General features: G+C 41.6%; 3 protein-coding genes across 4 annotated transcripts; 2 read left to right on the forward strand and 1 right to left on the reverse strand.

Annotated features, from left to right (window-relative positions):
* The first annotated feature begins 8,226 nt into the window (after window positions 1-8,226).
* SEC62 (SEC62 homolog, preprotein translocation factor) lies at window positions 8,227-24,498 on the forward strand. Its single transcript, XM_066325716.1, has 8 exons — window positions 8,227-8,330; window positions 15,930-16,038; window positions 16,426-16,531; window positions 17,503-17,713; window positions 19,383-19,475; window positions 21,466-21,526; window positions 21,843-21,962; window positions 22,519-24,498. The coding sequence occupies exons 1-8, from the start codon at window positions 8,295-8,297 to the stop codon at window positions 22,983-22,985; spliced, it is 1,203 nt and encodes a 400-aa protein (XP_066181813.1). The 5' UTR covers window positions 8,227-8,294; the 3' UTR covers window positions 22,986-24,498.
* Window positions 24,499-31,078: 6,580 nt separating this feature from the next.
* On the forward strand, window positions 31,079-33,781 carry GPR160 (G protein-coupled receptor 160). Its single transcript, XM_066326438.1, has 2 exons — window positions 31,079-31,180; window positions 32,485-33,781. Exon 2 carries the CDS (start codon window positions 32,539-32,541, stop codon window positions 33,559-33,561), a length of 1,023 nt encoding a protein of 340 aa, XP_066182535.1. The 5' UTR covers window positions 31,079-31,180; window positions 32,485-32,538; the 3' UTR covers window positions 33,562-33,781.
* A 656-nt stretch (window positions 33,782-34,437) lies between these two features.
* Window positions 34,438-60,635, reverse strand: PHC3 (polyhomeotic homolog 3). Of its 2 annotated transcripts, none has more exons than XM_066325718.1 (14): window positions 60,491-60,635; window positions 59,594-59,752; window positions 58,112-58,189; window positions 56,446-56,571; window positions 55,886-55,984; window positions 54,524-54,758; window positions 52,234-53,108; window positions 50,666-50,816; window positions 50,104-50,357; window positions 49,268-49,424; window positions 47,855-47,969; window positions 46,983-47,133; window positions 46,666-46,897; window positions 34,438-42,831 (listed from the first exon to the last, which is right to left on the reverse strand). In XM_066325718.1, the coding sequence occupies exons 1-14, from the start codon at window positions 60,614-60,616 to the stop codon at window positions 42,677-42,679; spliced, it is 2,913 nt and encodes a 970-aa protein (XP_066181815.1). In that variant the 5' UTR covers window positions 60,617-60,635; the 3' UTR covers window positions 34,438-42,676. The 2 variants fall into 2 exon arrangements, with proteins under 2 accessions (XP_066181815.1, XP_066181814.1); XM_066325717.1 differs by having other exon boundaries at window positions 56,446-56,604.
* Window positions 60,636-60,948: the final 313 nt, after the last annotated feature.

Genomic DNA, 60,948 nt, shown 5'->3' on the forward strand with positions numbered 1-60,948 from the left:
GGAACTGCCTACAGAACACAGAGAAATATACCCCAGACTCAGTGATTTGAGTTAATTCATTGCTACCCCAAAACCAAGCCTTTCTAAGTGACTGGCAAGGATACACAGCTTATAAAGATACACAGATTGAACATGAACATGGTAATGTGTGAGAGCGTTTTAATTATTCCAAGGCATTCTTATCACCAGGGCTGGAATTTGTTTTTTGTGACTGCAGGCTGAGTTGAGTCACCAGCCTCTGGTGACACTGGGACAGTGACATTCCCTGCAGGCAACAGGCTCAAAGCCACCTGGTTCCTGCCATCCTCAGCCAGGACATCCTTCCCATCGGCTCACCTGGACAAGCCATGGAAAGCCCTTCCTTCAGCAGCACGTTCAGCATTCTTCACTTTGGAAGAGGCCATCAGTTTAGCCTGAGAGCTCCCCTTTCTCTGGAAAAATATGGTTTCCCCTCACTTCTGCTACTGATGAGTCACTATCTCGCAGCAAACAAGGACATGAAATAGAGCTTTTAGCTAAGGACAAATCCCCAGCATTTATTTGGATTCCTATGTGACTTATCCTCGTTCCCTTTTTAGGAGTTTGGTCCTACACTGGTTTTCCATGCAGAGTTTGAAGTCAGTACACTTCCACTCTCCTCCCTCAAGAACTGTTCTTTACTCCAAAGGACACACAAATCAAGTTCTGTAAATTGAGGGTTGATAGATTGTGGACCTGCTGTATGTTGCTACTTTCGACTTTTTTCCCCTTAGTTTAGTTTGTGTGGCCTCAAGTACTGAAACCCCAAGAGGTATGAAGCTGTTTAGATGGTGAGTGGATAAACACAAGGAGGGGAAGTATTTTCATATTCTATTATTTTATTTTAGCCGGAGAGAAATTGTTTTATGTCTTTTTTATATTTGTGGGCTAGATAATGTGTGATTAGATGTTTGCACCAGCAACCTCAGATGTCCATCTTAACATACTGCCCAAACTTTGCAGCCTTTGGAAAAATGGCAAATATCTATATTCTTTTTAGCATATGAAACATTTCCTGACTAATCTTTTGTACAATTGACAATCATGTTGACAGTGTCACTTATGTGATTAAACAGAGTTAATGATTTGGTTTTCTAACGGCGTCCCACCTCCTCCCTGTGTGAAATACTCGAGTCAATCCACATGAGACCTTCTCCCCGCGGGAAGAGGAATCTCTGGCACTGTTCAGGGGACTCGGGCCACGAGATGTCGCTGCAAAGCCACGCGGTCACCTGCTGTCCCTCCGCAGGGAAACGCAGCGCACCTGAAGTACCGGGGGCGTGTTAAGGGCGACGATTCGAAGGAATTTTACTCGTTTTTCTAAAGAAATAACAGAAGAGCTTGACTTCAAGTCAGACATGCCAGGGAGGAAGGATTGAAAAGTGGTTCTGGAGATTATTTTTGTAAATGGGTGAGACTTAACAATGACAAAAGCTGAGAAAGTTGGGATGTAAAGTTTGCAGTCTTGTATTACTTCTACAGCTTAAAAAACCCCCACCAAGCATATGATCCTTTGCACATACTGGGCTCATCTTCCCAAAATGACAAAAGGAATTACTTCACAGCTTCCTGGACTGGGGGAGATGTGCTGCAGCAGCCAAAATGCAAGAAGCCCTGAGTGGTAAACAGCTGTGAAGTGAAATAGGAAGGAAAAGGATTTACCTAAACAGACATAATTATTAGATTCTATTTCTAATGGAGGAAATACCACTGGTAATGAATGTTTCCTCTCCTACAAACACTTCAGAGAAAATGAAAATAAAAAGTAAAAATAATTAAAAAGTACACAGAATCAGTAGACAGACCAATATTTCCAGAGGTTGATGAGTTTTCAAGAATTGTATTTCCATGTAAATATTGAGGCCTTATTAATTCTCATGTTGTTTTTGGACATTTATTGTTTTTCCAGCTGCAATGGGGTTCAGTAGCAATCACAAGTACCAAATAAAGCTGGCAGAACTCTGCTTCCTAATAACTTTCTGGTGCCTGTGCCACCACTGCATTCATTTTTTCTGCAATGCAACTAAAATCACAGTGGGATGCAGATTGTGTGTTTTAATACATGTTGCATCATTAGAAATGTTTCATTTAACATCTATTGCTGTATTAGTTCATAGCATTGATGAAGTTAATGGAGAAGAGAATGTTTTTTATGAGATGTTGTAGGAGTTCCTGATTTTTTTTTTTAATAGGGCCAATGTTAAAGACAAGATGAATAAAAAGATATAACAAACATATGGCAAAATGGTCCTGTATCATGAATAACAGATTTAGGAAAGTCCTGAAGAGGAAGAAATGGTTTGTCTTTCCTACAACAACCTGGGCTTCTGGCCCCATGTAGGCTGCAGATGATGATGATGATATGGAATACAAACTCACATGGACCTAACCAGATAATTCTCTGATCAATTTCCCAGGTGAAGAATCTCTAAAAATTGCTATACACATACAAAAGTTATGCAGAATTCCCACCAGGTCCAAATCAGTCACTTTAATCCAGCACACAAACAAAAGAAGAGGTACATAGGTTCACAAGGTGGTGGTATTTCAAACTGACCCATACCCATGCCACTTTATAAAACTTTATATTCTAAGATTTTATAAAATTTTATACAATCTGCCACAGAACAGTTTTGAGAATGTTAAATTATCTTTAGAGTGTGAAAACAGAAAAAATAACCCACTCTGAGTTTTAAAATCACCTCTAGATTTTTAACTCTCCAGAAATTTCTTGTATTTTCAACTTTCCAATTACCCTCATACAATGTTGATTGGCTGTACAGTGTTTTGAGTCACCTTCAGCATCAGAAACTTTATGGAAAATCATCCAAAACTAGATATAGCTCTTGTTTTGATACCTTGCCATGGTAATGTTCTCCCTAAGCCTTTTATTATTCACTGGAAAATAACAAGTCTACTTTATGGGGCTGAGTGTTCATAGAATTACAGAATGGTTTGAGTTGAAAGGGAACTTAAAGATCATCCAGTTCCAAACCCCTGTGTTCATCAGGGTTCAGCTGCCTCTGATGGTTGGTTTCAATTAGCTCTTCATGCTATAATAAATAGCTGTAGCTTTATTGCTATGGCAATTTCAGTATAATAATACATGCTATATTGAGAGAAAAGCTCACCTCTCCTTTCTCATTTGTTTAGGCTTCGGGGGGTTACTGCAGTTGCCCGGCTCCTTTCTTTCTTTGGGAAGCCTTTGCTCCTCTTGTCACCTGTACTGAGGCCACAAGAACCACTCTGCTGATTTGGTCCTTATTGTGTCCTTTCCTTTGTCCTATTCCCAAATTACCCAAGTCTGGTTTTTTCCAGACAGACATTAGTTCTGCTCCTGTCCCCACACTCTTCTTGAACCACCAATTTCCCTGTGGGTAAGGATGCAAATCTTTAATTCAGCTCAGAGTAAATAAGAACTTGTTGTCTGGAGAATGATGCAATGTTTTTCCCTATAGCATAGCAAAGACATGAATAGACACTCTGATTTATCAAAATTTAAAACCACATGTAGCACCTGTGTGTGTGAATTACTGACAGAAAGATCAACCAACCAAAATGGCAAAACAGATAAAGCACCACTGACCATGGAAAATAAGAAAGCATCAAACCCACCTGGTTCTTTGCTGCAACTGTGGCTCATCAGCCAATCTTTGCTGATTATCTTTCAGTCCCAAGTTTCCAACAGCTTTGCTGGAGGAGCACGGTGCAGCTGGGATTGGTGGGACTCCAGCAGCCTCTGAACACTCTGCACTGGAAGATGGTCTGTAAAGCACTCGCTGCCTTCTAGTTCAGCCTGTTCAATGGAGGGATGGAAACTCAGGACTTGCATCCTTACATTAAAAATATTTTTTAACTCAAACATTTCTAGTCATAACAACAAATTTATGATTTATAAAAAAATAATAGGTAGGGTTTTTTTTAAGGCAATACCTTAAATATTGTAATTCTCATCCACCCTTCCCGTCACTGGCAAAGATCTAGATATAACAAACCGTTTTTATACAGAGTTTCCCAAAACCTCAGCTGGTTCTTCCAGAAAATGTATTGATTATTTTTCATTTATGTGTCTATGTACATCTTCACTGACTCCAGCATGGTCTGATTGACAGAGGTCTTTAGAAAGAGCTGGTGTGCCAGCCCAAATCAGAGATGCATCCAGTTACTCACCAGTTACTGCTTAAAGGAAATTATATTCTTACAATGGACAGACCTGGTATTAGAAATAGGTGCAAATAATTACAGAAGAACCAGAGAAATTAGTTTTTACTTCAATTAGGATTTTTGTCAGTTATATGTACCTAATAATTCTGGATTGTATGGAAATGAAAAGGAGCTTGCAAGAGTGAAAGCATTTAACAACTTTCTTAGTGAAAAATAATTATGGAGATTTGTCTAATAAACCTTTGTTCTGCTAAATTAAAAGCTAAGTGGCTAACTAAATATTTATAAGCTTTTGAGATGGAGGTGACTCAGGATATGTCTACATTGGAATATGTTTCTGAGTTATGACTCATGTATTTGTGGGTGGATTTTATCTGAACCTTTCTTGACAGTATGTGATGCTGTGCAGTACAAGGCCCATATTCTTTATATTCTGAGCCCATTCAGTGTTGAAGCTGACTGGATAAAAAGAGAGGTCACTCCAGAGCCTGCAGTGTGCTACCATCTGTAGAGAATTGTGGAAATGGCTCCTAAAAGATTGCTGGGCAATTTCCTTCCTTCCTTCCTTCCTTCCCTTCCTTCCTGTGAGGTGATGGGTATTGTCCCCTCCCTCCCCCCAAATCCAGAAGGATTATCTGTGTGTCCAGAGGAAAAGCTTCTTGCAAGTTCATTTGTTCTGACCTGACACTTGCTTTGACTTTGAGTGTCCCTCCAGCCTGTTTTGCACAAGGCCTGTGACTCCCCAGGTAATTAGTGACAAGCTTGCCAGTAATTCCACTGCCAGCACGTGGCCTTGTCTTTCTGGGGTAGCTGTGGCTGTGGTAACCTCACATCATTTTCTGGATCCATGATGATTGAGCCCAAAGCAATCAGACATAGCACAAAGGCCAGTAAATTGATAGGAATAAGTGAATATAAGGGTATAAGAGAATATGTACCACAAAGGGTAAAACAGCACCTAATTCAGTGTCCTGCCCCAGGGGCCAAGAGAAGATACCTAAATCAGAGCATGGGAACAAAGCAATCATAAATTCAGGATATTTCCTTTATTTCCAGGGTCCTATCTCACAGACAAACAGAGGTGATGTCTATATTTAATGGTAGCTCATGATGTACTTTTGTTCCATCAATGTATCCAGCTGGTTTTTGAGCCAAGCTTTCCCCATCCATACTGCTGTATTAGATCACACAGCTGGGGTAAAGAAGAGGGAAAAGAAGTTAATGAAATGCTTTTGGTTTGGCTTCAGTTGAAAGAGGAAACCACTCCACTTGTATGCAACATCCTTCTCAACAGCAATTCTGAATCTACAATAATCACAATGGCAGTTGGCCCTTCCTGGGCTGTGTCTTCCCTGCCTGGTTCTGCAGTGCTTCTTTGTGCAGCCTGCCCCACAGCTGACAGACACTAACCTTAAACACGAGCTGTTTGAACCTTCACTTCCACTCCATGGTTTCTTGGAATTCAGCCACTGCTTCTCTCCTGCTCTGCCATTCTGATGGCTGAGAATAAACTTGTTCCATGTGTGACTCAGTCATGGTCTGTACTCCAGCGTGGTAGGAATTCACCAGCCAGCTCCTTACACATTCCCTTGATTTTCCATCCCTCAGTCCTTTCTTAGAGAGCTGCTTGAAGGGATGGGTTTGCTCCCTGTGCTGCTCCATGCCCAGCTGTCCTGGGAAGAGCTCCTGCAATTTAGTGTTTCACAAAGATGAATTAAAATTTCTGTAGAGGGAAAAAAAAAATACATTAACCAGATATCCAAGGTGCTTTTCTGGCAGCAAATTGCTTGATGTACTGCAGATAACATACCATGCCAAAAAAAACCCTGCAAAATGAAGGGCTGAGCACTAAAGGTGGGTTTGTGAATCAGCAATAGATTCAAAGAGACAGAGGGCATAGAGGAGTAAGACCTAAGACCTTGAAAGAGCCTGAAAGTAGAAGTGTGAGGGATGGTGACCCATCAGGAGGTGACTGCACCCTTCAGAGTGCATCTCCCATGGAGCAGGGGGAGTTTCACAGCTGCAGCTCAGCCTGTGCCTGTGCAGGGAGAGCAGAGGGGTCAGAGCTGCACTGTGCCAAAGCCCTCACTGCAGCCATCGCGTATTATTAGCAATCTGCAGCTTACAGATGGCTGAAACTTCTTCTGCAACAAAGCCTCCATGTCAGATGTGCTTTTATGTTACTGTAAGTCAAGCACATGAAATAACTGTTAAAATTATTGCCAACTTAAAGCATGTATTTTTTAATAAATTCAGTCTGCCTGCTTTTTTACGAGGCATTGTTTTATTGTAGCCATAAAAACTTCAATTCCCTCTACCTAGAAGTTCATCTTTTGAATTACACTTTTCTAGTTCACTCACTCTGCAGTCAGTCAGCTTAATTTGTAACTTGTATGGATTTTCTGCCCAGCAACAGCAAAAGGAAAACATTCAACAGAAAAAGATGTCGTACCAGAAAGAGCACAAAAGCTGCCACTGAAACTGAGGGGCAAATACTCTGCTGGAAGCGTTTTTAGGTTCTTAATTGCCCGATTTTCAATCTGAGAGTTCCAAATCATAGGAGCAGAAAGGGGCAACAAGATTTGAGGGGAGTGGACAAGACAATGCAGCACTGCACATACTTTTCCATCCCAAAGTGCCAGGGTGGGGTTTGGAAACACAGAGCCAGAATAAATGATTATACGCTTTGCTAACTCCAGTGACCTCATAGGACAAGTATGTGGGACAACCTCTGGCAAAAGGCCCTTCTGCTTTATATAGGTTTGCTTTCTGAATCTAATTCTGTAAGTATATGAGGTCTGAGAAATGAGTCTGTTTAAATAAGTACCAGTTAACAGAGATGTTGTATTGAGCATCTTTAAGGCCTTACACGCTATTTCAGTGTATCCAAACTTAAAACACAGACTTTTACAGCCAGAGCTGGAGCAGGGTCACGGGCTGGTTTAGGGCTGAGGGGGGAGAGGGGCTGAGGGTTTTTTTCAGTGATTCCCTGTGACAGGACAAGGAGCAGTGATCATAAAGTAAACCACAAGAAGTTCCACCTCAACGTGAGGATTAATTTCTTCACATTGAGGGTGGTAGAGCCCTCGAAGAGGCCGTCCAGGTAGTTTGTGGAGTCTCTCTCTGTAGAGACATTCCAAACTCACCTGGACACGTTCCTGTGTCACCTGCCCTGGCTGGCCGTGCTTTGGCAGGAGAGTTGGACTGGATGATCTCCAGAGCTCCCTTCCGGCTCTAACAGTCCTGGGATGCTGTGAAGGGAGGGCGGTGAGGGGCTGAGGAACGAGGCGAGGTGGTGAGGGCTGAGGGAGGCGATGCGGGGCTGAGGCGGGATGAGGGGGGCTGAGGGACCGAGTCAGGGCGCTGCGGGGCGGCGATGGACCGGGGCGCTGAGGCGGCGTGAGGCGCTGAGGGACCGGGCGGGATGAGGCGTCCAGAGGCGCAGAGGGGACAGCGGGGAACAGAGATGGGTCGGTGAATGACTGAGGGGGGTCCCTGAGGCACCGTGGTACAGAGAGGGTACAGGTGTGAACCGAGACGAGTGGGTGAATGACTGAGGCGGGTGGCTGACGCGCTGAGGTACAGAGAGCGGACAGTGCTGAACCGAGGCGGGTCGGTGAATGACTGACGCGAATCAGTGAATGCCTGAGGCGGGTCGCCGAGGCGCCGAGGGCCGGAGAGGCACCGAGGCGAGCCGCTGAGGCACTGAGGGCCGGAGAGGCACCGAGGCGGGTCGGTGAACGACAGAAGCGGGTCGCTGAGGCACTGAGGGGCAGAGAGGCACCGAGGGCCAGAGAAGCACCGAGGCGAGCCGCTGAGGCACTGAGGGCCGGAAAGGCACCGAGGCGGGTCGGTGAATGACTGAGGCGGGTCGCTGAGGCACTGAGGGCCGGAAAGGCACCGAGGGCCAGAGAAGCATCGAAGGGAGCCGCTGAGGCACTGAGGGCCGGACAGGCACCGAGGCGGCGGCGGCGGGGCGGGGGGCGGTGCCGGCGGCGGCTCTGGGCGGAGGCGCCCCTTCCCCGCCCGCTCCCGCTCCCGCCCGCTCCCGCCGCCTCTCGCGAGGCCGCCGCCCCCCCGCGCGCGTCACCGGCGGAGCGGACGGGGACAACATGGCGGAGCGGCGGCGGCACAGGAAGCGCGTCCAGGTACCCGAGACTCCCCCTCCTCTCTGTCTCTCCTTCCCCGCCCGGTGACTCCCCGTCTCCGAGCTTAGAGCGGCTTCCCTCGCGGCCTTCCCGCCCGACGCTGATGTGAGGCTGCGGCTGCGGGCGGCCCGCGGTGAGGGAGGAAAGCGCCCCAATCTCGGGGCACCGGGAGCCCCTCAGGCCGGGGCCGGAGCCCGAGCTGGCAGGTTCTCCTCAGAATTTTTCTGGCAGATTTGTAAAAGCTGTGAAAACAAAGCGGGGGAGCTCAAGTAGGAGCGTTTCGGGGCTGAGGGGCGGCCGGCCGGGCCCCCCGGCACATCAGAGGCGCCCCCGCTTCATCCCCTCGGGCTCGGCGCCCTCAGAAGTTCTTCGTCTCTCCATGACCAAAAAAAAAAAACCAAATTACACTTGGAGCTATTCCTTATATTTAATCGCCGTGTTATGCTCAGAATCTCCCCCGTTATCAGTGTGGAACAATAGCTTAGTGCGGGTAACACCAAAAGAGCCGGGAGCTGCACCTTCACCCGGCGTGTCCGGCCCAGGCACCGTGAGCAGAAGACGTGGGACAGATGGTAAAAGCATCTTAAAAGCAAACGTGCCCCAAGCAGGAAATGATGCGGGAAGGAGAGGAAATTTGTGTCTGGAAAACATAAACAAACAGGCACGCCTATAAATAGACCTAATCAGCTTTGAGATCGTGTTAAAATGTAGTGGTAATTGTGTGGTGGCACTGAGAGGCAAACTGAGGGCTGCTTCGGGTGTTTTCACTTACCTGGGAGCTTGGTATGTAATTTTTACAGGGAGTTCTACGGAGTTTTTAGTGCATGTTTTGGGTGTACTTACAGTATCAGTGACCATGACGCTCGTTACTGTTATGTGTTATCAACACAACCTAAATAGTGTTTGTTTGGAGTTTATTGCTCTGTAAGAGCAGATAACATTCACGGAGAGATCACAGAGCCATTCAAGAAAGCATGCTTCATATGTCACCCTTCTGCTTGGCTGCCCTCTCTCCTTTCTCATCCTTCCCCTTCCCAGCCCACTTTCCCTTCCCCCAGGAAGATGGATATCTGCCTGTACCTGTAAAGTGTTCCTTTTCCCCCTTTAATTCAAACTAGCGAGGCAGGGGGAGAAATGCAAGGAGTAATTAATCAAAATCTTGTTGAACGGGCCCCATCCATCACAGCATTCAATGAATTATTGCAAAACATCACAGAATTGTTCTCTTTTTTCAGATTTTTATAGGTTTTCCCTTTCCAAGGATGACAACAGCTCAATAAAGCACCCGTCAAACCAAATTTAAATGTTATTTAATGTTTGTTATAACACCCAGGGCTGTGGTCTTGCAGGCAGTTAAGCAGATACTTAATTTCCAGTCTGTTAGCAGTAAAAGTATTTCCCAGATTGTTAGTAATTAAATCGATGTCTGGGTTTTAATACTTAAGGTCGTGGCCTAAATTTGTGATATAATTATGCAAATAAATGTGTATCTTCATAGGTTCCTAGTGCAGGTCCACAGCAATGGGAAGACAAGACAGTGAACAAAGAATACTGGTGAATGCCCAAGGGGTGTCCTTAATTGATCAGTGAATAAAACAGCTCATGTTTTTCTTGGTAGTTGATTTTGGATTTCGTTTTTCTTAAGCTTTTTGAACTTTACTGGCATATTTGCAGTATGATTATCACGTTTTTTCAGGCTCAAGCTGCAAGTGTCTTCTTTTAAAATGAAGTGTGGGATTTTCATTCATAGGTGCCTCAAGTGTTTTAGCAGTGTGCACTTAATTTAAGGTGATGTTGCCCCCCTAAAGAGATTATTTACTGTACTGCACACAAGCCTGACATCTGAATACCCTGCTGTCATTAAACAGAGCTGTATTTCTTGACAGGAGTGAGGTTTTGGGGGAGAAGTTGGCTTATTTAGCTGTGCAAGAGGCTGATGTAATGGAGTTCAGTTAGAAAAACCATGGGCACAGAACCTGGGTTGGGAATGAATTTTTGCAGGATTTTTTGCCTGCCCTCAGGATTAGAAAACTGTGGTAGTTAGGTCAGACAGCTTGGCATGAAAAAGGCTCAGAAATAGTTCAAAGTTCTGTCCAGCCTGCTCCATGTTTCCCTTCGGAAGCAGCCACAGGAAGGATGTGTTTTATGGAATGCACTTTCATCAAAAGACATGTTGCCCAATGTGTGTTGCATAGCTTAGACTCTTCCTCTGAAAGTTGCAAAAGTTGCAAAAATTTTAACTTCAGAAGTTTGAACAAAGGTATTTCAGAGGTAAAATTCTCTGAGTGTCGTTCCTGATGATGATTTAACTGTAATCAACACAGAGATTAATTCAGACATGCAGCAGTGAAGGGAGGTTGGTCTGTAGGATGCAGATGTGAAATCTGAAATCAAGAATGCTTGCTGTGTATAAAGCACTTACTGACAGAAAAACAACATATACTGTCTAATGGCCAGTTTATAATCTTTTCATTTTAGACAAAGTACATCTCAAAAGATGGGAGATGCCTTTAAATGCCTGTTACTCCAGCAACCTGATCAAAGCCATTTCATGTCTTGGAACTATATTTTTTTCCATGTGTGTCCTGAAATATTCACTTAACCACAAAACAGTTCAGTGCTGTTTCCTTTGACAGGCGTTGGGCCGGGGAACACGTGGCACTGTGCTGGCAGCTCTGCAGTTTGACTGTTAAATAGGCATTAAGTTTTCATTACCTTGGCTGCTTTCCACATGCACAGTTTTAGTCTGCCCGTGTCAGGTTTTGGGCTGATCTTTGCCTCGGGATTAACAGCGCTTGCGTCGCACCTTGCTGCTGTGTCCTGCTCATAATGCACATAGATACTGCTCCTGAGAAGAGAGAAAACAGCTCCTGGGCACTTTGGGGGTCAATGTCTCACTGCAAATTGTTGGCTGAGGTGGCATCAGTAGCTGCCATTAATGACAGGTACTTTCCTTGTTGACTTTTTTTCCCTTTGATTCAAGCTCTGAGATTCTCCTGATGAAAGACAGCTACTAATCATTAACTGGTGTAGCCTACACTTGGGTCCTGTTATGATTTCCTGCTGGAAGGAAAATGCAACAGCTGCATTGCTGCTCCTGTGCTGCAGTTTTGTGTGAATGACTCTGAAAAGGATCTGCAGAAAGGACAATGCAATGGTTTTCCAGTATTTTAGTCCAGCTTGCCCATTTGGCTTTATTTTCTTTATAAATTCTACTAAAGATGAGTGGGATGATAACAAAGGAGAATGATTAAATTACGTCTTTGAAAGCTGAGTGGTATCAGCTGAGAGAGGAGGAAGAAACAAAGATCAAGGGGGCAAAAAAAAGTAGAAAAATGGGAATGCAAAGTAGCAGCCTGAGTTGTCATTAAAACAAGAATCAGTCCTTTGGAAATCTTGAGTTACATTTTTGGAGATGGGAAGGGAAAAAGTCAAAACAGCTGGCCTGGGGTTGGAAGGGGGCTGGAGCTGGTGTGTTTTGGCTTCAAAATACTGTACATTGCTCCTTGGATCTGTTTTGGAACTCTGTGTGTTTACAGAGTTCTGTATGTTTGCTCAAAAAAATTAGCAATGGTTGAAAAGACAGAGGAAACAAAACTTCTGTTTTCATATGATATGTACTGGACTGAAAAACATCTGCTAATCTTTTTCTATAAAGAAAAGTTAATGTTTTGTGGCCAGCACATGGCCACAGTGATCCAGAAGAACTGGTTTCTCCACATGGCTCTGCCACAGTTTCTTTTAGGAGACCTGAGGCAGTCCTTGTACTGGTCATCAGCTCAGGAGTTGGGCAGGTTTATGTTTGTTAGGGATGTCCTAAGAGCAAGTCCTGTCACCCTGATGTGTTTGTTTCCCCCTTACCCACTCCAGGCCTGCCAATTCATGTGCTTTTTCTTTGTTTATGGCACGGTGGTTTATTTTAGACAAAGCACAAATATCTCAGCAGCACCCAGGCCCCTGGCACAGAACATCCACTCTGAGGTCCTGACAGTCACCAGGGAAGGGAAAGAGACAAACCTGCAGTTCAGCCCCAGCTGTGAGTGCTCAGCACTTTCAGAGAGGAGAAGAGTTGGCTCATGCAGTTGTGGTGTCTTTATAATGAGGTGTCTGGGATGGAACCTGGGCTGACACATTTTTCTGTCATTTTGGACATAGCCTCTCAGCTTGAAAAACGGGCACCACAAGATAAATGTGCTTAAATTTCTTCTTTTATTTATCTGAAAACTGCATAAACTATTAGGCTTCAGCAGTCTGCTTTGAGAGGGATGGTGTTCTGAAAATCTAAGAGCAAAGAAATCAACTAGGTATTTGTTTCATTGAAATAAAAGAATTTTGATGACCCCTTTGAAACAGAGGAGCATAAATCCTCATAATGCATTTGGCTGCACATGGAATAACTTGTCTTGCTAGTGACACTCATCATTTACTCTCTTCTAATTTTCCAGAAACCCTGTTTAGATTACCAGGCTGTGGAAGGATTGTCCTGTCTTGGGTCATACCTGTCTTGTTGCAACTGTGACACAAAGAGGAAATAAAATGAGTGCAATTTTCAAACCAGAAACGTGCTCTGCCCTTTTGTCATCCATTGAGTGTTGCAGGAGCAGGAAAACCTGACTAAGTCACGCTTGGGTAGAGCTGAGGGGGAGAAGGAGGCTCATGGGCACACAGGTTTCAGTGGCTCAGTTCAGATGTTGTTTGTGATGTGTTGAGGCCTCTCTGGTGCTGCACTCCCAGCTGGGGTTGAGTTAACTGGGAGCTACATCCATGCTTTGAAGTGCAGAAGGGACTGTGCTGTGCTGTGGTTTGGGAGATAATGGTCAATTTGATCAACTTTCCCTTCGCTTCAGTGACTCTGGAAGGTCCCTGGCTTTGATTGTCCTCTTATGAATTCATATAGGGCAGAGATAGATATTAGAATATATCTATATATAGAATTAATATGTTAATTATCATATTAATATATAGTATATAGAAGAAGATAATAATTAATATAGTAATCAGAATATATTTACAGACTATATTCTATTAGAATAATACAATTATTATTAAAAATTTAAAATGTCTTTGCATTTCTAGCAAGTCACTAGGCTGAGCACTGCTTTTCCTGTCAGTAGGTGGAGTTCTTCTGTCTAGACAAGTAAGAAATTTGATGTTATTTTTAATGGCCAGAATTTGTGAGTTACCAGGGATTGTAAATCTCTAAATTTTGCATGCTGTCTAGTGACAAAATGGGTTACTTTTAAAACTGAACACATAATTTGGTTGAACTGCAACTTTTAAAAGATTTGCCCAGGGTAATGAACTTGCCATCACTTTGGTTGATTTAATTTATTGATGGAATATATCATTTTCTGTCAGTCATCTGTTTTCATATTTTAACAGAAACTTGGCTCTGCAAATAAAGGGATGAAGATAGGCTGAAAAATGGGGATTAAATTGCAGGGGACGCTTTCTCAGAAGGAGCTCAGTTAAACTGTGGCAGTCTCTGTCACTAGGAAAGTTTCTTTGTTTGGGTGTTATGAAACTATCCCTCATGGACAAAGCAATGGAGAGAAAGGAGCAATAAAAAAAATCTCCTGGTGCCAGCTCCTGCCTGTGTAGTGCATCACATGACCCAGCAGGATCATAAATACTGTAGGAAGAAGGAAAAAAGCCACCTTAGCAGAGGAATTGACGCTGATGGGAATATCTGCAGTTTTACTCTCCGTGCTGTGAAGAACATTTGCCCTGTGGATTGTCCCAAATTTCATTTGCTGACAGGAATTCCTAGAAAAGCAGCATTTTACACACAGTTGCTGCCTGCAGTCCCTAGTCTCCTGGTGCCATGTGCCAATGATGGGACACAACCACTTGTTTTATTTCAGTGCACTGGAGCCCCTTTTGTTGCTGTTCAATTACTCTGGTCCCAAGTTTGGTAGTTTGGTTTGATTTACAGTTACTGGTACAGCTATACCATGTAAGAGGACCTGAAACCACAGAACATAAATTATGTGCATACATGCACTGTCAGGGAATAGTTTTCTTACCTGATGTTCAGTACAGAGGTTTAAAATTTAAAAAAAAAAAAAAAAAAAGGATTGAACATGCCAGAAGGGAGGTAATATTCATTTGAGGACTGTTAGGATCATCTGGCCTAATTTGGGCACATGTTTTTGAAACTACCTGGTGAGTGAGCATATTTCTGCTTTCATATGGAGGATGTAGACTTTTTAAAAAAGTTTCAGAACTAACTGTGGAGTCTTTTGGTCATTTGATCACCTTGTCTCTATTATTCTCTTCAAAATTCTCCCCAGACAGGAAAAGCAACAATCTCCTCTAGAAGGATACTCATTAACCAGTTGGTTTTGAAAGCTAGCTGTTCAAACTGTTGAAAATTAACAACTCTTACCGTCTAAAGCTTTTATTCTGGTGTAACCACATCTGTTTGACCTTGCATTTCCATTTAACATGCTGCTCGTGATATTATAATTATACATCTTAAAAGCAGCAATGGAGGTTGTATATGTTTATTGACCTTTGGGAAAATTAGGTCTTTAAATAGACTCTGAAACTTTTATTCCTCTAAGTGACCAATCTGATTTGTGGTTTATGTAGTCTGGTTCTTCAGGCAACATGAGAGGAACAGGTACAGAAAAGGCACTGCAGTGTGGAAAGGTGTTCCAGTGTTTCTGTGTTACTGATCCAGCAGGGGGAATTGGAGGATTAAACCTTACAGATTAAAAGAATTTATGGGAAATAATTTTGAGGAAGTTAGCATAAGTCAGTTTAATATCCCAACCTATGTTTTTTTTTTCCTGGTATGTTTTTGTGAAGCAGGAGCATTAGAAAGTTCTTCCATTCCGTGCTTGCAAATATTAGCTCTTAATTTTACATAACTTCTGCTTTACACATCTCTGAGTTCTGTTACCTCTCTGTAAGGTGGAAAAGCACAGAATTTGTGAATATGTGCAGACTAAGGGCTCCCTTCTCATAAAACGTTGGGTTTGACATTTGTATTTCTTCCTGCTGTGCTTTCAACCTGAATGTTCTACTCTGTAGACTGGAAAAGTCTCCTCAAGGATACTCTAAAGTTTCATTCTATAGTTGTGCAGTGGGCAAAGAAATTTTCTAGCAAATCTTTCACCACCTTTTCAATACGGTCTTCTCCTTCTCGTGTGAAGTCTGGGCTGCTCTGTTCTGTCAGGGTGCCTACACTGCTGTCATTTCATACACACTCACTCCTCACTCTGTTTTTCCTTTGTTCCACCTTCACAACTGTTTCCCTCCCAGCTGTGTGCCTTAAGCAGCTTTCCATGTGCTGCTTTCCTCTTAGGCCTTCCTAAGTTTACTTGGCTCTTTCTACAAACCTGCTAAAGGAGTTTGTACTCCCTACCTTCAGTTCATCTAACTGGAGATTTGCTGCTTTTCTGCTTCACCTAGACAGAAAGTTCTCAGGAAAAATAACTTCACCTATTTTCACATCCTTTTTATTTTATTTCTTATTTATATATTGCCATGAAATAACAAAGGCTTTGCAATATCTGATTTTTTAAGCCCAAATGGGTGATTTTCTTATGTGTTAAAAACTGTATTAATAATTTTTGACTTTTCCCACTGCAGGAAGTTGGTGAGCCATTCAAGGAGGAGAAGGCTGTTGCTAAATACTTGCGCTTCAACTGTCCAACCAAATCCACCAACATGATGGGCCACCGAGTTGATTATTTTATTGGTAGGGTTGCTTTTAACCAGACAATTCAGGTTTCTTCTAACATTGCACTTGGAGGGTGGAAGAGGCTGTTTTATTTTTATTAATAGTACTTTGTCTAATAAGTAACCATCTTACAGTTTGGTTTTGAAAACTTATCTAGGTATTAGGAAGCCATAAATTTAATCTCACTAGCCTGGAGTAAATGCAATAAACTTTTCAATCTGTGATTTAAAGGTGTGTGTTGTCAAGAGGAATGTATTTCAGAATAGTGGCTAGTCTTACTTGAAAGATTGAAAGGATGTGGAACATCACCAGAACAGACTGGTCATTGTTGCTCAAGGAACATAAACTAAATGTTGAAAATAATGTTAATTTTAATGTATTTTTAATTCAATTTTTTTCTTCTAGCTTCAAAAGCTGTGGATTGCCTCCTGGATTCTAAATGGGCCAAGGCAAAGAAAGGAGAGGAGGCTCTCTTTACAACCCGAGAGTCTGTAGTTGATTACTGCAACAGGTATGACCCAGGCTGCTTCCTCAGTGTCACTAATGGCTGTCATTTAGGAACCAATGTGATCTGAGCTTCATACATCCTAAAACTTTAGTGGTTGTATGCAAAAATAATGATTAGATTTATATTGCTGTGTTTGAGGGTGGAAGTGATGTAGTTTCACTATTTTCTTCCCCAAAACTCTCTCAGGCTTTCACTGCACTGCTTGGGGCAGCAAGGTGAACCAAAGGAGTTTGCTGAATTTTGACAATATTTGAAGTTAGGAGGGTCAGAGCTCTCCAATCTGTCTGTCCCTGCTTTCTGAGGGGCAGGATTCTGTGCTGCTCTTCCTGTTGGGAATTCAGCTGGGCTCTTCTCAAGGATGTTTCTGCTTGGTGATGACCTTAAGAATACCAAATACTACATCCTGGTGCCCTGCTGGCCATATATAAATATCTCTGTATCTCCATACATAAGTAGATGATATATGCACTTGCAGTAAGGTCTGTTTGTAGCTGACAGGAAGGGAATACTTGGCATAGGTAGCACAGTTTCAGCAGAGGAGTTCTCTTCATTTCACATCACTGCTGATCCTGATGAGCTGTATGTCCACTTCCTTATTTTTGCTATGAAATACATTGACATGAACTTGAAAATAAATACTGGAGGAATTACATTAATGGGAAAGATAATTAAATGGATCTCGTGGCTTGCTGTATCCTACATCTTGTGTGTTCATTTATAGCTGCAAAATGCTGCCACAGAAAAGTACAGTTTTTACCCAGTTTTGAACCAAAAAAAGCAAAGCAACAGGCAAGACATGGGATAAGTAGGTCTGGTGTGTGTAGCTGTAAATAGAGCAGATGATGGTGACCTTGCCTTTCAGTCATGGTTATGTTAGAGAAATAATCTAGAATGGTGTCTAATAACATAATTGAATGTAAATGTTGTTCTCACAGCTGCACTTAAATGACTCCTTTAACTTTTTTCATTTTAAGACTCCTGAAAAAACAGTTCTTCCATCGAGCATTGAAAGTGATGAAAATGAAACCTGACAAGGATACAAAGAAAGAAAAGGAAAAAGGAAAGGCTGAGAGCGGGAAAGAAGAGGAAAAAAAGAGCAAGAAGGAAAGTGGCAAAGATGAAAAAACTAAGAAGGAGAAAGAAAAGGAAAAGAAAAAGGATGGTGAAAAAGATGAGTGTAAGAAGGTAAGTAGTGTGTGTAAGAGAGGAGACAACTTGTAACAAGTACATCAGTAGATTTGTTAAGATTGCACTGGCTCAAAAGTTGGTAATTCTACAATACGCCTTGCTTTTCTTTCCTGTTTTCATCTCTAAAATATGCTGCTTTTTTTGTCACCTTTTGAATTGGTCTTATTTTTGTCTAGATCAAAAAAGAGGCTTCAGTTGGCCTTTGTGTGCCTTGTCATCTTTTAATGTGGGCTGAGTTAATCCAAAGCTGTTTGTGTGCAGTGGCAGGGAGGCTGTGTACATCCCTTACCATAGAGTGACACTTGTGCATGTGACCAAACATCCAAACCAGTGCAGCTGCAGCAGTGAAACAAACAGCTTTGAGTGTTTGGTCACAGGAATGTTTGGAATGTCACATTTGGTATGTGGGGCCTGTGACTGGCTGTGTATCAGGGCTCCATGGCTGCCTGCATCCTGCTTCCTTGCACTTGAGCTTCCATTAAACTACTGCTGCTCTACAGGTTTTAATGTGCTTTGGGTTTGTTTTCACTCCTCATGGGTTTTATTACTTACTTACTATTAGCAGAACAGAATTTCTAAATTGTTGGGAAACTGCAGAGGAAACTCGATGAGTGAATATGGAGTTTCTTCTACATACAGTGGCCTGAATGAGTGAGAGTTAGAAGGATAGTGGTCCAAAGTTGTTCCCATTCAGACATTCCTAAGTGAAATAATGGCACATCTAGTGGCAGTTACAGTCTGTCTGCAGATGTTTGGGTGTCAGAAGAAACCTAAGTGTCAAATAAAAGAATTATAAACACAATTCCACTGCAGTCCCAGCCCAGTGTGAGATTACCCAGTCCTTGAGGTGCTGCAAAATGCTGATTGTGAATGTAACAAACTCCTCTAATCCACTGTCATCAGAGGAAGTACATTATTAAATGTGTGTTAATTTTTAAACTAATCATTATTTATTGAACAGATATTTAGTGGATTATATAAGCCAGTGGGTAGGAACTTGAACCAAAATCGCAAAGTTAATTTCTCACAACAAAGTAAGCAAAGAGAAGCAAACAGGAGACAGAGAAGAGGAAGCACAAGATCCAGAAAGAGATTGAGGAGGACAAAGAATAAATGGGCAGAAACTGATTCTTCCAGGATGTCTGTTTGGTAAATATGGCACTAAAATAGCAAATAATTCTAACAGAGTCAGTGATGGTGAAGTGTTGTTTGTTCCCTGTTCTTGATCCATGTGCAGACTTCCTGTTAATATCAGCCCAGCTCTGCCAGACATTTGATGACACAGTGTAATCCTGAAATCATAATCTAGTCCTTAGACAATAAAATGAGATTTCTTTTTACTTAAAATTTTCCTTGATTTTTGAGGTACTCAGTTGGTAATTAATAAGAACAGGAGGAAATAAAGTATATTTAAAAAAAACCAAAGAAGTGTGAACATAATCTTAAGTTTATGAAAAGTTATCAGATTAAATATGTTAACGGATACTATAAATTAAATAAAAATATATAGTAAAAATTATGTACAATGATAAATATAGATATTAAAACATATTAATTTTTTGTAATTTTTATATATAATGATTTATATATGTATTTTAATACATAATAATTCCTATATATAAAAAAATATATTATGTATAAGTAAAATGTTTATGTTTGTCCTCAGGATGACACCCCAGGAACACCCAAGAAAAAGGAAACTAAGAGGAAATTTAAACTTGAGCCACATGAAGACCAAGTTTTCTTGGATGGAAATGAGGTAAGATTTATAGGTGCTTTTCAGCTTTGGGTGTCACCATGCTATTGTCAGGCAATAGCTTAATTTACTGGATTTCTGCAAACTCCTCATTGACCTGTTGAAAGAAAAATTAATGGCAGTGTGATGGCTGATCTTGAAAGCAGATATTTTCAGATATTTCAAGGAGGTTAACAACAGGTAAATAACAGCACAACTGTAATGACAGTAACTTAAAAAAAAAGCCAAAGAAAACTTCCTTACCTGTAGCTGAGGTGTTGGTGGCCATGAGAGGAAATGTTTTCAAGGGCTGCTGGGGCTGAGCCTGCATGGGACAGAGACTCCTGAGGTGCCTCCAGCCCAGCTTATCCCACAGCCAGTGCCATGCCAAAATCGTTCTGAGCCAAACAAGCCTTCCAGGACACCATGTTCAGTCTCAGGAGGGGAAGTAAAAAATATCTGCCTGGCTTTGTGATCTGAGCAGACAGGTGACCCTTGGGCGTTCCTGAATGCTCATCCTGGCTTTACCACTGAAATTGTGGCCTTAAATACTTCTGTGTGCTTTGCTGTTCTGGAAAATGAAGAATTTCATTATTTACCAGCTCTGTAATGTACAGAGTCACATTTGTGCTTCTCAAATTTGGGATAAGTGGTAAGTTTTACTGTGCTGTGTTGATGGTGTGTGTGGCTGTACTGGAATCTCCCCCAGGATTCTTGTGTTCCTTTGGTTATAAAACATAAATGGCAGCAAAAGCTGTAAATAGATCACATGTGCAGAAAATGTGTTTCCCCTTTGTATCTTGATTTTACCTTTCCCTGTTCTTCTACACTTGCTTTGCTCTGTTTCATCCCATCTCATGTGGAATCACACCCAGCTCTGATCCTCCCTGTCATCTTCACATGAAGTGCCCATTCCAAATGAGTATCTGCAATATCACAGTATTTACTGCTTTTCTTAATGTCAGTTACTTCTCTGTTTATTAATGAGCTGACATTTTTTAACAACTGTAATTCACAAGACCTTTTTTTAAGTAGTAGCTAATTTAGAGCAAATTCTTGTGTACTTGCATTAGAGCTGGGGTTTTCCCTTCATTATTTTGCTCTTACAAACACTGGATATCACACACTTATTGCCCAGGCACCATCTTCAGCTTGCCTGGGCTCACAGAACAGCTGACTGGCAGCAGCTGCACCTGAATAAAGCTGACTTTGGCATCCTGTGAGAAGCAGAATGTTAAATATTCATTGCATCACACAGAATCACCAGGTGCCCTTCTGGTAGTTGGTATTGACACATCTGCAGTGAGGGTTGCTGGTTTTTAGTAACCAGCAGCTTCTTTTCACAGTTAGAAGCTCAGATTCAAACTGTTTAGCTTGCTGAGAAAAAAAAAGCACGGATTTTTGTAGTTCGGAAAATCCTGCACTTTACCAAGAAGTTTTCCATTTATGGTTGAGCAGCTCAGATTCAAATGGATCCACAGTTCTCCCACAAAAGTTTGGCTCTGAGAGTTGCAGCTGCAGACGTAGAGATAATGATGCTGTGAGACAGAGGCTACAGTGCCACTGGTCTGAGCCCAGCACAGGGCCTGCAGTGAGGGTTCCAGCTGCATCCTCTGTTCTGTCTGGGTGTTTTCTTTCAAAGCTCTCAGGACTTTCTGTTTAGTGGACTTGGGAAACTTTTTATTTCTTTGCTTTTTTTTTTTTTTTTTTTTGCTTCATGCTGAACAACAATAATGAATAAAGAAAGATACAAGCAAACCTTGATTCAGTGATATTTCAGAATCTTTCATTTTCCCATCAGTTCTGCTGTCTGGTTGTTTTCCTCAGGATTACATCACCTGTCAGTTACCCTCCCTAGGAATCACGACCCCTTGCCCTGCCCGGGTGCTGACCTGAAGGCCTTTTGTTCAGCACCAGCCATTGCAGCCTGGCAGTGAGTGTTTGGGTGAGGGAATACAGGAGACGTTTATCAAGGGGCTTGTTCTGAGTGTAAACCACATCATCTCTGTTGTAGGTCTATGTGTGGATCTATGACCCCGTTCACTTTAAAACTTTTGCCATGGGACTTGTACTTGGTAAGTCAGAGTAGACACAAGTTGTTTATTTCTGTTGCCTTGAGCTAACCAGTGAATTGTCCAGTGGGCAAATGTGGGTTATGTAAAAATGTGAAATGTTATGAGTGATACATTTCTGACCCTAGAACTCGTATTTTTTTAGAATAAGACAAATCAGCTAATTTTATTTTTTTTTAATCTAAAATAGTATAAATAACTAAAGATTAACTAAATCTAAGGCACTACTTTGAATGAGCAGCAAGCCTGGAACCTCTGTACAAATACCAGGAAAAACTAACGATGCTTCTCGCGCCTCTGTCCTGCCCTCCCTGCTCAGTGATTGCCGTTATAGCCGCCACCCTGTTCCCGCTGTGGCCAGCCGAGATGCGCGTCGGTGTTTATTACCTCAGCGTGGGCGCCGGCTGCTTTGTCGCCAGTATTCTGCTCCTCGCCGTCGGTGAGTGCGGGCGGCGCGGTGTGAGGTGCCGGAGCCGAGCCCGGAGCTGCGCGGTGCCGCCTCCCGGGGCGTTGTTCAGCCGCAGCCGGGCGGATCCTGTGTGCGCTTCCCTCCGGCCAGCGGGTGTCACGGTTGTGCCGCGGGAAGGGAGAGAGCTCAGGCTCCTGTCACCTGTTGGTGTTCCCTGGGTAGTGCAGATTCGTTTACTGTCTCTGTTTAAACAAAAAAATGCAGAACAAATCCAGAGCTGCACACAAAAACATATGGAGAGGCGAGAATGGTGTCACCAGGATTTTAAAGCTTTCTGTGGTAGAGGGATTGAGAGGTAAATCAGAGATAAGATCTATGGTTAGTGGGGTGTAGGAGACATGGTAAGAACAAACTGCTCCACAGAGCTACTGTGGAATGAGGGGTTTCCCCCCAGCATCCCCCAGGCCCTGGCTGGGGTGGGCATTAGTGGTGAACATCTGTGAGTTACACCTTACATCTTACACCATGGTTGTGCACTGTGTGTGTGTCTGTAACAAAATCCAAACTTTGCCTTGTTTTCACACAGCTCGCTGCATCCTTTTCCTTATCATCTGGCTCATCACTGGAGGAAGGCATCACTTCTGGTTCCTGCCAAACCTTACAGCAGATGTGGGCTTCATTGACTCCTTCAGGCCCCTGTACACACACGAATACAAAGGACCAAAAGCAGACTCAAAGAAAGAGGAGAAAGCAGAATCCAAAAAGCAGCAAAAATACGACAGCGAGGAGAAATCAGACAGTGAGAAGAAGGAAGAAGAGGAGGGAAAGACAGAAGGCACGAGGAACTCGGGAACAGACGGCTCAGGAGGAGAGCGGCATTCAGACACTGACAGTGACAGGCGTGAAGATGACAGGTCCCAGCACAGTAGTGGCAATGGAAACGACTTTGAAATGATCACAAAAGAGGAACTGGAACAGCAAACAGATGAAGGGGATTGTGAGGAGGAAGAGGAGGAAGACACCGAAAGTGGGCCTTCACATGGAAAATCATAACTCACTGTGGTTTGGGACTAAGTATGTGCAAATGGCTGGATTTTCTTTGTTGGCTGATCACCAAAACATAGACCATACAGTAGCATCTTCGTTTGCTGAAATATCTGTGTTACCAAACAGTTTTATATCTAGTTCCTTCATTTTTTTTAACCATTAACTTGATTACTCGGTACTATGTTAATCATTAATATCCATTTACAGAAGTTTTATCAATTTGACAAGTTTTTTATTGATTGATAGATTGCCCAGATTGTCCTCAAACATACTGAAAAATGTCATTTTCTGGTACTTGCATAACTGGTCAATTAGTTTTGCTTCTCAAAACTTGCTTTTGTAAACCAGGTAAAAGTTGAATGACCAAATCTCAGATTATTCCTAGTTATCTGATAGTTAGGTAGCCCTTCTTAGCCCACAGTCTTCTTGATATTTTTCTTGATTTTGTTTTCAAAAGATTGTGAGAACTTTCCTGAGAAAACTAGTTTTAGCAGAAGTATTTTGCTGACAGTAGAGGAGCTGATAGTGCTGAATTTGCCTGCAGTTCTCTGTTTCTCCAGCCTGTGTGCCAGCAACTGAGGAAATCCAAACTGGTTTTGTGCATCCAGTGCAGAGAGAGATGTCATCTCCAGCAGGTGAAGGAAGCAGCATGGTTTGGAAATGATGGCTGTTTTCTTTCTCCTGTTCCATCATAATTAAAAAAAAAAAAAAATGTATTCTGTACATAATTTACAAATAAAGCAAACCATTTACTTTAACTGCTACTTATTATTTAGAGATTTGATCCAGCATTCAGTTTGTATTATTGAAGCCATGTCGTGGTGTATCTATCAGAGAAATGCAAGTCAAGAGGACCTCACAGAGTATTTGTGTATGATTGGTAGCTGTTCCACAGAAGCTTTAGTTTTGTGCCAACATTCCATGTATTTGAGTAAATTGATCTTTATTAAATGAAAGCAAACACCAGAGCTGTATGGATGCCTTAATGTCAAACCTGTCTGTACTCTGGAACTGGAGTAGTTTTAAGCTGAAGAGGCAGGAGAGTGTTGGTGTGCTCCCAGAGCTGGGGTGGCTCAGAGCTGATGTGAAATGACCATTAATATTTGTTTGTAAATCCCTCGGAGGAGCCGCTGCCGTGTCCCGTCCCGCTGCCTCTCTGGAGGATGGACTGCAGGTCTTGGCTCACTGAGCATGGAAGAAGTTACAACTCAGCCTCTTTCCTCTCAAGGACTTTATAGATTTGTCTTCCCAGCCCACTCAGAGAAGATGAGGGTAAGAGAATTTTTTTTCCTATCCTAAATTGCTTCCCATCCTTCCAGCATCAACATTTTGGATGAAGATACCAATTTTTCAGATTGTGGAAATACATACATCATCATCATGGGTGCATTGATAAACAATTCATGGATATGGTGTATTTGCTTCTTAAATCCTGAATAGTTGCTCCATAAGGAAACAGACAAATTGGATCACTTTTTTATTAATATAGCAAAAAAAATTAAAGGACCCATTAACTAAACAGATTGACTCTTGGCCACTTGTGTGTTATCACTGATTAAAAGAGCTGATGAAGTCCTGTTGTGCCTGAGTGGAGTGTGCACAATGTGAGGGGGAGAGCAGAGCCTGCACTGGGGCATCACAGGGCAGCCAAGCCCTGCACTGGGTATGAAAAGTTAATGCGGCGATTTTCAGTTATTTCAAGTACATTTCCTCCTCCAAGTGAAATAACATGCTTCATGCTGAGCAAATCAAGTGGAAATGGTCCAATAAAAGCTCTGATGTTGCCATGTGCTCCCTGTTCAGGGGGTGTGTGCCAGGACTGCCCACCTGGGGAGAGGGGTCTGGGTCTCAGAACTTACCTTCAGACACTTGTGCTGTCATCTTGACACCTGCAGCCTAGAAATTGAATTGGCCTTAACTCCTCACTTGATCTGCTGTGGACAGCTCTGATCTCTGACGGGCATTAGGAAAGATCTGGTCAGTGGTTAAGAAAGAACTTCATGACTCATTACTGTAAGCTTGTTTTCCTAGAAATATCCCCCCAATACTTCTGAAGCATTTTGGAATAACGTAATGAAAGAAGTGGTTACAACATGCCAGTAATAGTAAAATTATGAGTGAACTTCAGGTATTTAGGACAAACACTTCCAGGTCAAAGAGGAAATCCCAAAAGAACTTCGCCACCTTTTGATTTTTGTATCAGGCATTTCAAAGTTCTTAATGATTTTGATTTTTAACTTTGAGAGTCTAGGGTGACCTCATGAGAGCAAATATATTTAGTGAAAAATTATTCCTGATATTCCTGCCCGTATAATTTTCTGGGTTTTTTCTTTGCAAGAAGGTATGATTACTCCCATATATTCTTTTAAATTAAATAAATACTGGTAAAACAGAAAGGAGTGTTAGTGCACCTTCACTGGGTGTCCAGAGCCTAAGTGAGCTCTTGGGCTCAGTGGGCTGACTGTAGATGACACAGCCCAGCTGTTTGTAACAGGGACTGATCCTTCCCCTCCCTCTTGTCCCCAAAATTTGCCTTATCCTCATATCCAATTTTCCAACAGGAATGTTCTGTACTCTGTATGTACTACTTCCTTGAGTTCTAAAAAGCTTGTGTTGGCCTAATTTATATTCAATTCTAAACTCTTCAAGGAGTTGTACTGGGATAAATTCAGATTTGAGCCACCACAAAGCCAGAGCAGGAGATGGATTGTGGGGATAATTTCCTGCTCACACGCAGTGGTCACAGGGCTTCCTTGTCCTGCCACTGCTCCTTCCACCTTCCCCAGCTATTCCTTTCCCAGCTGCTGTGGGAAGGGAGGGCTGGATCCCTTTCTCCTTGGCTGACATTTCATCCAGCTACTTCTCATACATTTTTAAAACCAAACCTTGCATCCTGCATGTTTGAACAACATTCTTTGTTACACTCTTTGTACACCGAAGTCTGTATCAAACATTGCCCAAGATCCAAAGCAGTTGAGATGCAATTTCTTAGTGGTTCTCATGCAAGGCTTAGCACAGACAATAGTGCTGGACTCACCTTTTCTTTAGAATGAGGCAGCTCTTGTTAGGAATTGCAGTCTGTCCTGGGAAAGAGTCTCCACCTACTCACCAGCACTGCTGTGATAGATGTGTTGACTTTTAAATACAGCAGAGACAGATCAATTCTCATGGAGACCTTTAGCAAAAGGAGTAGGTGACATTTAACTCTGCTGAGCCAGACTGCCCCCCAGAGCATTCCTGAGGCTGCTGAGGTATTTTGTCTAATGAGAAGGACTCACTGATTTGATTTTCAACCCCTCTCTATAGAATCAGAATCAAACAGGAGATTTTTAGCTGTTTTATTACTGTCAGGTTAAGTTGATGTTTGCAAAACGCTCAGATGCAAGGTCTGGGACTCTGGTTTCTAACAAACTTCTACAAGTTCAAGGCACTTAACTGTTGAGCATCATTTATTTCTGCTGGTGACCAAATGCTCCCCAGGGAGCGAGAGCAGAGTGGTGTGAGGTGGTGCCTTGTGCCCTCCCTCAGAGCACAAGGAGAAGGGTGGAACAATCCTGTCAGTGTAAGTCAACTGAGACTGAAGCAGCTGCTGAATGTTTTCAATAGACTTCCTGGTAATGGCTGGTACAATTTCATTAGGGCATCTCATTTTATTTAATAAAGCATTGGATTATTTTATTTGTAATTCAGCAACAGGTGCAGGAAAACAAAAGGCACATTTCCTGATAGTGTCCACAAAGAGTCCATTACTCTTGGCTGACATAGAGGCATTTGCTTTGCCATGTGTATTTTTTTTTTTTTGAATGTGAAAATAATGATCACAGAAAAAAAATTATTTTGTGATAAAAGACTTCTGAGAGAGGAATTACTTTAGAGTTAGCAACAGCACTGTGCAAACGGTTTCAGTGCAAGTTGAAGTAAAGAGGGAACAGTACTGGGTAAACACTGATCCTGCTTTAGATAAAGATCAAAGATTTTCTGCAGGTGGTAACAACCATTAATCCTCATCATGTACAACAGAAGGCAAACACAGAAAAGGCTCAGCTTGTGATCCCTGGAAGTCCCCTGGAGCCTGGATGTGCCAGGGGTGGAGGTGCTTAGGAGAGAGATGCTGGCAGTTTATCTCTGCTAATCAATAAAAACACAGAGCAGAGCCCCGGGTGACTCTCACTGGCCTTCACAGAAAATTCTTATTTTCTCTTTCTGACCTGTGAGTGTTCAACCAGTAATTAAACTGTTTGTAGGGAGTCAGAAGGTGGAATTCTAAATTCTTCACACTGAGGGTGAGAATGAAATTACATTTCCCCTCTTTTTAGCTTCCTTTTAAATGAAAGTGCCACAACAGAATTTGCTTTAAAATGAAGTCTACCAATAAGCAGTAATATACTAAAAGGTTCCAAAAGATTTCTAGCTCTGCTTTGGTGTTTGTGAGAAACAAAGGGAGCGTGAGCACATCCTGCACTTCACTTTGGAGTGCAACTTAATTTTAGCTTTGTGTTACAGTAATCACGAATTGGGTTTTCTAAATTTCTGGTTCGTGTAATGCAGTTTTTAGGTCAGTGTTTGTGTCAAAGACAAGACAAAAACCCAACAAAAAGATAACACTGCAGTGACATCATGATCAGCAGGAAAGGTTACACCTTGTGCAGTGACACAAATCAAGAAACACCACGCCTGAAAATCCAGCCAGGCTGACACCTGCTCTGTACTGCATTTTCTGGATTTCCTCTGAATAAGCAGAATTAGAATTCTATTTTAAAAGCCTTCAAATTAAAATTACTATGGAAATGTGTTTCTTGTTCCTCAACAAGATCTTCCTAAGAACAAACTTGTTGCTTTTAAGAAGAGCACCTCAAGTGATTGAAATGAAGGTCCAGCACATACTGCCTGTGCTTTTAAAAGGTACTTGAAAAATAAAACATCTTGCAAATGTGACATTGGTCAAGCATTTTCTTCTTTAAAAGTAAAGTCAGTTAAAAATAAAGTAAAATCAAAATTTTATTTAGTTTAAAATAAAAAATAAACACAAAATAGTTTAGTGGTTACATATTCTATTAGTTAAATATTCTATTAAAAATTATAAAATCTTTTTAAACTCCGTGTCTCTGAGCCATGCAGCCTTTCAGGACCAGCAGCCCCACAACCACTGGCCATTGCAAAACTCGGGTTGCTGATCCGGTGCTGACGAGGCACAAATCCTAAGAGGGCATTAAAGAGGCTCAGCTGGGCTGCACCCAGTTAAAGGCACAGCCTGGGAAAAGGGGAGGATGCCGGCGGGGCTGCCGGACTGGCACTCACCCCACAGACCAAGGACATTCCAGTGTTCCACTGCCCCTGGCTGTGGGGACCGTCCTGCTCCAGAGTCACCCCCAGCCCCTCACTGGGAGTGGGAATGTTCATAATCGTTTGTGCAGGAGTTCACAGTGTGCAGCTTTCCCCACACGTGGCACCAAAATGCATAAAGATGCATTTATCTCCCTGTCTTTGCCCACGTGGCTTGAGGTGTCCAAGATGCCAAACATAAATTGCTTGAAACACACAGAGGTGAGGTTTAAATTTATTCCTCTGCTCAACACAATAAAGGGACACCAGGTGGCAATGAACTTCTAAAGCACAGCAGATCTGAAACAGGAAGAGCTGGGGGAAAGTAAAGGCTCAGCTAACTGCACAGGAAGCACAGCCCACACTCGTTGTAAAGGAGTTGTATTCATCATCTGCACCTGCCCCTGTCTGAAGGAAACCTCCTGCTCTGATTCAGGCAGGCAGCAACATGCAGGGACTCTCCTGTCCCTTCCTCAGTGACCTCAGCGACCCGGTCACTGCAGTGACCCAGGGGCTGCAGTGCTGAGCTCCAGCACAGCAGGGAGGAGAGGGTAGAGCCCAACACCTGCTCAGTGAGGACAGTTTGTTCAGTCAGTGCTTCTTTCAGAAAACTATCAAGTTAGATTTGAAATTAGAGGTGGTCTTGTTTCTTGTTCTTTCCCCCTAAAATCCTACTCTTTCCATTAAGTTGAAGAAGAGAACCCAAAATATGAGCGGCCAGCAGCAGGAAACAGCCCTGAAGAGGGAAGGAAGCCTCTATTCAAGTATGTCAGACAACAAAGGATCACTGCATGAGCTTTTCAACTCAGCTTTTATAAGAGATCCTCTGTGTTATTTCATGTACTCCTCCCCTCGAGGAAGAGTCTCCTGTCTTGTTTTTACACACAGCTGCCTCCATGCAAATATAAACTAATTCCTTAAACCTTACTATTGCTGCTCATGGACATAAATGCAGCCTCTTTAACCAGGCAGGATGGGCTCAAGGTATTATTTAGCACATGGTACTTGTCTAGTACCTGCAAGTTTTCCTGTGAAGGAAGAGGCAGCCCTAATCCAACATGGAGTGAGCAGCTCCTGACTCAGCAAGGACCTGCCAGCACCAAGCCCTGCATCTGATTTCCAGGATATCCCCATCTTGTACCGTCGTTTCTCTGGGATGGGAGATGAGATACAGCTCTCAGGAGCAGGAAACAAGAGTAATCATGGAGTTAAAAGCAGACTTTCAAACAAGCACAAGGTGGTGGAGGGGAGGGGAAGCTGAGAAGTAGCCACAACATGAGCGAGGGGTGTAATGTGGGCAGAGCTGTGCTCTGTGGGCCCCGCTGAGAAACTCACCCAGAGGCTCACTGAGCACAGAGCTGACACTGTCTGGAGGTCACACACCCACTGAAATCTTTGTCAGCAGAAAAAATGTCTAAACTGTCCCTGTCCCCTCCTAGTTCCTCATTCTCAGCATCCAGGCAAATCCTCACACAGGCCTGGATAGCAGTTTCTGCAGTCGGAAAGAGAGAAATGGACATAAACAAACCCAGACATCTGAACAGTTCATTTGCTCCCACTGGGAAAATCACTTTCATTGCTTTGCCCTGGGTTAGCAGTAAGAAGAAAACGAAATATGAAAGCATCAGTATTCAGATGCTTGGGGGTGGACTGGTTGCTCAGAAGGTGCAATACCTCTGTCAGGCATAAAAATTTTCTTATTATACTCCAATTTGTGCAACAGTCCCAATAAACACTGTGTGGATAAGTAACTATGGTCAGCATGAATGCTGCTGAAGATTACCTTAGGCTGTCAGGTTTTACAGAGCACTGATCATCCTGTTTTTCCAAAAAAAGCCCAAACCTAACAAACCTCAGAAGAATTTTTCCCCCTCAAGTTCTTTAATCCTTAAGACGAACTATGGAAGGAGGAGAAAGAAGTGGGGAGGAGAGGGGCAAGAGAAAATAGAGGGGGGGGGGATAATAATTTACATCCAGAGAGTATTTAACTCCAGAGAGTTAGCTGCTTTCAGAAGTCCTGTCAGCCACTTGATACTTTTGTACACACACAGATATATCCAACCAAACCCACGGTGTGGGCACAGGGCTTCCCTGGGGCGCAGAGGGAGCTTCCCTCTGTGTTCCCTGACATCCAGCCAAGTCATGGGTTACCCGAGGGGTCCTGCTGAAGCACCCTCGTGCCCCACCATCATCTTTTTTTTCCCCCACACACATCACACATTTAGAAGCCAAAATATTTATCTGCCACTTTTATAAGGATCTGGGGGTCCCACCCGTGCTGCACTCGGCGCTGGGACACCCGCAGCTCCTTCACCTCCCATTGCTGGGCGAGCAGTGAGATCAAACACGACACAAAGAACCTGTTCCCAGGGTGATTATTTTGTGTTATATGTACTATGGGTGTCCTACGTGCAGTGTGTGTTACATGTGTTATTTACGTTTTTATGTGTTGTATGTTATGCATGTGCGTTATATGTATCCTCACTAGCTGTTACATGTTATGTTCTGTTACACGTGTTACACGCGCTAGATGTGTTATATATGTGATGTGTCACTTGCGTTACGCCCTGTTTTCCCCGGTACGAGCCCGCACCGCCGCTCCCCGCCCGCCCGGTCCCGCCCGGTGCCCGCGCTGCGGCGGGCGGAGGCGGCGCGGAGCGGCGGCTGCAGGTGAGTGCCGGCGCCGGGCGGGGGGAGCCCGGGCGTCCCCTCGGAGCCCCCGGGCCGTCACCCTTCCTCTGGCTCCGGAGAGGAGCAGGAACCCGCCGGGAGGGCCGGAGGCAGCGGTGGAGCCCGGCCGGGAGGAGAATCGGGAGGAGCCGGCAGCCGCGGGGTCCTCTGTGCGCAGGATGGGGCTGTGCCCGCTCGGCCCAGGACAAGTAATCCCGCCTTACATTATTACTATTACTATCACTATTACTATTACTATTACTATTACTATTACTATTACTATTGCTATTACTATTACTATTGCTATTATTATTATTACTATTATCTTACCGAAGCGGACCCCCCTTGCGTGCAGGTTCCCTCCTTTCTGTGTACACAAGTGCAGCGTCCACTACACGAAGATAAAACACGCCGGAATTTTGCCGTACTGTAAAGAAAGATCAGGTTTCAGAGGATGCACTCGGGCAGATGAAGAGTGAAGCGGCCAGCCCAGGTAAGCTTGTAAACAAACTCCGTGGATGCTTCTCAGGTTGTGCTGCCGAGGACTTGTAGTTGCTCTAACTCCGCTCTCAGGACACAAATTGTGCTCTAACTCAATCGTGCACTAACACAAATGTTAGCCACAAATGACTGGCAAATTGGTCATAAAATGCAGGAGTCTGCTTAAATTGAAGCAATTTGCTGTTAACACAGAGCCTGAGTCAGTTTTCACAGCTGCCTTGGCTCCTCGAGGCTGATTTGCTCTCACGGACACCGTCCTGCTTCTTTAAGGAAAGAGAGAGGAAATCAGGTAAAACTGTCCATGCTGTCTGGCTGACATACACAGAGCCACCCTATGCTCATTTTCCTCAGGAATTAACACTTGGAAAAGAATTATCATAAAGAAACTCATGGAAGTCTGAAGGGAAAAGCAGCTGTTCTGAGTCTCTGTCATTGTAGTACTTAGAGACGAACAAAAAAGCCCAACTCACTAAGGAAACCCTTGTGCTTTGGGTTGCCTCGGAGTTTCAGGATCTTTGCACCAAAAAAGGAGGTGATGCTTGAGGCTTTTTCTGCTTTGAAGGTATTTCTGCAGTCCCAATTTCCTACAGATTCTATGAGCATAATGAACTGTGAGGCCGAGCTGCAGCATCTCCTACAGTATCTTGTGCATTTTCTGTCCTGTAATTTTTTCAGAATATGCAGGAGCTCTGAAACCTCCATCCCTCTGCCCACCTGGACAGAAAGATCTCTCCCCACCTTCTAAAGGAAAGGAACATGGTCAACCTTATTTCCTAAACCTTTCCTTGAGTCATTAGCTAGAAAAGTAAACTATGTTGACCTTTTAACTCTCGAGAATGTAACTGAAAGGAAACAAAATCTAGGCAGTTGTTCATAATTTCATGATGAGTTAATGAGTTACTCTTCATTAACGGGCCTGAAAAATTCAGGCAAATTGGGTAGTTGCTATGATGGAACTAATAGGTAGAGCTACACAGAAATAAATTTTCACAATTTTTTTTTTTCTCTTCAGAGATGAAGCACTGTACCCTATGACATTTATTTTTGCTGTTTTCACCACTGGAGGATGGCTGCCAGACTCTGTGAAAATGGTTCTGGTCAGTACCACTGCACGCACGCCAGCCAGCCTCTTGAAATCAGCTACATGTTGGTCCTGATTATGCTTGGAAAAGTCTTCCTCGATTTCTTCATGTTGCAAATCAAGCCAAAGCCTGTGAAAGTCAGTTTTATGGGATACTTCTGCATTTCAGTGGCACTTCTCGATTTCACCCTGCTGCTGAGCATCTGTTTCATTTTCTGTTTTGAAGACTTTGCGCTCTGGGGAGTGCGATTCACAGAGCACCACATCTGCCTCTTCATCCAGATCACTTCTCTGACCTACGGGATTTTGCCTTACCCCGTGTATCTTGTGGCTGCTCTGGATTATTTCACCACCGTCTCCCAAACATCCCAATCCCCTAAAAGAGGTCACAAGTTACTGTATGTATTTGCTGTGGTGGTTATATGGATTTCGGGGTTTTTTTGCACTCTCGAAGTTCCCGCTGTCTCTGCAGAGCTGGAAATGCAGAACAGATTTTCCCCTTCCCAGTGCCCTCTCTCTGGCAGCCTGCAGAGCTACTGGGTGTCGTGTGCCATGGTGCTGCTGCTGGCCACGGCTCTCCTGGCTCGCTGGAGGGAGGTGACAACCATGCTGCTGTCTGCCAGGCTCCTCTCCTTGTCCAGCCAGCCTGCGCTGATGTTCCCCTACGTGCGTGACACCACCACCACCACTTGCTTTAAGCGGCAGCTCCTGAGCAGGCTCCTCCTGTGTTTCCTCGGCACCTGGGCGCCGTTTGTTGCTCTCCAGGTGGTGGTTCTGCTCCTGGGTGTGCAGATCCCGGCCTACGTGGAGATAAACGTGCCCTGGCTGTACTTTGTCAACAGCTTTCTCCTGGCTGCAGCCTACTGGTGCCGGTGCCGCGATGTGGAGCTGACGGAGGAGGGGTGGAGCACAGACCCCTTTGTCAGCTGGAAATTCTGCTTTATGCCCTTCAACAATAAAAGCACAGAGGCAGCTGATAAGCCAGACCCAGTAATTGTCGTCTGTTAATGAGCTGCAAAGAAGCAGAACTCTGATGTTGGGTGGCTGGGTCCTTACGGACAACACAAGGAAAGAGCTCCAGAACTTCCTTCCATGGAAATAAGTCCAGAGTCCAGCAATACTTTAGTGAATATTGCTCTGGAGTGCAGGAGACCGAGTCCCAGTAGGCAGTAAGCACTGCCAGGCCAGAGAACTCAACTTCAAATTGGAAAAAAAACCATTTAAAAAACCCACTGCTTATATAAGACAAGTTTTCAATTCATGTTTCTGACTAGAATTCTACACTTCCTTTGAATGGAAATGAGCTCAGGTTTTACAGTACAAAATGCAATAAAATCTTCAAGGCTGGAGTTACATACAGATGCTGATCTTAAAGTCATTTGAATCTTTGAAGTGTATTTTGTTTTTAAAATGTGGATTTTTGTCAGTTTGATGGAAAGTAAGGGCTGCTGTCTGTTCAACAAGAAATAACTTGTTTTAGTTAGTTACAACTCCTACAGAAATAGAAACTTTATATAGTACAAAATCAGTGCAAGATGTGCAACTTCCACAACCACAGGAGAGGTGCTGTTCCATTGTTTCTTTGCTGCTGCTCCTTTAAGGTACGTGAACATATTAAAAATTAAACAATTAGAGCAACACACATCAAGGTTAGCTGCTGTACATAAATACATGCCCAAGGTTAAAGAGTGGTTTAAATTAAAATATTGCTTATTTTGAAGCCAAAAATATTTTAAAATAGTTAAATATGAAGTTGGACTACTTCAGCAGGGAAAGAAATAGTCAGGTTTTTAGCAAAAACACTCTCATTTTTCAAATTCCTAAGAGTTTTACAATGAACTTGATTTTATTTTGTATAAGAGAAATAAATGACACACAACCAAAGCAGACAAATGAAATTAGCATTTATTTCTGAAGCACTAAACTCACAATACAATGTTGTATTGAAAGAGAAACTGAGTAAATGATGCTGTAGGTTGGTTAATTGTCCCCCAGACCCACAGGGAACAATGATTTCACACAAGAATACTCATTAAGAAAACTCTGCAGATAACAAAAGGTGCAATTACAAGCAAGTTTAAGCAGCATAGTATAAGGTGCTTTGTTTCAGCATTTGTAGGATGGATTTACCCATTAACAGACAGATTGAAGAAATGTCATTTTTTACAGATCGTAACGAATAAGAGAATCTAAAACTCATTCACATGCTAGTTGGTAATAGGAAAGTGCTTCTTAAAAAATGATTCACAAAGTAAAGATCATACTTTTACATAGTTCATTGTGTGCTCTTCAACTGTAAAATTTAAATTTTGGGTAATCATTTACTTTATTATGTATCAATTATAGAGATAAATTTGATTGCAGAATTTAATACTATATGGGTTAAATTTTCTTATAAAAGAATATTGCAGTATTTCACTCATTAAGAATACACAATCATATCTCAATCATAAATTAATCTTTGATTTTTGAAACATATGAAAATCTGATTGTTTTATTACTTTACCCCACATAGTGCTTCTTTCACCCACAGTCTGTGGTAAATTTCTTTGAGGTTTCGGTGATGTAATCAAAAGGAATAAGCATTTTTCAGCAATAGAAAATGGTTTGGGGGAAAACCTGCTTAAAAGGCATCAAAAGGACAGTAAATGATTGAAAACTGGATTTTTAAACTAGTGCAATAAGAGGAGGCAATGCTTAGCAACATAATTTGAAGTGTTTGGCACTAAAAATTTCATTTTTTATGCTGGAGAATGTCCTTGGAGGAAATTCTATTTCCATGTTAAAAGTAGGAAAGCACATGCAATGTGAACTGGAAAAACAACCCTAAGCAATCACTCCCTGCTCTCTCAAACCAGAATTGCTGTTAGTTAGTGCTGGAGATGCTATAGGATAAACCATGGCTAAATACAGGGGTTTGACACAGCATTTCTTCAGGTTTTATAGAAACTGAACACCCACTGAAATGGGGCTGACAAAATATTTACAAAACCTAATTCCATTTAAAAATCAGCAAAGACATCAAATATAGGAATGCACCAGGCATTTCAGAATCATGAAATAACTAATCCCTACAGCCTCAGCAGGCAGAGGGAAATTCCTCTTTTAAACACCAGAGGAAGGCAAAGCTATTTTCATGTTCATTTCAGGTGTGTTTTACATGGTGAGTCTCACCCTTCAGAATCACTAACACACAGTGAACTGGAACTGCAACCAGTTGGGTGAGGCTGCTGACATGTTTTATTTATCAGTGTGGTTCAGCTTCCCAAGCCCTAATTAAAGTTTACACAACCCTGTCTGCCCTAATGTGCCAGAATTCTTGTAGCTGCTGCAGTGCTCCTAAACCCACTTGAAGTTTTTAACATTTTTTACAGGGAATCTACAACATGCAGCCAAAGCAAATATTAATGGATGGATGTTACATCACTGTTTTACTTGTCAAATTTATGCTTTCTTACTTTTTGTGGAAAAGTGCCAAATAGCATCAACTTTTAGGCTGTCACCTCCATGGAGGACGCAATAGTGGCACTGCAGGTCTCTACCAACATCCAGCCGTGGTGCCTGAGCCTGCCAAGTGACTATTTTAAAACATATTTAATGGTAACTCTCTTTGTAAGCCCATTTTTATCCTTGGCATTCATGGAGGGAGACACCAGCTCTGCAGTGATCTCCATCCTACTGCCTTCCTAACAATTGTGTCTTTTCCCCTGTGCAATTTTTTGTTTTTAACCTGGTGCTTCTGGGCAGTCCCAACACTGGTGCCTGGACCATCCCTCTCTAGAACAGGGTGACAGTTTCACTGCCAAAGAGGACAGAAGCTGTGCCAGGAAGGTGGAAATATCTGAAATAAAAGAACTACAGGTAACCACTGCTACATCTCCTCTGTACATCACTTCTTCAGCTGTGTCAGCAGCTAATGGCCTTAACCCATTCAAATACCTTACAGTCCTTAATTCTTATAAGATTATTTGAAATTAATGCCAACAACAGCTAAAGTGTTAACCCTTTATGGGAGACTTCTGTACTTTTCTCATTTAAACAATCTCTTACAAATCAACATTGATTTAAATGAGATATTTTACATGTTTTCAACTCTAAACAGAGTATTTGGCACTCAATGATAAAACCCTTCATCATCTTTACACACATCATTCCTGGTCAGTATTGGCTTGTTCATTCTATAACACAAAAACTATTTGGAAAGGAAGTTGGGTGTGCAGAATCCCTCACTGTCCTATCCAAAAATGAATTTGCAAAAAGCTGCCAGAGGGTGGAAGCATCCTGGGTAGTGGAGGACAAGACAAGCCTTCCACAGGCTGCCCAGGCTTCACCCACAAAGCAGATCAACCTCAGGAATCAAAGACATTTGTGCTTCAAGCCTAATCCCATAATCAGCACAGACACCCTGATTACTACCTAGCAACAACACCACAAGCCTGTCAACAACCCTATGTACCAAAGCAGTGCTTTATAAATACAATTAGAATGCTCCTTCAGTGTTACATAGTGCACTTAAAGTGTTTATGATCACAACTCTATGAATGCACAATTGTGCTCAAGTTACAACTACTTCCGCATGGAAAAAGTCTTTTAAAATTTTATTTTTCTAGCTCCTTACTGTACAGAGTCATTTGGATAATCCAACAGAAATACTTTCTGGAAGTTTAAAAACTTTTAACTTCAAATCTGTTCATAACACTGGCTCCTGGAACTGTGCTTCAGAAAAGTTAAATCCATGGCTACAAAAGCTGGACTATGAGCTTACTCCATACCTGCAATTACCAGCATATTCACATCTCTGGATTTTGCTTTTTCCCTTCCACTTTGCTGTAAGAGATCAGAAAATATTATGCAACCTTCAAGTGAATGAGCAGGTGTGTGTTTTAATGCAGAGGTTACACAAACCTACACAGCAGCTTAGGATGGGGCTTTGAGCACATGTGGAAGTGCTGACCACAAGACCCTGGGGATAAAGCAGGACACAAAATGCCCCAGCTCCCAGAGCTGACACCCAAGAGAGCAAAATGCCACACTCAGAAACTGAGTGGGGAAGGAAATGTCCGATTTCCAAAGAGATGAAGATGGTAAAAGCAAAGCAGACTGATTCTCATGGATTGGGGTAATGTGTGCTCACTGCCCTGGTGCTCAGTCTGTGTCCCAGGCCCTGACTCCACCAGCTCAGACCAGGAACAGCTTCCTGAAAAACCTTCCTGAAAAACCCACACAGCTGGCAATTGCCTCTTTTTCAAACGTCACCATTTGCAAAGCCATCCAGGGGATGTAACTACATGAAACCTTTCAGGTCTAAATAAGCTCTCATGACTAAAAGCAAATTCTTTTAAAATTAATTTTATTTAGGCTCATCTTAAATGAACTAAGCATTAAATGAATTTAAAATTTCTTTCTCCTCACAGTTATTTCCTCTCTGAAACTACAGCTCACTATGCAAGAGCGACTTGAAAATTAATTCACTATGAGCAATTAACACTTTAACTGGAATTATTCATTGATACCTCTGCTTATGCTCTGTTCCACTCAGCATTGAACAGGAGCAGTGTATTTAAAACAAAATACTCTAAAATATTAGCTTCTCTCCATCTCTAATAAACAAATTTAGGTGAATACTAAAAAACTACCCCAGACTGATTGTTTTGCAGAGTCATTATCTGCAGCCTAAAACAATCAATAAGGAAATATCTGATTAATGATGACAAATATATTTCAAAGTATATGCTAACAGGACATCTCTATACACTACTGGTGAGAAAATAACCCTGCAAGCTTTTATACATGCTGAGTTTTAATATGAGCAGTCTCAGTATAATCAGAAGAACTACTCATGTTATAAATTATGAGGATGTCTAATTATTTGCAAAACCAGGAATTCTTTGATCACTGAATTCTTTGATCACTCAGAGCAGTATATTTGTCACTGTGTAAGAAATCTGTTGAGCTCTTGAGATGAAGTTTCTGCATAGATATTGTGGTATTGGAATGAGAACACCCATCTGAAACTGGCATTAGCTGTAGCTGCCGTGCCAGGCAGTGACACACCAGCCCAGCCCCACAATGAACTTCCACTCAAATTACACTTCAGTGGTTTTGTACCTGAATATTTCCTTACTCTTCAAGATACAGAAATGATGCAAAAGCTATCACATATCTGCCCAAACAGTTGGGTTTATCCCATCTTTTCCTCTTCCTGCCAGATCTGCACTTACAAAGAAATCCATTTGTTCTATCCAAAAGGCTGGATTCCTTTTTGGACAAAGCACAGGTGGAAGTCAAGGGTAAATACCTGCTTTCATAGGAAAGAAATGAGGAAATGGATGCTTGCAGTTCATAAATCTTCTGTTTGAAATGTGTTGTTGACAAAGATCTAGCAAAGGCTTTACCATCCATCAAGAACTTAATTTCTGGAAAAAATACGATGCGTTAATGGATAAAGAATTAATTTACAATGCAGCCTGTTTAAAAACCCTTCAGGCACTCTCTGGTCAGCCAAAACAACTGGTACTTTAAGTCAGTGGAGGAAGCCAAGCTCCCTCAGGGGAGTGCCCAGCTCCTGCTGCCAGATGGATCAGGGGAGGCTGCACACCCATTTTCCTCATTCATGTGCAATTCTTTAAAACCTCAACCAAACCCTGAAGCTGAGAAAAGCGTCAAGGTTCTATTCTATGGGATGAAATCTTGACAGCCACCTTCAGCCCAGTGCTCTGCAATGCAGCTTCCACTAAGGAGTAGGGGTAGGATGGAGAGTGGTGGACAAAAAGCAAGGGAAAAAGCCATGGAATGTACCTCCCTTCTGAGCTATTCCTACAGAAGCTGAAAAACTGCAAGCATTACTGTGAGAGGTAGCCTGCAACAGCAGAAGTCTGAACACAGAAAGAAAAATCCCAGGAAAAAAGAGACTATAGAAGGCTTCTTGTAGACACACCCTGTGGGAACAAGTGTTAAAATACAATTAAAATCTTTAATACTTCTTTTTCAAGAGGGTACAGCCTAATGTGTGGGAAAGCCATGGGAAATGGTAGCATAAGCCTAGGAAAACCTCACCTATCTGAACAGCAAGTGGACAGTACATAAAATGTTCTGACTCTGGAGGACTGTTACTCTAAATATTATATTACTTTTTTGAGCAAATCCATAAGCTTCTCAAGTAGGCTTCAGTTGCACTTGGAAATTTCCAGCCTACTTTCATATACAAGTGTAAATTTTTTAAAAAATTGATTTTATTGACACAGCTACACTAGCAAACACTCCAATACATGTGCACTTCTATCTGTATAAGTCTGTATAGCTGTGTCTGCTTTTAAGTCCCAGTTCGTTGCCAAAATCACTGAAGAAGAAAAAAACTTCCAATGTGCATAAGGCCCACATTCTAAACTGTTGCATTCATGAATATTTAAAGCATACCTCATTATCTGTGGCTTTCCCAAACCCACAGGGAATGTTACATACCAGACAAACAGGACCAGATGTGCCTTACTGGGGTCTGCTCTGAGCTCCTGGCACCTGGCAGTGATTATGGCTGAGCTGGACACAAACACTAGCTGGAGAAGCTCTCCTGAAAGCTGTCTAACAAAGCAAAATTAAAGCAGCCATGAAATTCTCATGCATGTAACACTGATTAACTACAGGTCTAAATAAGACCTCTAAGTCCACATTTTCTAGTACACCTTAAGCCATTATCAAACCACATTTATGTATCCCTACTTTTTATATTGCCTAAGAACAATACAATCAGAAGACAGATTAAAAATTAGCCAGTGAGATTTCTGTATAAAAATAATAAAACTTTAAGACAAAAGCCAAAGGATAAATATCTAAGATATCTTTAGTCTTCAGTTAGCTCATCAAAACAGAACATATCCTTTAGAACATATGTTACAGATATGCTACACTGTGTATCTTACAGAAATGCTACAAATGGGAACCCACTGTCTCCATCATTTGAACATCTTTCAAATGAACATTAGCAAACATTGGAACTTCAACTAAGAAGTTTATTTTACAACAGTAACTGAAAACAGGAAAAAAAAAAACCAAATTAGAAAGTGCTTAGAGACTTCAGTCCAAAATAAACCCAGGCATCAATTCATCCTCTAAAGCTTTGGTGCCGTTTGGATAAGAGTTCTCACCACATACCAGAGTGCAACTGCAGTGTGTTGCCCTAACTTGCAGCTTCAGTGGTTAATAAAAACATTAATGACATCTGCTATTAGCAAGCTCTAACATTTGTAATTAAAAACAATGATTCTAACGTTGATCTCCAGAAGGTGTAATGGTAGAAAAATCTGTTAGTGGAAACAAAGCAATAGTCTATTTGAAGGAAAAGGAAACACAGATTTTTCTGTAATCCAAATTTACTCTTTAAGGTCATCAGTTAAATAATATACATATTAATCTGTCTGTCACAAACCTGCCTTTTAGCCAGTGTATGTGCATTGACTCCTTTTGATCTAGGGCAGCAGTTCTCAAACTTTATGTCAGTTCCTCTTCTCTTCAGGAATACTGTACAGCCCCCTGAATACCTCCCTACACAATCATATATTATGCATTAATTTGCATAAAATACAAAAAAATACATTATTTGCAGACACATACACATATTTAATTCAAATATACACAATGACTATTAGCACACGTACCTTTCTTTCCCTAAACAAGAGCTTAGGGATCCAGGTCTGTACATAAGGGGAGTGGAGCTGCAAGAGGGAGGGAACAGGAGGACAAAATACATCCATGAACATCTGTGCTCAGGTGGTGGGGAAGCAAAGGCCAAGAAGGTGCTGTTGCCTCAGAGCCCAGGCAGCTTCCAAGAGCATCAATAACTGGGGAAATATATTTGTTCCACAGAGTGTGAGAGAGGGAAGATGGAGGGGGACACAAAAATCCCACCATCTGGGTCTGCAGCATCCAAGACAAAATCTCCTGCCAGAGGGACAAAGCAGGGCCCCTGGATATTTCTCCCAGAGTTGCTGACATTGGCATTCCTCCTGCTGACCTGCAGCTCCAGGCTCCCTCAAGGCAGCAGCAGCTGCTCCTGGACAAGCTCTGTGCTTCCTCAGAGCACAGCTCACACTGGCCACTGGACAAGGAAAAGGTGCTTGGAAGCTTCCAGTGAGGCAATGGGAATGCACTACAGGGAAAGACATGTTAGTAGAGGTATCAAGAAAAAGAACATCTGAGCTATGCTGTCCCTTCTCTACCCCCAGTCTCAAAAGCAACTTGTCTCAACCAGTTATGAGCTGGTCCTGGCTGCAGTTTTCAGCCCCTCACACCCAGGCATTTGGGAACCTGAACCCCGAGAGCTCACACTTCCTCAGGGTCCACTCTGAGCCCCCATTTGGGAACTGCTGGTCTAGCTTAACTAGCAGCATGTGAAACTACAAACCTAACACTTAATGCCCCCTTAGTGCATAGCAGCATTCAAAGAGTAAAGTAACATGTGCTTCAGTTACCTCTGGCAGGAGTGTCAGTAGCCTGATCATGAGGATTTTGATGAGACATCTACATGGTTTTTAGTATTTTACAGACTTCAAGAAAATACTATAGTGGCAGAGATGAGGGTAAGCCTACATGAAGAAAACCAGCTGCCAACCTACCCCTTACAAAACAATTTGCTCAAGACTAAAACAAACTCAGAGAGCACAACTAAATGCATAGCATTTTACTGGTACTAGTGCTTCCACAGGGCCTGTGGACACTTCTGTTAGTTCAGTCCAAACAATGCTGTATGTGGGAAGAATCTTTCAGAGTACAGCAACACTATTTAAATGGTGTCCAGACTGGAGTGGGGACTGGGGTGTTAATCATAACTCATAAGATGAAGTACATGTTGGGGAATATCTAACCTATCACAGCATATTCCACTTCATGTTTTCCCATGAAAAATTTCAACTCAAAGCATTACTCAGGCTTTACTATAAACCTATTAGTTGTTGAAAACTACAGAGGACTCCTGGTATAATCAAAGGAACATTTGAAAGTCTTTACGTGGGGAGAGCCCCACCTACTTAACAAAACATCACAGTAACACTCATGCCACAGTGAAGATGTTGGCATATTACTGTCAGTTTTGTCACTGAGAAGCTGTTGTTTAAACCTTCATGTTCACCTCCTAGGATTCTTTCAAGGAATTGATACGTGCACAGATTTTCAATGCAGGTCCAAGCTTAATATTCATTGCACTCATAAGGTGATCCTCCTTCAACAAGAGGAGAGCTTGTCCATCAATTTCTTGTGCTCTAAATTCATCTGCAATATCTTGACAACCTAAAGGCAATAAAAAATATGATTACTGGTTTAGAAATGTCCATTCTTAGATCCAATTATTTTGTCCACACCGGAGATTTTCAGCTACACATTTTCCAGTGCTCATCCCTTTAGCTTGCTGAAGCTAAATCACATGCAAGAGTTCAATATTATGATGGGAATTCTGAAATAATATGAAAGTAATTTTTACTACAGCCTTTAATTACACTGTATTTATTGAAGAACTACTCATTGGGAATTTCAAGTCTCAGCAAAGACAGAATTTTCATTTTGTTAAGAGGAACAACCTCTCATCATTGGAAGAGATTGGGAAAACAGCACTGAAACAGCAATCAGAAACATAATTCAAGTGGGTTCTTTCCAGCGATAAAAAGATACTATTATCTAATTCTATAAAAGATAACTATATTATACTGCTATGTGTAGTGAGAACATCCAAATAGCTACAATTTCCCAAAGGAGTTAATTCCACCTCTGTGTTACACCAGAGCTAAGGAAACAAAGTTCTGACTTTGGCACAACCATCTCATGAAGATATTTATCATTGGTTATCAGAGTGAATATTCTACACACAGCAGTAACTCCCTTGACAAGTGCAACTTTAAATTGGTTGCGTCTTTTTTTTTTTTCATGTTAAACTCCTTTTCTCAATACGAAATACCAGTCTCAGGTTACTGAAGACCACAACATAAAAAAAAATACTACATGGGTTGGACTGCCCCAAGGGACCAAGGGACCCTTTCCACTGAAGGACACTGTGGAAATAAAGGTTCCTCCAAAGATGTCTTGGACATGTGCTGAGCAGAATCAGCCAGTTCTGCCTGGCTTTATGGCAGCTCTGTTAGACAGAGGAATGTCTTCTAACAGCATCCATGAGAGCACTCACTGTCAGTTGTTTATGTGAAGCCTCTTTCCCCCCGCTGTATTTTTAATGTTTTTTTTTAAATACATTTGTGTTCTCAATCCAGCAGTCTCTCCATCTGTCTCAGAGCCCTTCAGACACACTTGATTTTGTGCTCCACCTTCCATTCCTGATTTCAATTATTCCTCAAGCTAGCTTAGTTTTTGTCATTTTTACATCTTCCCATTTTAAAAGTACACTATTATAGAGACATGAAATTACTGTGAAGAACTTTCCTACCTAGATGACAGCAACTAATTTCATATTCTCTTGTGTGTTCAGATTTAAATTTCATAAAGAACAGATGCCCTAATTTCCTGATGGATTTACAAATGTGTACAAGGCAAATGGAAAGGAAACATGGAAGGAAGTATCAACATCCAAACCTGAATTCTTTTGGATTATTACTGTGTGAAGGTTGTAACATTCAAAGTTGGAAAAAGTTAGCTTTTCACACAGAATAAATTTTTCTTAATGATTTGTTAAACACACCTTATACAACAATTAGCTCTGACATCATCATAAAGGTTTTCTTACTGAAGTGCTGACAACAGATAAAACATCTGTAAGTCAAGTATTGGGTATTTCTGATTGGTATCATGTCATGTCTGATTGGAGACCTGGACATTGTCATTGTCTGGCCACACCATTTACAAAAAATCTGCTAGATCAGGAGAAGTTCCTATATTTAGGAACAAAACTTAAACTTAATTGAAATAGGAAACTGGATGTTTGTTCTTGCCAACTTTTTCCTTTAAGCAATTTCCACAAATCTTCTTAAACACTTTTTATCAAACTCATTTTTGGAAAAGCAGAGATGGAAGTTGAAGGTATTGCAGATCCCTCATCCAAGCACATCTCAGTATATTCTTAAGCACTTTTGCAATTGCTTCTTGTGCAAGAACTTGGGGAAAAAAAAAAAAAAAAAGGTGGGGAGCAGGTGAAAGGTCATTTATCTTGCAACTGAAGGAAGGAAGAACAATTCTGCTCAGCTTAAGCCAGAAGAAGCAGCTAACAGTGCTAACAGTGTAAGTGTCCTGACACTGACTTCTCCTAAGGCTCCAGAGGAGCCCGGGAAAAGCCTGACAAGGACACAAGTCCATTTCAGCTACAGACTTCACAGAAAGCTGTAAATGAAAACAGATGTCCCTAATGTTTATGGAAAAGTGACAAATCACCATCCCATACAGCATGGCAGATGGCCTGCACAGACTGCACCAAGTAGATATATAATATAAAATGCCATAATGAAAATCATCTGTATTATTTCCTGCATTAATCAAGCTTGGAAGTATATGATAAAATATTTTTTTCAAGAGAGTGACTTGAGAATACACTCTCCCAAAATTATCTAAAAAGACAAATGCAGCAATGTAGCAATAAAAATTCTGGCAGGTTGTGAATACAGCTTTAAATATCGACTGAACTTTTTCTTAAAAAAAGTATTTGACAAACTAGGAATTCACATGGAGAGGAATGAGTAATTGTAATAAATTTTCATTGCATATAAATAAATAGAAGTTTGTTTAAGATCAAAGATCACCTTGCTTATAGATCATAAAAAACTGAACCAGATCCAGCAGCTGGTGAAATATTGTAAAAGTAATGGTTTCAAAACAGAAACCACATTTTAAGAATAAAAGTTTTGGCTTCATACTTACAAGTGAATTGTGTTTATGTGGCACTTCAATTATTCTAGCACAGGAACTACCATTTATTGAGAGCCTAGGATTAGTTATTGAATTATCTATAGCCTGAAATCCATAAAAACAGTAACTGAAAACAGCAGTGATAGAGCTACACTCCATAACACAGCTCAACTACAGAACAAGGAATGATCACATCCCAAACCTAAGGAGTTTGCTTGTTTCATCACTGCAGGTTCCCAGAAGCAGATAGTGTTACTGAGTTGCAATGAACTATCAGAAGAAAGGTACTTCAAGGATGACTTTTGCTGACTTTAGACATCTCTCACTCAATTTTTTGCCTGACCTACTACAAAAGCCTGTCTACCATAATGCACATGTATGATTTAGCAGTGAAGATATATCCCTTACAGGTTAATAGTCTAATGGGATCACAAAAAAATGGTATAGCATTCCAGAAAAAGGAGAAAACTGGGAACAAATGTAGCTTGGGTTTTAATGGGTAAGCAACAAAAATATGATTGCTACTGTAGATCTCTGCCTTGTTATCTCTAGGGGTTACAGTATCTGATCAGATAAACCGGCATCCTTGAGAAAAGGTGGGGAGTGAAGCTTTAAAGGTTATGAGAGTTAGGAAATGATAAATGTCAAATAACCTGGAGATGACATAAAGGTAACTGTGAATATCGAGCTAAAGGAAAGGTTTGTGAACAAGAGAAAACCAGACTGTTTTTTCTAAGAACAAACTGAGACTAGCAGTATGCAGAGTTTCTAGGCAGAAGATCTCTGAGCGAAGCTATGCAAAATAAAGTTTAACTTTATAGCAGAAACTTGCTTACTCTTTTTTAATCACTTTTATCATGACAGGTCTTCCAAGCTTTTCAGCTGTATCAAGTGAAGTAGCACTGCTCTTGCTTTTTCTACTGAATAAGCAGCAAGGGAGGAAGGAAGAGTAGAAGGAACAAGTGAGGAGGGAAGAGAAGAAAGCAGCGTAACAGCGAGGAAGTGCGTCTGATCTCTCAGTACTGACCTCTTGAGAGAAGTCAGACTGAAGGAAGGAACAGCTCTAATCTCCATCAGCTGGGATGCAACAGCAGAAGTGGGACTAGTCCTATCAGCATGGGATTTGTGCTGAAGGAACAAGCAAGAGGAAACAGATCACATTCCAGTCTCCATCACCAGCTAACACTGCTGCTGTTACCACACCACCTCCTCACCACAGCGCTGCTACAAAGCAAGGAACTTCACTGTCAAAACCAACAGAAGAAGTTATTGCCCATTGCATACCAGGCAGAGAATGTATAAAGGCCCAAACTTCATCGACAGTCCACACTGAGGGGTCAGTTTGCACCACTGGTAACAGCTCGATGCTCTCTGGCATTTTCCGCATCCTCAGCTCCCGGAGCTCCCGCTCCCTCTCCCGCTCACTCTGCCTCCGCAGGCGCGTGGTCATGGCTGTTGGAACAGAGTCCTCGTGAGGAGCCAGATCTTCTTCTGCAGATGGATAAGTAATTGGAAGCTGGAAAAATGCAGTAACTACAGTATTAGGCTTTATTTGCAACTCCCAAAGCAGTGCCATAGTTTTAAGCAAATATTCCACAGACCTGTCTAAGAAAATGATCCCGTGACGCCCCCTCAGGGCCGCTCGGCCGACGCCCGCGCCGCCCAAGACTTTGGCTATCTGACTTCCGATTCCAACGACTGGTCTTGTCTGATGGAAACAGCCCAAATTTCTTAGTGCAACTAAGGCTGTGCCTGAAGAAGTAAGATATATTCAATAATGCACTAGTAGCTTTTTTGGACTGAATTCAATTAAGTAACCATGAAATCACAGTGTTGTAGAAATGCTGCTTAATGACGGCAACAGCCGTCACAGAAATACAAGAGAAAAGTATCTCAAAGGCCATTTAATAAAACTCTCATCTCGTTGTGGGATCAAGAACATCCAGATTACCCCTGGCAGATGTCTGTCCTACCCACTCTTAAAAATTTTCATTGATAGAAATACCTTTGCATTCTATGGCATACTACAGTTCTGCTGTGAAGTGTCCATTAAAACCTAAAATAACATTGTATTTTCTGGTTCCATTTTCTCTACCTAGCTGGTACCCAGTCAAAGGAGGATAGAGGCAAAAATCCCATGTTAAGATTAAAGGTCTAAATTTCTTTAAGATTATTTTCCTGGTGGTGTCCTAAGAAGTACCAAATCAAAAATATGTATTTCCACTACCTAAATGGGAATGTAGCAGACACATGAGAAAGGTCATGTCCAGACACACTGATGCTAAAAAAAGAGCTAAGTGACAACTAGAAATGGGAAACTATTCCCCATTTCTAAAACTTACGGTATTAAGCATCAACTTTGTTATAATGGAAGACTTTAAATTTAGATGTTGACTCTGAATTCTTGCTCTCTTAATCAGGAGAGATGAATCCATTAACCAGATAATGGTCAACAGTAACTACATAGAGTTACCTTTTGGCACAGGATGTGGAGCAGAATCTTTTTGACCGCAGAAACTTATTGGGATATCCCATTTTTCCACAAAATTCACACTTCAGAAGATCATTTTCAATTTCATCCAGTCCCTCTAAAGAAGGAATGAGGAATAAAGTCAGTTTCAACGACACAAAATTACGTTCACATCTCTCACCTCAAGCAGGCAAAAGACCTTCAAATATTTAACACATTCAATTAAGTACTTTGATTAACAGACAATTATGCAAAGCTACTCAAGTCATAGATTTCATTCAGTCTAGAAAAGATCTTGAGTAAACTGAATCTTAATGAACCTTCAGTTAAGTTATTCAATGAACTTAATCAGTTTTTGTTGAATTTCAAGCCATCCATGAGCAGGTCTGCCCTCAAACATAGCAAGCAATTAAAAAAGAAGGGTTACATTCCTCATTAATTGCTTAATAAAGAGTTCATTAAGAGAACCAGGCTTTCCACAGTCTAAATGCAAACTCTTCCTGTAATGACATAATGAATTAACCTTTTAAAGAACTTTCTTTGAATAAGCAGCTGCTACAACCAAAAGGACTTGTTGAAAGCAAAGAAAACATTGAATCTTGAATACATATAACATTCAATCTATGAAAAAGATAAGCTGCATGCAATGAAGAAAAGGACTATGGCATCTGCTGACTTACAGCTTATTGTTACAGAGTATTTTTCTGTTTCTGGTGAGGTGAGATGGCCCTTTTCCTGCTCTACAAAAAGCACTAGTGCAGCAAAGAGGTGGAAATACTGAGAAGGGTATTTGAAGGGTGTTTGTACCACACACACAATCATACCCTGGTTTACTATCAGAAAATCTCCTTTACTCAACTTCTGTGTAAGTGGATGTGCCTCAATGTTGGATGTTTCCTACCAGCTCATCTAACGAGTAGCTACAAATTCTATACATAAACCTAACACCAGCTGTCAGGAACAGTAACTAAACCCAAAACTATGACTGTTTGGATAATTCCACAAAAACAGACAAGTTGCCTGAAATCTGAGACACAGCATAATGTTAATAGTGATAAGAAAATTAAATTAACATCTAATGAAACAAATTAAGGACAAAATAACCACTGCAAAGAATTTTGATATGGAAGAGAGATTAGAACTGTTTTAAGAGAATGAAAGAAAGAGTTGCATTAAGACTAAATTTAAGCAGATCACCAAAAACAGCTCTAGTGCAAGAAGGACATAAGCTGTGGGAAAGAAAACCCAGGGGTGGCTAAAAAATTCTGAACTTTCAAATCTTAGAGTTGAATTTATAGAAAAATGTGTGTTCACAGAATAATCTGGGTTTTTCTGGGCCAGGCCACAGTTTGATTCCCATTTCATAGCACATAGAACTGGAGGGGGGAAATGAGCATTTAAACAAAAACTACAAACCTTCTGCAATCATATCCTCTATTTCTGTGTCTGATGAGTTGTCTGCATGTTTTGTGTTCTGCAAGTCTGATTCAACACACACCACACTCATGATCTGACCCTCCACCAGCAATCTCTTCTCTGCAGGCTGCTCCACCAGCAAAGATGAACGACTGACCTAGTGCAATAAAAGCAAAGCAACAGGGAGTAATTAACGTTACTCGCAACAGTGAATAATTAAAAACAGTATTTGTGACTTAACAATTGTAACTGAGGGGATGATCAGTTTCTACTTCATATCAGTGAAGCACAATTATATCATGCCAAAGCTCATTTCTCAAACAAATTAGGACTCACTCCTGCTCTGCAGAGTTTGCAATTATTTTTAACAAAGGAACACATTATATGTGAAATGAAGGAATGGGAAAATGAGACACACATTAAATTAGTAAGGCAGGTTTTAAATTATCAGTTCGTGATTTAAAATTTTCAACACTAATTACACCTAGCCCAGTTAAGAGCTTGCCAGTGCTTGAAACAACAAATTGTAGCATTTTAGAATTTTAACACAGACTCAGCTCTGAGATTTAAATTAAGGTAGCATTTAAATAGAGGGATCTCGGAGGCAGACAAACATAAGAAAGTTATTCCAAAGGGTAGCCTAAACCCCCTCTCTGTAGTTATCTCCAAATATAGCCTACTACTTAAGTCACCAATCAGTGGAGAAAAGGTCAAAACCAACATCTGAAACATAATTCAAGATCTAAATATCTACAAGCCACAAATAACATCATTCCTACAAAGAGTTAATTTCAAAGATCAGTAGTAAAAAAATTCATAGCAACTTTTAGACTTACAGGGAACGGCTCCAACCCCTCCTGAATGACAAAGCCTTCGATGACGTGGGTCAGGATCTGGGGTTTAACAATAGCCTGGGGAGGTTTATTTTCTAGGCTGGGAATGCTATTGGGCATGGATGTGCTGTTGCTCCTTGTAGTTGCTGCTGGAAGCAAAAGAGGTGGTGGTGGAATAGAGGCATGGGAAGGATCAGATGGAGATTTAATTACTGAGGCACTGACTGATGATGTCACTGAAGGCAGTCCCCCATGTTCTGTAAAAAATAACAAAACATGTTTTATCACTTATGTCCAACCATAGGCTCAGAATTTGGAAGAGGTGATAAATCCCCAAGACCCAGCTCTGCACCCATCAACCCCTAGCACAGGCTCTTCCCTAGGCTTTAGAGATTCCACTTTTAAAATAAGATGATTTATCACAACAGACTATTCCACAGACACACCCTCCTCATGCAAACATTTCCCTTTACTCAGAACCTACTAACTACAAACATAGTTGGCCATTAATTACTTACACAAATCACAAAGCAAAAAGCTACTTTAGTTTGGCATTTGTCCTCACCTGACAAAGGATCTTCTGAATTAAGAGCCTCTCCATTGCCCAAGGTTATGGCTGGTGGGGACAAGGTGGGTGGTGTAGGTGTCCTTGCCATGTGGACACACTCTGAGTCCTCAGGCATCTCCTCTTCACACACATTCTCCACTTGGTAAATCTGCATCCAACAAACTATTGCTTTAGAGAGATTTCCATTCTATCTTAACACCTTAAAAGAGTTGCATAAATACAGTTTTAAAAATAAATTAACAGTTCAAATATGTTAATCTTTAAATAAAATACTAGTTCCTAAAATGCATACCAAACAATGAACTGAGGCTAACACAGTATCTATGGCAGTAAAATTAAAGTATTTTGTTACAAACAGCAACACAAAGAAGCACAGCTCTCCAATCAGAGAACTTAACTTTTTCAGTATCTTATGTGTATAGTTTACTGTTATTTTTATTTACATATACATTTGATGTTATTTAAATACATCTGCAAAATGCAAGTTTAATGACAAGTCTGCAAATTGTTCTATCTTACACAGCAGTGTAATCAAGCTGAGTATTTCAGAAGAGTACACCAAGACTATCAAGCATTAGTGATTATAAGAGATTTTCAGGTCTTTCCCTCAAAAGCATTGAAATAAAATTTACATAAATTCCTGACAGTCAATTTAGCTGATTAAAATGTAAAACACTACCCTGTCAAAAGCAAACCTGGCTCCTACTCTTTTGCCCAATTTCTCCATGAAATACCAGAGTTGAGATTATTACCCTCTTAAAATAAATTGAAAAATGAACAGCACACCTCCTTCCTTAACCTGTTGATAACCTCAAAAAAGCCTAAAAGAGCTGCTGATTCTTTTGCTTAACTTAATCTCATTAGCATTTTACCATTAAAACTCAGCAACGCCATCTTAAATGTCAGCCTTATTTGCATATAATTTTATTTTCCTGATTTTAATCCAGTGATTGAAGGCAAAACCTTCAATTACAAACTGCAGACATCTGAGACAAACATCGAACCAAATTAAATGCTGATGGATGGGAATTGCCAAAACAGCATCAGAATTCCCCTATTATTTTATGAAGAGGATATTTTTACTGTTGGTACAAAAGTAATTATCCAGAAACCTGTCATCCTAATAGCCTGATATACACCTTCCACCTAGCACAGATTGTTCTCCTAATCAAAATCTATTTGTATGGATGTAAAGTTTACAGGCCTCATGTCACATTTACCAAAATTGTTTATGTAAGCATTGTCATATATTTACTTACTTTTTAAAAATTTCAAATATATTGTAATTTAAGAAAACAAGATTTTAGGTCCTAAATTTACACTGTCATGATCCCTTGTTAATATTCTTGACCGATGATCCATTACAAAAGGCCAACAAATAAACCCCAAACCAAAACATGAAACAGAAGAAAAATGTCTACTGTTTTAAGAAAACTCAGGTCTGTAACAAATAGGTTTCTTGTGCTGTCTAACACCTGATTTAGGTCCCTTTGAAGTCAATGGGCCAGACTCACAGCTCGCGAGAAGCTCAGGAAAAGAATAAAGGATGCAATGTTATCACTCACCACTGGAGTTTCAATCGGAACTGACGGCTGCACCTGCAGATTTACTGCGACCGTCTGTGGCGGTGGAAGAGTTTGAAACGGCAGCTGGACCAAAGCCTCTGCAGCAGGAAGTTCTTCCTCAGAAACCAAAGTGTTCTGAACCAAAACCTGGCCCTGGGACAGAATTTCAGGCTGCACTTGTAAAGACTGCACGGACTGCAGGGGTAGCGGTTGAATCTGGGTTGAGGACGCCGAGAGCTGAGGCGGAGCTGCCAGAGGGATGGGAGCGGATTGCAGGGCTGGGTACTGCTGGTGCGGCGCGGAGGACACGAGCTGCTGGCCCGGGGAGACCAAACCGGGCGGCTCCACGGCCCCGATGTGCACGGCGGACGAGGGCGGGAGCGGCAGGTGCGGCGGGAGGCTGAGCGGCTGCGAGGGCCGTACGGGGTTGGCGGCAGCCGCCTGCGGAGCGGCCGGCTCGGGCTGCAGAGCCGCCGGCACCAGGGAGCTGGCCTGGGACTGGATAAGGGCTTGGGGGTGGATAATGATGGTGGGTGACTGACTCGGGGAGTGGGACGGCGGAGGGGACACCACCACTGACTGCTGGGCTGACTGCGATGGGGTAGGAGAGAGCGTGAGAGGCGGAGGGTGGATGTGCAGAGGGGAGCAGTGGGACTGCACGCCGCCGGGAGCCGGAGGCAGCGCGTGGCTGGGGAGAGGCAGACAGTGCTGGGATGGGGGCGGCTCCGGGCCCGGAGGGGTCTGAAGTGCAATCGGCTGGACTTGCTGCTGCTGCTGCAGGATCAGCTGATGATGGGAAATCTTTGGAGGCGGCGAATGAAGTGGGATCTGCTGATGTTTTACTAGAGAATGAGGTTGCAATGGAGAATATGAAGCTGTGAGGGAAAGGAAATAAAGCGACAATTAGTATTTATTTCTTCAAGTTCCGAAAATATTATAAAATACCTCAAAATTCTCACTTTAAAGATCAGCAAAATATTTTTAACACTTCCAATATTTGTTTAAAAATATCTTCTTTGACAGCATACAGAACACAAGAACAATTTGTTATGGGAGTATATCAATTTCCAAAGCAAAACCCAGCAATGAATAAATTAATATGGGCATGCTTTTTACATATACATACTTTCTATAAAGAAGTATCTAAATCTGATCTTTTGGCTGCTAGGTCTAAGATTATTGCTGACCCAGCCTTATTTAAGAATTTCACACAACTTCAAATGGATTTAACTTTTGCTTTGAAATAGACTGGAAGAGAAATGATAAGCAAACAGGATTTGCTGGTAACTGTTAAGTTAAAGTTTAGATACTACTGTGTTAAGAGACTAAATAAAATTCCAAGAGTTTAGTATAAACTTAAACCATTGAAAATATTTGCCTGAACGTGAACACAGCAGCTGAGAGGCACAAACCTAAAAGTGCAGCTTCCAGAGAAATCACTTCACCTTGAAGCAAGCCAGTGACTCACCAGTCATTTCTTACAGCACACACACATATTTTCCTCCACACACAAACCTCTTCTTGCTTTGTCTTGTCCACTTGAGAAACACCTCATTTATGTAGGTTGTTTAATTTGTTCTGCTACCAAGGATAGTTTCTTTCTTACCAATATGAGTTCTCAGAGCATTAGGGTTCAACACCTCCAGAATGTCTGCCTCCAAGTCCCACTCTTTCTCTAAAAGTTGTCATTAAGCCAAGCTACATTCCACAGACTTCAGACCAATTGTCAAGACAACCATCACTTTTTCAAAATAAGAAAGCTAAGATGCAAATCTGCTTCATGCAGTGTAAGTGCCTCTCTAACCAAGTGCAGGTTATTTTGATTTATCTCAGTACAAAATACTAAAATTCTGAGCCCTGTTACCGATGGGTTTATAAAAGCACTTGATATAAGAACATTCTCATGACACAGACGACAGACAAAAGAAACAAACCACCAATAAAATGCATTTAGATGGGAACAAGAAGCCTGAGGTGGTTCCAGCCCACATTTTCCTACCCAGACATGAAATGGCATGTCCTGACAACAAATATACAGAGAGAGACCAGAAATGAGAATCATGTTTGTGCTGGGACTCAACAAGGTATTTCAGTTGCTATACTGTGATTTAAGAACATTCCTGCCTCTACTTAGTCAAAATCCCGTGCAACATCCAATAGCAACAAATAAGTGAATTTTCTAACAAAGTTTGACCTCTGTTCACGTGGAATATCTACAATAACATAGTCAGAGAGCACTGAACTCTGACAGAAGTGTGATACACAAGTTAGCTGGCTATAGTGATCCCACCTGGTGTAATTAAGTGGTGGATGCTGGACGTCCGTGTGACCGGCGTGCTCCGACACTCCGGAGCGGGGCTCTCTCCTTTCCTGCTGCTCTCTGGGGGATCAGGCTGGCTGCCCTTGGAGCTGCTGGCACCTTTACTGGGGCACAGGGACTGGCTTTGACTGCTGCTCTTTGGTGGGCCATTCTGGGAACTTGACAGCACGCCCAGCTTCTGACTGCGCAGCGTCAAGTTCTGAACCTGGGAAATGAGCGAAACATGAAAAGAGCCAAACTCAATAAAGAGTTATGATAAATATCAGGCAAAAACAGCAAAAAAGAATTATATATTTTTTAATGCTTCTCATCCCATATGTGATCACAAGAAACTAAAAATCTGCATATCAAAGTTATCTTTAAAGCCATAAACTTTAGAGAAAGATAGGGATCTTTATTACTTCAGTGATAAACACAGTCTTTTTCCCTTGCTGGATTTTAAAAGAAATGGAAATTGTTAATTAATTTGAATTAAAACTTTCATCTCTCTCTTTTATTGTGCCTTCAAAGTAAGTGACATAAGGCATCTTAAGAAAAGGCAATTTTATTTTTACAGACACTGCAGAAGTGCAGTGGTCTGTGAGTGAGACAGAACAACATAAACCAGAGCTTTGGGTGGTCAGTGGGACCAGAGTCTTCTCTGCTGTGTGCTAACAAAACTGAGACCTTTGTTTCTATATTAATCTCCAAATTAACCAGTATTAACCTCCCTTCTGATCATGACACCTCCAATGTCACATGAGACAAAAGGTTTGCTTTCTTAAATGTAAATCAGTCAGGGATCATTTTCAGTGAAGTCTGTTATACCACACCCAGATTCCCTATATAACAATCCCAGATCTCCAATCCTACGTGCTGAGCTAAAATTGCACTTTCAAGGATAATGCCTATCCTTGTACCACTAATTTACATCATCTTTTACATGAAAAAGAGGACTAATTATTATCACTGTTCCCTATTTTGATTACATAATTCCTTCCTCACTCAACAGTTAGTACCTACCTGTGTGATGAACAGCCAGTTTACATTTCACTTCTCACTGCTCTGTGTGTCACCACAGGGCACACTCAAACCCAAGACAACAGTGCCTGCTTTGTCACTGGCATGCAGGAGGCATTTACTGCAATCCTGCCCCAGTGAGGACAAATCCTTCAGCACACCTTCACAGGCAAGGTGACTCAGCTGCAGTTTGGCAGAGCCACCCCAGCAGCTCATCTGCTCTCTGCTCTGGAGTGAAAGTAAAGCAAGAAAAACTAAAGCACAACATTTCCGTACTTTTCAGCTCTGTCCCACTCGATGGAGCAGATCTTTAGTAAGTTTACACAAGCTCACCTGAGTAGCTGCAGACTGACAGGAAGATGAGGAGGATGAGGAGACAACAGGAATGTCAGACTGGACAGCAGCCACAGTGGTCGCAGGTGTAAAAATAAGCTGTTAAGCAAGAAAAAATCCACAGTAACAGACTGAAATTTTTCAAATCTGTGAAAGAAATGCAGTATCTTAAAGAGAAACATAACTTACACATACTGATGTACAGCTTCTAAGATTTACTTTTTTACTTATAGATTAGGTTTAAGAACTATTTATCATGGTAATTTTAGTAAAGAAAGAAAATAATAGAGAATGGAAACAAAAAAAATAAAAGAGAATAATGTAAACCAAATATAATAATATATTTGTTCTGCATATTGAGAAAAATCTTTGAGATAAATAAACATCTATGAACTTTCATACAAGCACTCTAGAGGACTTTCCCTTCAATACTACAAATTAATGATGAAAAAAAAAAACCCAAAACAAAAGAGCAGCCCAATATCTACCATACTCAAGAAAGATTTTCCAAATGGGACAGACTAAAGCCAAACTTTGCAAGGACTGTAATCAAAACTTACCATCTGGGCTCGTAGATACATTTGAGCCTGGCTTGCACTCAGGGTGGGAGAGGTGCTGCCCAGCAACATCGTCTGTTGGGTGATGCTGCTGCTGGTGGTGTTGGAGGTCTGAGAACGGCTTATTATCTGTGCAGGTGTGGGAGAGGTGGACAGGTTAATCTAAGGAAACAAAAATATTGCTTCTGTCATGGAAATTCCTAAAGCCAGAAAGCCCTTGACAAAAATGGCAGGGGCAGTTGGAATCTCTGAACCGTGAAGATATCAAAAGTATATTGAGCCAATCATCATAAAATTGGATTCTGGCACGATTGTACAATTTTATTCTTAGACTGCAAGCAACCACTTTGCAGTAAATAAAAACAAGAAGTTAAGAGTATAAACAATGATGTGAAGTCTGAAAAATATGTCTCATAGAAATACACATTTACTGAACGTGTAGAATGAGATTTCAATATTTTAAGAAAAACACCTGAACTTCACTATTGCAGCTCTTTAAATGTTTATATTAACTGCCTGACTGGTATCTTCTATTATGCAACCTAATCACAGGACACTTCTTTGTTCCACCACTTATGGACTTCCAATCCTCATTTCACATATGCACACTGAAAAATGACTGAAGACTAAAACCTTCTCCAATTTCACATTAAATGCTCCTCAAGAACCACTCTTTAGCACCTTCTTAAAAAAAGAAGCTGTTGTGTCTTTGCTTTTTCTTTTTTTCTCTAACCAGTCTAACAGAGTTAAGTGCCCAGCTCTTTTTCATCACTTACTTAAAAGATTTCCTTGAAAAACCCCAGCCCAATCATTTTGTTAGTTTAACATCAGACATCTTAATAGACTTCCCCTCAGAAATTTAATTAATAAATGGTTTTACTTCTAACAACTGTAAGCCAAGCCAAGCTATGAGAGCTTAAAAAAATACACAGTTAAATCACTGAAGCTGTGCACTGGAGTCATGAACAGCTTGAGGGTGTGATTAATAAGCAGGATGTCTGTAGGACTAACAAATCCTACTTCAGACAACTGTAAAGTACAGAAGAGACTGTGCATGTCTGACAATGACACTTAAAGAAATACAGCATGAACTGAACACAGAGCAGCTCACAAATGAAACCTGAGCACATGCCTAGAATATGGGAAGTGAAACTGCCAAATAGATGAATGAGGAAAGATGATAATCAATAAAAGAATGAATGCTATAAACATTTAATCAGTTTCATAAATATATGTGAGCATTGACTTGGATTCTTTAGATTTAATGCTATTTAGTCCCTGATACACAGTTATGATTTTCACCTATGGCAGTGCCCTGAATAAAGAAACTAATGTAGAAAATCCAGTAAGAAATCATGAAAGAGATGAGAGCTCAGGGAGTGATTTCTGCAGGAGTTTGAATAGCTACTGGTGCTTGTGGAGTGAGCAGCTTGGTGCCCTCAGGGCACCAAGAGGGGTCTGGGACTGAGGGAGCCAACACTAGCCACCGACAATCACACAGAGCACCTAGCACTTACTACAGAGTCACCATACTACTGCTCACTGTGTGTGTAGCATTAATTTTAACAACACAAGCTGAAATGCTATTAATACTTTCTGGTTTTCCCTAGAGCCATATAACAACCAAGCAGGGTTGGGAAAGGAGGGAGGGCTTGGTGCAGTTACGTACCGAGGTCTGCGACATGCTTGACTGCTGAGTGACACTCCCAGTGGGGGAAGTACATTGCCTCCCACCTGACAGGCTTGCCTAAATAGCAAGAATATGTGTCAAATAGTGAAATCAGAAAGTGCTTAAGTGATGTTCATTTTATTGCATAAACCATCAGAAACAGCCCTCTCTGCCTTTACCTTTCTCTGAGTTAACAGCAAGATGCTTTGCTCAGTGGAAATAGTTCCCAGTGAAGTGTGCTCTGCACTATGGAATGCCACCTGCAAGGTGCTAAATTCCTTAAAGTCCTACCAAATTTCAGGTGTATAATTCTTTCAGATCAAGACTTGAAGAAAAATGATCAGAGGTAAAGTCTGCCAAACTGCTAATGATGGAGCTAAGTGATCACCTCACTACCTATGATGCTCAGAACTTAAAATAAGATATCACAAAAAATTGTCATTATTAAAAGTCATGTCATTATTTTATTGTGATTAGAATATTTTAAAAATAAAACAAACTTTATAAATGCTGTAAAGAACAGCTCCATATTCTGGAATGGTAACTTATGTATGCACATCTAGTGTCTATCACAGGCTGCTATTCCAGCCCTTCAGATGAGTAACAGGGACGGTGATTTAGGTTTCTGCAGGAACAGAATCAAAACTCCTCAGCCTTTCCCAACCTGATTTTCTTTGCTCTATCTCAGTAACTGTAAATCCACATAGAAATCCATCGCAACAAAAAAAAAAGACAAATCAATATATTACCACAATCCAACGAAAAAGGTATAGAAGAAAAAGCCAGGAGCAAAAGTGAGTCAGTCCAGTTCTGACATCACACAGCCCTGAGGTCTTTACCTCCATTTAGCATTTCCCTGTGTAAAATCATTAACAACCACCTCTCTCTGCAAGATCATATTCTCAATCCAAGGCCAACTGAGGTCAAAGGAAATTTTGCCACTGCTTTAATTCAAAATGGGTCTCCACCAGTGATCGCTGATGTTAAAAACTGTGTTTCAGATATGAAATGTCATTTACCTCCTACATTTTCACACTCAGGGTTGAAGTTTAATTTTGCCATTACTTATAATGCAGCCAGATGTGAGGCAAAACACACTAAGATGCCAGATGTTCACTGTTTTTTATTTCACTAAGATACCATTCATTGCTTCCTCCACCAACTTTTAGAGAAAATCATGGGATGGAGATTGAAGTATATTTTTAATATTTATTTTATTACTGCTTGATGATTTTCATGATGCATTATAATGTATGCAATAAAGCATGGAATGGTTGCCTACTGGAGCATCTACACCACTGGACAAAATCCTCCAAACAGTTTGGAGGATGATACAATTTAAAATAACAACATCATTAAAATATAAAAGTGAATTATCAGGAGGCGTTAAGCTCAGGCACTTAAGCTGTTATTACGTTTGACAATGACTGTAGCCCTATTCTACATAACACACAATTCTTTTTCAGCAATCTTCACTCTCACCTGTGGAACAGTTGCCAGACTCTGAAATTGGGTACTGCTTAAGTGCTGCTGCTGCAGAGCAGCAGTCTGCAGCATTAGATGCTGCTGTTGGGCTGCATACATCTGCTGGAGGTACTGAGCAGCTGAGCTAGGAGGACGATGCAAGGCCTGCTGAATAACCTGTGATGAATCAGTAGGTAATTAATTACAATTACAAAGCACTCACCACGCTGACATGATGTTGAAGTTTACCCTTACAAGGAAATAAAACCAAATAAATTTTTTCACACCAATTACATCACACTGAATTTGCTCCCTCACTGCTCTTGACCAAGTCACAGAGTATTGTCAACATCAATATATTCAAGGACAGCCTGACAATACAGCGTCATCCCCGACACATCATCCCAGCCTCTCAGCTGCCTGTCAACACATCCCACAGCATGTTCTGCTTTTTAAGAGATCAGACTAGTGTGTGAGAAACCCAATTATCAAACACAACAGAATGGACTGCACAGAGTTCAAGGAGACCTAATTTCAACAGTAAGAGGGGGCTGCATCCCAAGCAGCACTTACACCCACACAAATACCTTGGATCCCTCTAGTCAATGTCGGTCAAACAAACAGCTTTATTTTGCAAAGGTTTATGTTAATAATCTGTACCCTCAGCAAACAGTGAACAGACCAGACTTTCTATCACAGCATTTCCCCCTTCCTTATTTGGGAGACAGGCCTACCCTGACCTGCCCTTAAGTGGCCTGAGACCCTGCAGTAAACATCTCCTGAAAACCAGCAATCCAGCTATCGAGAAAGACAACAGCAATTAAGAATGCAAAGTTAATCCTGTGTAAAGCCCTGCACAATGCCCGTGTCTGGAGCTGTGTACAGGACAGGGAGGAAGCCCCCAGAGGCCAGTACCTGGACAGCATGTCTGTCAGAGCCGCTGTAGACCGAGATCTGGGGCAGCGGCGTGCGGGAGGTGGAGGTGGTGGTGACGGTCGTTGTGGAGGCAGAACACGTCGTCGTGGTGGGTTCATTCTCCATAGCTGTGCAGCGTTCCTCCAGCCTGGCAGGAGGGACACACAAGTGCTTCACAAGCGAGGCCACAACACGCCGATTTTAATGCAAAAACAGTATGTTTTGCTGAGACAGAAAAACGGACACTTTTCGAAAGGTAAGTTTCACAGAATCGCGGAATGGTTTGGGTTGGAGGGACCCTAAAGATCATCTCGTCCCACCTCCTGCCATGGCAGGGTCACCTTCCAATAAACCAGCTTGCCTCAAGCCCCATCCAACCTGGCCTTGAGCAGGGATGGGGCAGCCACAACCTCTATGTGCATCTCACCAACCCTACAGTAAAGAATTTCTTCTTAATA

Source organism: Sylvia atricapilla, chromosome 10 (assembly GCF_009819655.1).
Source record: "Sylvia atricapilla isolate bSylAtr1 chromosome 10, bSylAtr1.pri, whole genome shotgun sequence".
In the NCBI taxonomy this organism is placed as follows: Eukaryota; Metazoa; Chordata; class Aves; order Passeriformes; family Sylviidae; genus Sylvia; species Sylvia atricapilla.

Excerpts from the sequence above, each read along its gene's own strand:
- SEC62 (XM_066325716.1), top strand. The coding sequence starts at position 8,295 with ATGGCGGAGCGGCGGCGGCACAGGAAGCGCGTCCAG. Across the intron at positions 16,532-17,502 it reads GTAGTTGATTACTGCAACAG|ACTCCTGAAAAAACAGTTCT; the intron begins GTATGACCCAGG and ends TTTCATTTTAAG. Across the intron at positions 19,476-21,465 it reads TTTTCTTGGATGGAAATGAG|GTCTATGTGTGGATCTATGA; the intron begins GTAAGATTTATA and ends TCTCTGTTGTAG.
- GPR160 (XM_066326438.1), top strand. The coding sequence starts at position 32,539 with ATGGCTGCCAGACTCTGTGAAAATGGTTCTGGTCAGTACCACTGCACG.
- PHC3 (XM_066325717.1), bottom strand. The coding sequence starts at position 60,616 with ATGGAGAATGAACCCACCACGACGACGTGTTCTGCCTCCACAACGACC. Across the intron at positions 54,759-55,885 it reads GTCAGTCTGCAGCTACTCAG|GTTCAGAACTTGACGCTGCG; the intron begins GTGAGCTTGTGT and ends CTCATTTCCCAG. Across the intron at positions 47,134-47,854 it reads TCCACATCCTGTGCCAAAAG|GCACAGCCTTAGTTGCACTA; the intron begins GTAACTCTATGT and ends TTACTTCTTCAG.